Source organism: Erythranthe guttata, chromosome 9 (assembly GCF_056151865.1).
Source record: "Erythranthe guttata isolate IM_541 chromosome 9, IM_541, whole genome shotgun sequence".
NCBI lineage: Eukaryota > Viridiplantae > Streptophyta > Magnoliopsida > Lamiales > Phrymaceae > Erythranthe > Erythranthe guttata.
In genome coordinates this window covers 10,692,202-10,753,149 of record NC_142541.1, presented here as the reverse complement: position 1 = coordinate 10,753,149, position 60,948 = coordinate 10,692,202, and the positions used below count along the sequence as shown (strand labels likewise).

General features: G+C 34.7%; 7 protein-coding genes across 8 annotated transcripts; all 7 read right to left on the bottom strand.

Annotated features, from left to right (window-relative positions):
* Nucleotides 1-18,562: 18,562 nt before the first annotated feature.
* Nucleotides 18,563-23,042, bottom strand: LOC148768064 (uncharacterized). The gene is made up of 3 exons (XM_088822757.1): nt 23,019-23,042; nt 21,186-22,076; nt 18,563-21,100 (listed from the first exon to the last, which is right to left on the bottom strand). The coding sequence occupies exons 1-3, from the start codon at nt 23,040-23,042 to the stop codon at nt 18,563-18,565; spliced, it is 3,453 nt and encodes a 1,150-aa protein (XP_088678883.1).
* Nucleotides 22,993-25,518, bottom strand: LOC105948931 (hypothetical protein). Of its 2 annotated transcripts, XM_012972192.2 has the most exons (5): nt 25,221-25,518; nt 25,025-25,123; nt 24,840-24,932; nt 24,650-24,739; nt 22,993-24,287 (listed from the first exon to the last, which is right to left on the bottom strand). In XM_012972192.2, the coding sequence occupies exons 1-5, from the start codon at nt 25,357-25,359 to the stop codon at nt 23,107-23,109; spliced, it is 1,602 nt and encodes a 533-aa protein (XP_012827646.2). In that variant the 5' UTR covers nt 25,360-25,518; the 3' UTR covers nt 22,993-23,106. The 2 variants fall into 2 exon arrangements, with proteins under 2 accessions (XP_012827646.2, XP_088678984.1); XM_088822858.1 differs by lacking the exons at nt 24,650-24,739; nt 24,840-24,932 and having other exon boundaries at nt 22,993-24,343; nt 25,006-25,123; nt 25,221-25,497.
* A 13,939-nt stretch (nt 25,519-39,457) lies between these two features.
* Nucleotides 39,458-42,257, bottom strand: CYP77A5P (cytochrome P450, family 77, subfamily A, polypeptide 5). The gene is given in 7 exon segments (XM_088822859.1): nt 39,458-39,534; nt 39,646-39,707; nt 39,779-39,831; nt 39,833-40,119; nt 40,702-40,918; nt 41,010-41,120; nt 41,616-42,257. Coding segments are annotated over 7 exon segments (1,302 nt in total). The 5' UTR covers nt 42,111-42,257.
* Nucleotides 42,258-47,811: 5,554 nt separating this feature from the next.
* On the bottom strand, nt 47,812-48,590 carry LOC105948932 (uncharacterized). Its single transcript, XM_012972193.2, has 4 exons — nt 48,264-48,590; nt 48,063-48,170; nt 47,908-47,959; nt 47,812-47,816 (listed from the first exon to the last, which is right to left on the bottom strand). The coding sequence occupies exons 1-4, from the start codon at nt 48,588-48,590 to the stop codon at nt 47,812-47,814; spliced, it is 492 nt and encodes a 163-aa protein (XP_012827647.2).
* Nucleotides 48,591-49,438: 848 nt separating this feature from the next.
* On the bottom strand, nt 49,439-50,394 carry LOC105948934 (zinc finger BED domain-containing protein RICESLEEPER 2-like). Its single transcript, XM_088822756.1, has 3 exons — nt 49,719-50,394; nt 49,539-49,636; nt 49,439-49,465 (listed from the first exon to the last, which is right to left on the bottom strand). The coding sequence occupies exons 1-2, from the start codon at nt 50,361-50,363 to the stop codon at nt 49,574-49,576; spliced, it is 708 nt and encodes a 235-aa protein (XP_088678882.1). The 5' UTR covers nt 50,364-50,394; the 3' UTR covers nt 49,439-49,465; nt 49,539-49,573.
* Nucleotides 50,395-53,223: 2,829 nt separating this feature from the next.
* LOC105948935 (uncharacterized) lies at nt 53,224-54,326 on the bottom strand. The gene is made up of 2 exons (XM_088822755.1): nt 53,603-54,326; nt 53,224-53,492 (listed from the first exon to the last, which is right to left on the bottom strand). Exons 1-2 carry the CDS (start codon nt 54,324-54,326, stop codon nt 53,224-53,226), a joined length of 993 nt encoding a protein of 330 aa, XP_088678881.1.
* Nucleotides 54,327-54,374: 48 nt separating this feature from the next.
* Nucleotides 54,375-56,184, bottom strand: LOC105949272 (uncharacterized). The gene is made up of 3 exons (XM_088822754.1): nt 55,892-56,184; nt 54,877-55,802; nt 54,375-54,772 (listed from the first exon to the last, which is right to left on the bottom strand). Exons 1-3 carry the CDS (start codon nt 56,182-56,184, stop codon nt 54,375-54,377), a joined length of 1,617 nt encoding a protein of 538 aa, XP_088678880.1.
* Between the last annotated feature and the right edge of the window lie 4,764 nt (nt 56,185-60,948).

Here is a 60,948-nt window from a genome sequence, read left to right as displayed (position 1 = left end):
CATCAAGCAAGGGGCTGATGTACGTGGAGGCCCGCATCAACGATACCCCAGCAAAGGTGATGGTGGACACGGGAGCGACCCACAACTTCATCACCGAAGATGAGGCCAAGAGGGTTGGCCTACGGTGGACTAGACGAGACGGTTGGCTCAAGGCCGTTAACGCTAAGGCACAACCGCTCAACGGTGTAGCACGAGACGCGGAGCTACACTTAGGCAATTGGAAGGGCCAAGTGGATTTTTCGGTAGCACCAATGGATGACTTCAAGGTGGTGCTAGGCATGGACTTCTTCCGCAAGGTAACGGCTATCCCTATGCCTTGTTTCAATTCCGTTTGTATCTTAGAAAAGGGAACACCTTGCATGGTGCCGGCCATCAACGGCACCACTAAGGAAGAAAGCACGCAACCAAGGCAACTGTCGAACACACAAGTTGCCAAGGGAGTTCGACGGGGCGAGCCAACATTCTTAGCCGCTTTAAGGGAGTACAAACCGAGAAAGGTGAATGTTGTGGCTGACGCATTACTCGCAGCCATTAGCTCGACAAGGGGGAACTTGGCCGACATGATCCGAGAAGGGCTCGAACATGATCCCATGGCCAAGGAGCTAATCCGACTCGTCAAGGAGGGCAAGACGAGGCAATTTTGGGTAGAGGACGGTCTACTCTACACGAAGGGACAGCGACTCTTCGTTCTGAAGTGGGGCAGCTTGAGGAAGGACCTCATAAGGGAATGCCACGACACCAAGTGGGCGGGGCATCCGGGCCAAAGACGGACAATGGCGTTGCTCGAGACGGCCTACTTTTGGCCTCACATGCGGGACAGTGTCGACGCCTATGTGAAGACTTGTCTTGTGTGCCAACAAGACAAGGTAGAGAATAAACAACCGGCAGGGTTACTTGAGCCACTCCCAATCCCCGAGCGACCATGGGAGTCGATCTCAATGGATTTCATTAGTGCCTTGCCGAAGTCTGAGGGGGCTGGATCTATCATGGTGGTGATAGATCGTTTTTCAAAATATGGGACGTTCATAGCTTGCCCGAGGGATTGCACCGCGGAGGAGGCAGCCCGGTTCTTTTTCAAGAACGTCGTCAAGTATTGGGGACTACCGAGGAACATCATAAGCGACCGAGACCCACGCTTCACGGGGCGATTATGGACGGAGCTTTTCAAGCTTTTGGGGTCCGAGCTTTGCTTCTCGACGAGTTTTCACCCCCAAACCGACGGGCAAACGGAGAGAGTGAACGCCCTACTCGAGTGCTACTTACGGCACTTCGTGGGAGCCAATCAAAAAGATTGGGCGAAGCTTCTCGACGTGGCTCAATTTTCCTACAACTTGCAACGGAGTGAAGCCACGGGGAGGAGTCCATTCGAGCTTGCAACGGGACAACAGCCACTTACGCCACATACTTTGGCTACGGCAACCGACGGACGGAGTCCCGGAGCATTGAAGATGGCTAAGTCGTGGGAGGAACAAGCCGATTTAGCCCGAGCATGCCTTGAGAAGGCTAGGCGACGAATGAAGAAATGGGCGGACGACAAACGGCGACCACGGGAGTTCGACGTTGGGGCCCAAGTGCTGGTGAAACTATTACCCCAGAAATTCAAGGCATTGCGGAGCATGCACATGGGACTTGTGCGAAGGTATGAAGGGCCATTCCCGGTGATCGCCAAGGTCGGTAAAGTTTCATATCGCCTAGAACTTCCAAGTTCTTTGAAAATCCATGCGGTCTTCCATGTGAGTATGTTGAAGCCTTATCACGAAGACAAGGAAGACCCGAGACGAGGAGAGTCGCACCGAGCACCACCCATCATGACTAAGTCATACGATAAGGAGATCGAGGAAGTGCTCGGCCGACAATTGAAGCGACGTAGGGGAGTTCCACCGAGTATTCAATACCTCATCAAATGGAAGGGATTACCCGAGTCTGAGGCAACGTGGGAGACGAAGGAAGACTTGTGGCGATTTCAAGATCGTCTCCACTTGTTCGAGGCAACGAGGACGTCGCCGGATTAGGCGGGGGAGGATGTCACGGCCAGCGAGTTTTGACCCAACCCCTTGCCGATTTCCCTTGAGTTGGGGAGGTTAAAGAGTCCAAGAATTAGCCCAAGTAGGGTTAGGCCCAAGTTGGCCCAATTGTATAGTGGTAGGTAGAGCCATTTTTGGTAGGTAGAGCTAGGTGGTGGTAGGTAGAGACAATCAGGGATTGTTCCACTCCCATCCGTTAGATCATATCGATCTCCACCGTCCTTTGAGGAGGTGGTCTTGTATAAATAGAGGTAGGGTCCTCATTTGTATTCATTCAAGAAATCCAACAATAAAGTACTCTTCTACCAACTCTCTTGTCTTCTTACTTTCTTTCTTCGTTTTCCCATCACTTAAGTATTCGCAACACAATTTGGGAGAGGCTGACTTAGCTATCGCGAGGGGGGAGAAGGAGCTAAGGCCGCACGGTTCTTTGTTGAGGGAACAAGTCCGTGACATCGAGCTCGACAAAATAAACTCGAGCTCGAGCTCGAGCCAGCCAAAAGAGGCGAGCTCGGCTCGAGCTCGGCTCGTTTACACCCCTACTCGAAATTATTGTTGAGTATATATACAATATATATTAGTGTGAGAGTTGAAAATGACTTGTGTGTGAATGGCAACATCAAACATTTTATATCTTAAAATTAAAACATACTAAGCATAACAATCTAATAATTATTGGATCATAAAAATTGAAAAGTAACTAAAATTAAATTATTTTTAACAAATTTAATGAACTAAAATAAATTTAAATACTTAAGATTACTATTATTTATGTATTTATTTCTTAAAATTTATTAAATATATCCCCAACAGTACAAGATAATATTTTTAAATTTTAAAATATTGCATTTTTCAACAGATATTTTTAGTTGTATAATTCAATATAATTTTTTTAGTTATTATTTTAAATAATTTTTTTTAAGGTATACAAATGAGCTTGAGGGGGTAACTGTTACAAATAATGTTTTAGGGGTAAATGTTACAGAGGGTATACATTAAGGTGTGTACTCTTTATTTAACACTTTATTTTAATTTATCATATATTGAACATCAAACCAATTAAGGTCATTGATATTTTGATCTACATCATTTGTTAAGATTTCGTTTGAGGTCGGTTGTTAATAAAACGAATTAAATTTGGAGTTCCTGACATATTCTCGTTCGATAAGCTATGGAATTCGGCTAGCACGAGTTTGAGAGAAATAATAGAAACCCCCATTATGTTATGGGTTGATTACATGGAATATATATAGAGAAATATTGCAAGGTAATAGAGTTTGACTAGGTAAATAAATCCTAACTAATCTAGGTAACTCAATCATACTAGAATCCTAATATTACAAGAGTTCTATAATATAATATTCTCTAACACGCCCCCGCAGTCGAAACGTGACGAACGTGAAGACTGGACAATCACTTGCTAGCACGCTCCCGCAGTCGGAACGAATAAACTTCAAAACGAATAAACTTCAAACGTGAAGACTGGAAACTTCAAACGTGAAGACTGGATAGAAACCGCGAAACACATCGCTAGAGAATTCTCTGTTGAAATATCTGTCCAATTGATAAAAAAAATATAATAATAATAACGGGTGAGAGAAAAATAATAACTTTTTTTTTTTTTTTTTAATCGAGATAGAGAGAAGAGATGAGAGAGGGGTCGCCGGCCATGGAGAAGAAGAGAGGCAGCGGCTAGGTTTTAGGCCATGGAGAAGAAGAAGAAGAAGAAAAAGAAAGAGATAGAGAAGATGCACCACCGGGGAGGAAGAAGATTGGGTGGTGTTCGCCGGCCATGGAGAGGAGAAGAGGCGACGGCCATGGAGAAGAAGAAGAAGAAGAAGATAGATACGCCACCGGGGAGGAAGAAAATTGGGTGGTGTTCATAAAAAAGATAGAAAAAAAATAATTATAAAAAAAAATATTAGAGTACCACCACCGGGGGAGGGAGAAAATTGGGTGGTCACCGCCATAGAGAAGAGAGGCGGCTAGGTTTTCACCGCCATGGAGAAGGCGGCTAGGTTAAAAAACCTAAACCTGGAGCTCTGATACCATATAGGAAGAATAGAATAGGAGAAAGAGAGAAATAATAGAAACCCCCATTATGTTATGGGTTGATTACATGGAATATATATAGAGAAATATTGCAAGGTAATAGAGTTTGACTAGGTAAATAAATCCTTACTAATCTAGGTAACTCAATCATACTAGAATCCTAATATTACAAGAGTTCTATAATATAATATTCTCTAACATTCTTTTGTAAAATTTTGTATTTCTTTGTGTACAATACAGACACATGTACTACAATTTATATTCAACTTTCTTTTTTTTTTTTTTCTTTTTTTGTAAAATACGGTCATAACATGATGCTAATCAAATAATCACAATTTTTATTTTTATTTAGAAATAATCAAAAGTTTTTAAATATGGCAATATGGTTATATTTAAACGTGGAATTAACTAAAAAATGCGTCATAATTTATTGTTTGGAATGATTAATATGTTTTTAATATCATTAGCCGATGGTATATATTTTTGTTTTATTTGCAAAACCCATCACTGAATAGCAGTGTTCTAACAATCGGTCGAGACGGTCGATTAATCGATCTCCGAGGTGGGCGGTCCAAATACCTTTCGATTTCGGTGTAAAGATTTGAAAAAATCGAATTTTGGTCTGTAGGTGGTTTGAGGCGACTTGAGGCGGTCAAACATTGACAGTGTAAGATGATATAACATCAATCCGTGCATCCATAACCTACTGCACCACCCATACTTTGACTTCTTTTTAATTTACACCACGCCGAAAATATATGGGCAATTTGCTATAGCTCCTCTTATAGTAGAATTTATGTATAAAAATCTAACTAATAATTTCCTATTTTCATTAAATATATTATTTTTATTGTGCCAAAAATACCCCTAATGTTATATGGAAATTAAAATTCCACTCTATACTCTCCAGAAGACCCATAATCAATCCTTCATTTAAATCTCCAAAATCCCAAAAGAATAGCAGTTATTCACAGATATCAAAAGCACAACACAACCCATCCACAAAACGAACTTAAGAAATAAAGAACCCTAGCAAGAAATTGTACCGCTAATGCCATAGTAGGGCCTTCGGATCGTTTACAAACTCCTAAATTTCGTTTGTTGTTTGTTGGTAAGTGTTTTGGAACAGTAATATTATGAATATTACTTTCCCGAATAGTAATATTACTAATATTATTGTTCCAAATAGTAATATTATTTCATGAGACAGTATTATTACGGTCGAAGACAACAAAATTGCAGGCCAAGACGATATAATTAATTAATACAGCAAAAATTATTGTCTCGGACAGTTAAATTACTGTCTGCCAATACAATAATATTAATTAAAATAATTTATTTTTAAGAAAGAACAAAATTTAAAAACAAAAAAAGAAGAAGTCAATTAACAGTTAAATTACTGTATCCGACAGTTAAATTACTGATTGAGACAGTACTTTAGCAGCCAAGACAGTAATATTAATTAAAATAATTTTTTTAAGAAAAAAAAAAGAGCCAATTAACGGTTAAATCAGTGTCTCCGACAGTTAAATTACTGTTGGAGACATTAATTTAGCAGCTCAGTCAGTAGTATTCATTAAAATATATTTTTTAAAGAAAAAAAATGTAAAAACAATTAAAAAATAAATAAATAAAAGAAAAATATAAAGTCAACGCCGGGGATCGGCAGTCTCCGGTGGTGGCGGGTCAAAACTGTGGTCAAAATTGATTAATTTGTGAAATTGGCCTAAATTGGGATGTAAATCTTATATATAAGGGACTACTAGTGAAAACCCCCTCAAGCATTTTTTTAATAATGATGGATCTAGTCACTTTTTCTTTATTAGTGATAACCCCAACTTTTATTTATTATCAAATTTACCCTTCTCTACTATTTGTTGCACATACCTTTTTTATTTCTTTTCTATTTTCCATTTTAATTTTCGTTTTGTTTATTTAAAAAAATAGTTTTTTTATAATTTTTCTAAATATTTTTTAATAACTAAAAAATAATATTATTTTCAACATTTTTTTAGTTTTGTTTCTCCAAAATCAACTATAATATTTTCGAAATCGACTAAAAATTTTCTGAAAATCAACCAAAAGATTCGGTTTTTTTTTCCATATGATTTATTTTGAATCCAAAACGAATTTTTTCCCAACTAATTTACCAAATTGACAAATTACTACATATTATTGAAATAACTATAATAAATCAAAATCAACTAAAAATGTCGAAAACAACTAAAAATACCTCAACTAATTTTTTTAATTCATATTTTTTGATTTTTATTTTTCCAGCATGTCATATAATTGGATAAAAAATAAAAAATCAAAATCAACTACCAAAAACTTGAAAATCAACCAAAAAAGTCGAAAACAACTAAAACTATCTAAAACAACTAAAAGAAATAGCAGGATAACGAAAACAGCAATAAAAAATAGCCGAATAACAAAACAACTATTTGCTGTAAAAATAACTAACATCAAAAGCATAAAAAAATCGAAAAAAATCAGAACTATGGCGACGACAGGGCAGAGGCGGGGAAACAAAGTCTCTATATCGGCGGTGGAGTTGAGGGGTGGAGGTAGGGAGGGATTTTTGAGTTTTTGATGTCGTCTTCTACAACTAAATTGAGATCGGAGCGATGGCAGCGGCGACGGGACGAGAACTTCAGATCTGGCGGCTTGGACATCAATGTTGAGGGAGTGGAGAGCGATACGAGCGCGTCCTTGAGGCTGTTCCTAAAGTCATCGGCTCATGCTATGCTTTTTAATGGTGGGTGGTGGAGGCTATGATGGAGTGATTCTTTCCTTCACCATGGATTTATTCAGGAGAGATTTATTCAGGAGAGAGAAAAGAGACGGAATGGGCATGGAGAGAATGACAGAAATCAGAGAAAAGAAGATGGAGGCGGTTCAATGGCGTAATAAAATTAGGGCAGATGTGAAATAATATAGCATTAAGGGCAAATTAGATATTAATTATAGCAATTTTAAAATAAATAATTAAATTTAATAATTAAGGGGGTTTGACTAATATTGAAAAGGGGGTTATATCCACCCTAATATATGTAAATGATGTGGGGGGTTTTCACTAATTATCCCTATATATAAAAGAAAGAAACGCTAGGGCAACCCAAAGAAACCCTAATGTCATATTTGTAATTTTGTTTTCAATTTTTATCAAACTTTTATCTCCTTAATATTATTTTAAATATTATTTTTGAATTTTATCATATTTGTATCCCCTAAATATTATTTTAAATATTATTTTTAGTTTTATCAGATTTTTGTCTCCTAAATATTATTTTTTTTTATCAAATTTTTATCTCCTAAATATTATTATAAATAATATTTTTAAATTTTTATCAAATTTATATCTCCTAAATATAATTTTAAATATAATTTTCAACTTTTAGCAGATTTTTATCTCCTACATATTATTTTCGAATTTTATCAAATTTATATCTCCTAAACAATATTATAAATATTTTTTCGAGTTTTATCATGTTTTTATTAGTTTTTTATCTCCTCAATATTATTTTCAATTTTTATCTGATTTTTGTCTCCTAAATATTATTTTTGATTTTTATCTCCTAAATATTATTTTAAATAATAATTTTGATTTTAATCATATTTTATCTCCTAAATATTATTCTAATTATTATTTTCGTATTTTATCAACTTTAATCTCATTAACATTATTTTAAATATTATTTTCGATTTTTATCAAATTTTTATCTCCTAACTATCATTTTAAATTTTATTTTCGATTTTTATCAGATTTTTATCTCCAAAATATTATTTTTTGATTTTTTATCAAATTTTTATCTCCTAAATATTATTTTAAATATTATTATTGATTTTCATCAAATTTTTATCTCCTAGATATTATTTATAATAATCTGATTTTCATACCTAGCGGATTTTGAGACATCGTTTTACAGAATGTCTGCAACATTTGAATTTTATTTCTTCCCTACCTAAGGCTTCTTTTTTTGGTAACCTGACTTAAGATTTTGTTTCTTATCTTCTTCTTCATCCTATTAACTGTGTGGTAATTAGTTTACATCTTTTTCCATCATGGCTTATAGGTAATTTCATTTTGTTAAATTATGTGTTTCATTAATTTATACCAAAGATTTCAAATTTTATGTATAACAATTATTTCATTTTATATGTTATTGGACATGTTATTGAAAGGGATGATTTGAGAGAATTAACCAAAAATGGGCGGAGCCGCAAGCTATTGGAAGTCGACATTCAAGACTTATTGTTTGTATGCGATATTTAATTTATAGTTTATATTTATTTTTGTTTCTTAATTTTTCAATTGTTAATTCCAGTGGCAAAACAGCCTTAAAATGAGACAGTGGAGAAGGGCTTAGTTCCGATGCAAGATGTATAGATGGTCTTTTACGATGGTATGTTGTCGATAGTTTAGTTTTGATTATGTTAACTAAGTTATTGAATCTAATTACTTTTAAGTTCAACATGAAAGACATAGTTGATGATTTTTTTCCTGGTTCAAATTTTCAATCTACTGGTATTAGCTGATTCAATTAATTTGGAAAATTATTCAACAGCAAAGTTATTTTTTTTTTTGTGTGTGTAGTATACTTAATAATGTTCCACTGATGAATTATTAATGAATGATTATAAAAGAATTTTGATCATACGATACATCAAACTTTGTTTATATTCTTACAACATCAAAACAATGCAATTTGTTGTCCCGTGCATCGCACGGGTACAATTACTAGTTGGAGTTGAATTGAGTTTCAAGAAACTTAGGATAATTTTGGTATATATAAAAGGGTTTCCTTATTTTACAAATAAGTTTGAATTAGTTGTAAATATTTGAAAAACAAAAAAGTTAGATGTATATTTTTTAATTAAGTGCCTTTGTCATGAGCCTCATTGTTATTAACCCTAAAAAAATGGTTAATGGTGTCTAGGTCCCTTGCACAAGGATGATACAATTTCATCGACCCTTTGAAGTCACCAAATTATGATTAAGCCGTAATTAATCAATATTTCACCAATTCTAATCATTGACCAATTTTGACCTTGATTTTGACCCAATTACTTTTACATGGGCGTTGGTCAAAATCGTATTAGGCGTTAAAATTGGTGAATTATGGTTTAATATCATAAATTGGGTGTGTATAAAGGATTGGAGTGATTTTATCATAAATAATTAAATATTATGTTTGTTATTTTTAGTAATACATGTTGAGGGGTGAGTTTATAAGCGAAAGAGAAAAATAAGATATCATTGTTGAATTAAGTCCTTTTGTCAGGGACCTCCAACACAAAAAACCCTAATATAAATCTTCAATTTGAAGCGCAAAAATCTTGCTTCTTAAAAGAGGATAGCTATTAGTTGTCCAATTCCTATCTTGATGTTTCGAACCCATGGGCCATGACCAAATAGGTTTTAGCTGCAACGTGAATATCAATGGGCTACCTTGTCTTGACCAAGACATAAAACCCGATAACTCTGCATGAGATGTTCCATGCATGGTTTTGGCAAAAAAAATTAAAATTTGATAACTATATGCTTTATTACTTTTTTTTTTATGGAGTTGTCAAAGTGCTTAGTAGAAATGTCTTGTGACAAATAAAAATACTTTACAATATATAATGAATAACATGTATAAGTTCAGAAATATGAGGGTCCATTCTGTTTAATTACTTTCAAGAAAATATACGAAAATAAAGAAAAATTGGACATACAAAAGAGAAGGGGTTATTTTAATTAAATTATATTAGCCTATGTGAGATCAATATTAATTAATATTTTTAGAAAAATGTTGTTTGTATACCTACTCAAATTGACTAGCGAATTATAGTGATGATCCAAGAGAGTGCGAGTATGAGGTAGAAGGCATTATTAATTATTAAATATGGAGTTAGTTGAAGAGAAAAAGGGACATCTAAACAAATATTTGTCTCTCAGCTCATGGGAATATTTCTTTTTTTGCAATTTGTTTCTAATATAGACGATAACATCATACCTAAACGGTTCAATTTAATACATACAATTATTTGGGGGATTCAACCTCCCTTTATATCCTCTTTTGAGAGCTTAGTTTTCTTTTTGTAAATTAGGAGAACCCCCTTGAGATAGGGACTGATTACAAAAATTTCTCTCATATTTGTGTGATTACGAAAAATCCGTCAGTTTGACGGTGTATTTTAGCAGAACTTGTGTTTTCTCTATTTCCCCTTAAGTAATATGAACTAAAAAATATAAATATTGAAACCTTACAATGAAACCCCTTATGAATGTTAACAGTAAGTAAACCCCTCAAACAGTAACAATAATGGCTATGATTATGGGTGGGTTACAGGATGAAGATGAATCATCTTTTTTTTCAATGGTTTACTTATATTTAATATATATTTTTAGCAAAATTGATTTTACTGTATAAAAAATTATAAAAATGTACGTATATATAAAAAATGCAAAACAAATATAATAGTACAACAACAAAATCAATAAAAAAATGCAAAACAAATATAATAGTACAACAACAAAATGCAAAACAAATATAATACAACAACAAAAAAATGCAAAACAAATATAAAATGTAGTATAACCGATAATAGTACGATCATAATAGCAGTTAACACAGGATAACGGTGAATACAACAAAATAACCGGAAAACTATAAAAAAAAAAAAAAAAAGTTGTCCGATACAATATTGTAGCCATAAACAAAAAAAAAAAAATTGAAAAAGCCAACAACAATCGATTACCAATTGATGAAATTGGTTTTAAATTAGTCTTTCAATTTTTTGAATTGGATGTGTTGAAAGGGTTGGGATAATTTTGTGAAATATTACTTATGTCAATAAATTTTTCAACTAATTGACTTTTATGTAAAACTAAAGAAAAAAAAAAGGGATGTATTTGTTCCAATCATAAATGGTTGTAAGGGAATTTTAGCTCATTTCCCCTAATATAATCCTTCTACTTTATAACATCTTTCATATAGAATTGTGTAGTAGGAGTTGAAATTAGACTCAATATCATTTATAAGTTTTAATTACGGGCTTGAAAACTATACCCCAAACATTTGTTACATTTTCATTATATCTAATAGATTACGATTCTATCAGGTGGTATAAGAAATACGATAAATGTCGTTTTAGTTTTATTGATACCGTTTCGACTTTAAACGTTACTAGTAATTCACCCGTGCGATGCACGGGATTAATTTTTTTTTTTTAATTTATTTTGGATAAAATAAAACGAACGAAAACTTTGAACAGTTGACATGCATGTAAACAATACAAAAAAAAATGTTTTATTGCATCAAAATATACATTTGTTTGTGATTACCTTCATATTCGCTAAAAATGTTTTGTGCACACAACATTGCTCGTAATTTTAGTTATATCGTCCGATTATGAGTTAACAAATATATTTATCTCAAATCTACTTTAAACTCTGGACATTGCGGCGTACAATTGCCTATGCCACTCTAATATTACACTAACAACTACTACTACAAATACTAAAACCCACATTGATAATACTAATATCAATACTAATATTAATACTAGTACTAAAACCAACACAAATAATACCAATATTAAAATTAATCCTAATATTAATACGATGATAAATACTAATAGTCTAATACTAATATTAATATCAATACTAATATTAATAATAATACGCCAATTCTAATACTAATATTTAATGTTTAAACTAACACGCCAATACTAATACGAACATTAATACTAATACTAATACTAATACTAATACTAATACTAATACTAATACTAATACTAATACTAATACTAATACTAATACTAAGACAAATACTAATACTAATACTAATACTAATACTAATACTAAGACTAATACTAAGACTAAAACTAAGACTAATGCTAATGCTAATGCTAATACGTCAAGACTAATATGAATTCGAATACTAATAATGATAATAATAATGATATTGATATTGATAGTGATATTGATACTCCTATTGATATTAATACTGATACACATACACATATTGATACTGATACCGATACTGATACTGATACTAATACTAATATCAATACTAATACCAATATTAATATTCATACCAATAGTCATACCAATACTCATACAAATATTGATACAAATATTGATATTGATACTGATGTTGTGATTGATAATGATACTAATATTGTTAATGATAATGCACTACCAAAAAACAGGGCTTTTGTGACAGAATATTTGTGACAGTTCAAATCCGTTACAACGAGTGACAAAATTAGTGACAACTCTGCGACTGATTTTTACCACAAGATTTTACAATTGATGGTGACGAACGTGTGACGGATTTTGTGATGGATTGTGTGACGACAACAATTCGGTCACAATTGTTGTGAAATTGATTCTGTCATAATTTCCGTCATATTTATTTTATGGTCGCATTATCTAATTAATATTAGTCACAAATCCGTCACAACATCAAGTACGTCACAAATGCGTCACATGTCATGTTGTCACAAATCAGTCATATTCTAATTTCCGTCATTAATCCGTCACACTCTTCGTTTGGTCACATATCCGTCACATGCTACATTTCGTGTCATATCCGTCATATTCTACATTTCGTCATTGATATGTCACTACTGTTGTTCGGTTGAAATTTCATCAAAAAATGTCACTAATTCATCACATTTTTTTAATGTTTTCAATTTATAACTTATGTCCAAAATTTTTGAAACAAAATATTTTATATTATTTAATACACAATATTTTTTTATAACTACTTACTTCATATTATATTTTTCGAAGTGAAAAGATTAAAAAAAATATACAAATCTATTAATTGATTTCATACTATACTTCTATTTATTTCTGAGGTGGTGTTTGCAAATGATTATTTAAAAGCAGAAGTTAGTGATTGTGATTTAAGTTAGTTTTAAGTGCTTATTTCTAAAAGTTGGGGGTGTTTGCAAATATTTCAGAAAATGAACTAAAATTGAAAAAGTAGGGTTAGGGGTGCTTTTAAAAAAATAGCTTAAGGCATATTATTTTAAGATAAGTAAAGCAAAAGTTGATTTTGCAAACACCTAAAAACAGATTATGAGCAAAAAAAACCGCATAATCACTTTCAATAAGCATTTGCAAACACTATCTGAAACTATATATATATATATATATATATATATATATATATATATATATATATATATATATATATATATATATATATATATATATATATATAATTTGGGTCCATATAATTTATAGGCTCATTTGCTTGTAAAATAAAATAAGTTCTAATAAATAAACATAATTAACCCCCACTAATGATAAACTAATCCCCACTCCCACCGCACCGGCCGTTCTCTACCCCCACCCCGCTTTCTTCTCTTCCCCGTTTCTTTCTTCTACTTCTTCTATCTTTCTTTTTTCTCTCTTCCTCTTCTCTTCTCCAATTCCCCTGTCTTATTTCTCCCTCACACACTTCGACCCAATACGATGGCAGCCCTGGAAGATTAATTTTCTATCTTTTGCCATCAAACGGGCGGTTATTCAATCTATTGGGTCTCGTTTGATGGTGGTGTTCCGGATGCTCAAAGCCCACATTTAGAATACACAAAAACATCCTTAAAACATCAGAATTTAGAATTTAGATGACCACGGTACAGAAGCGACAGTAGCTCCTTTGCGCAATAAAATACAACATACCGCATACCGGTAAATCTTAAGATTCATGTTTTTGTATAACTACCATTAGATGATGATACATTGCCATTAGATGGATTATTTGCATAGGCATTTATGAAGTATCAATACTCAAATTTAATTGCATTCATATTTGAATTCCGAGTATATATTTTTTAAATTTAAGTTGGTTATATATGTTATTTATTTTTATTTTTTTTGCAGGATATTAATTAACTAAATGAGGTATAAGATCGAAGGTATAGAAGGAGAATACATGGAGGGACATGGACGGGGGACACATACTTTGATGGCTTTTCTTAGGATTCTTTTTTATGCCCTCTATGGAATCTCTTTAGATTTGTGTCTTGATTGTAATTTATTTAATTAGTTGTATGTTCTGTTAGGATATATATATATATATATATATATATATATATATATATATATATATATATATATATATATATATATATATATATTGTTGAATTAGAGAATATTCTTTAATAGATACAGACCTTTAAGGGATTTGATAGGTGTGTAAATAGGCAAGTCAATATCTCAGTATCAAGATAATTAGGAATTAGTCACTGCACAGATTTTTATTTCCTAGTTTAGTTTTTGTATGACTCCTATTTAAATAAACATCCTGTAACGTATTCAGTATCGTGAAGTAGAATGTTTTTCTATTCTTTCTGATCGCCTACATGGTATCAGAGCCTTGGCCCAGACCTAACCATGTGGTGGAAGTTGCCGGAATCGGTGGAAATTCCCGAATCCTCGGTGCCGAACAAAAAATGGTGAGCTCCCGGTGCGCAAATGGAGGCGGCTCGACGAGCTCCAGGAGGGAGGCTCGGTGGTGTGAGCCCCAGGCGCAAATTGAGGGGAGGCTCGGTGGTCCTTTGTGGTCCGACCTATGTGGTACTTTGTTCGAGGGGAGGATTGTTGAGGTGCAAACAATGTCCCACATCGGTTTAATATGGGAAAGATCTATGGTTTATAAGGAGGGGATAGTAACTCCATTGGTATGAGGCCTTTTGGGGAAACCCAAGAGCAAAACCAGTTGGGCCCGGCCCAATCCGGACAATATCATACCAATGTGGAGTTTGTGAACTTTCTCATAGACATAGGGCCTTTACCTCAAAGATTTCACAGTTGTTTGTTCCAAGGAATATTCAGGAAGCACTGGGTGATTCGAATTGGAAATCAGCAGTACAAGAAGAGATGAATGCTCTTAAAAAAAGTGGAACTTGGGAGGTGGTTGATTTGCCCCGAGGAAAGAAAGTTGTTGGGTGTAAATGGGTCTTCACTATTAAGTGTAAGGCTGACGGTAGCGTGGAAAGATATAAGGCGAGACTTGTGGCTAAAGGATTTACGCAAACACATGGTATTGATTATCATGAAACATTTGCCCCTGTAGCAAAAATTAATTCCATCCGAGTACTATTATCTCTGGCAGTCAACTCTAATTGGCCATTATACCAATTAGACATTAAAAATGCCTTTTTTGAACGGAGACTTAGACGAGGAAGTGTTTATGAGCTTGCCACCAGGATTTGAAGGAAACCATGCCCAAGCCAGCAAAGTGTGCAAACTAAAAAAGTCGTTATATGGCTTAAAACAATCCCCTAGAGCATGGTTTGAACGATTTGGAAAAGTTGTGAAGGGATATGGATATTGTCAAGGCCAGGCAGATCATACTATGTTCTTCAAACACAATGAGAACGGAAAGATTGCAGTGCTGATCGTGTATGTGGATGACATCATTTTGACAGGTAATGATTTAGAAGAATTGGTCAGATTAAAGAAGAGGCTAGCTGGCGACTTCGAAGTTAAAGACCTAGGAGTTCTCAAATATTTCCTCGGGATGGAATTTGCCAGGTCAAGAGAAGGAATTTTCGTAAATCAACGAAAATATGTACTTGATCTACTTAATGAGACAGGGCTACTTGGGTGTAAAGCTGTGGACACCCCAATTGAAGTCAGTATGAAGTTGGAAGCGGCAAAACCCGAGAACATAGTAAATCGAGAAAGATATCAGAGATTAGTAGGAAGGTTGATTTATCTATCTCACACACGCCCCGATATAGCATTTGCAGTCAGTATGGTAAGTCAATTTATGCATTCTCCTGGACATGAACACTTTGAGGCAGTATATCGAATTCTTAGGTATTTAAAAGGCTCTCCTGGTAGAGGATTATTGTTCAAGAAACGAGATCATTTTCAAATAGAAGCCTATACAGATGCGGACTGGGCAGGAAGTATAATAGATAGACGGTCTACATCAGGCTATTGTACTTTTGTTGGAGGAAACCTTGTTACTTGGCGCAGCAAGAAACAAAATGTTGTAGCAAGGAGTAGTGCCGAAGCTGAGTATAGAGCACTTGCCCATGGAATTTGTGAAGTTATGTGGATAAAGAAACTTCTAGAGGATTTGAAGGTCACAAGTTCTTCTCCCGTGAGAATCTATTGTGACAACAAGGCAGCCATATCAATTGCGCACAATCCAGTTCTACATGATAGAACCAAACATGTTGAAATTGATAGACGTTTTATACAGGAGAAACTCGAATGTGGCATGATTTGCATTCCTTATGTGCCTTCAACTGAACAAATTGCGGATATCCTCACTAAAGGATTACAGAAAAAGCAATTTGAAGTTTTAAGAAGCAAGCTAGCAATGGAGGATATCCACAAGCCAGCTTGAGGGGGAGTGTTGAATTAGAGAATATTCTTTAATAGATACAGACCTTTAAGGGATTTGATAGGTGTGTAAATAGGCAAGTCAATATCTCAGTATCAAGATAATTAGGAATTAGTCACTGCACAGATTTTTATTTCCTAGTTTAGTTTTTGTATGACTCCTATTTAAATAAACATCATGTAACGTATTCAGTATCGTGAAGTAGAATGTTTTTCTATTCTTTCTGATCGCCTACATATATATATATATATATATATATATATAAAGGTTAATGTTCTTGCATTTTTTTTATTTTTATTTATATACGACTAGTTATAAGGTGATGTAATTGTTATATTAAGATCTTTTCCGCACATTTGTTGATGTTCTTGTCGATGATTAAATTTGAAGGTTTATGAGATCTTGAAATATATAACTACATAGGCTTAAAAACCAGTATATAAAAAAACAATATATATATATATATATATATATATATATATATATATATATATATATATATATATATATATATATATATATATATATATTTTAAATAATTCGTGACACAAATGTGACCGAAACAAAATATAATTTTAATTAGTAAACTACTTGTGAGGAATATGTGACATATATTTTGTGACAATTTTGAGACGAGATGTTTTGTGACGGACCTTTGTGACATATATGTTGTGGCGGACATGATGTTTGTGACAAAGTATGTGACGGGTAGACAAAAAACCTTCGATTAGTTTGTGACAAATTAATGACAACATAAACAAGTTTGTGACAACATCCGTCACAAATTTTTTGAATCTTGGACATAGTATTTATGACGGAATTATTTTTGTTAGTGACCGATATTTCTGTTACAAATCACGTGACGAATTAATATATCCGTCACCGTTTTGATTAGTGACGAGGGTTTTTTTCACGGACGTTATCCGTCACGACAACCAAAAGCATGTTTGTGACGGATTTTCCTCAATTTAGTGACATAATTGTCCGTCACAAAAGCCTCATTTTTTTGGTAGTGATGATACTAATACTGATACTGATATTAATAATGATACTAATACTAATACTAATATCATACTAATACTAATACTGATACTAATACTAATATCATACTAATACTAATACTAATACTAATACTAATACTAAAATTAATACTAATACTAATACTAATATTAATATTGATACTAATACTAATACTAATGTTAATATTTAATTGCACAAATTTGATCCCCACCACGTCGTTCAACCGAGTTAATCACGAGTGATGTGCCCTTGCCTATTACATCATTAAAGGTGAGTATGTTAATGTCGGTAATGTCTTTGCCGAACACCTTTGGCACACAATGCACGACTAATCCAAGGCCCTTTACTTTCCCAGTCTTGTCACTGGGCTGCGCAAGCAAGCCAGAGTAGAAAAAAAACTAACGGATATCGAGATCAAATGTCGGAAGCCGATTGACGACAAAGCGGCCCGACAATTCAAACTGGTGTTCTACGAGGAGCAACAAGCCTTGGCCGAAATAGAAGTTGTCCCTCAGCCAGAAGCTAGGAATGCAAGGGAAGGCCCAAGCTCGGGCTATGATTGTCGATTTCAAAGAAAAGTATAAAGCGCCGGGCGGTGCTTACACGAAATTGGTTTACCACCCTAGAACATAAGGCGGGGGAGACGACTGAAGCCCTTAAAAAATGGTTGGGGGAAATTTTGCAAGCCATCGTACTGTCACGGACTTGTTCCCTTAACAAAGAACCGTGCGGCCTTAGCTCCTTCTCGCCCCTCGCGATAGCTAAGTCAGCCTCTCCCGAATTGTGTTGCGAATGCTAAGTGATGGAAACGAAGGAAGAAAGTAAGAAGACAAGAGAGTTGGTAGGAAAATTACTTTATTGCTAGAGTATTGTTGGATTTGTTGGATGATTACAAATGAGGACCCTACCTCTGTTTATACAAGACCACCTCCTCAATGGACGGTGAAGATCGATATGATCTAACGGTTGGGAGTGAAACAATCCCTTAAATGTCTCTACCTACCACCACCTACCTCTACCTACCAAAGAATCCTAATCTACCACTATACAATTGGGCCAACTTGGGCCTAACCCTATTTGGGCTAAATCTTGGACTCTTTAACCTCCCCAACCCAAGGGAAATCGGCAAGGGGTTGGGTCAAAACTAGCGGGCCGTGACATCCTCCCCCGCCTAATCCGGCGACGTCCTCGTTGCCTCGAACAAGTGCGGACGATCTTGAAATTGCCCTCGTTGACGAGTCGAATTAACTCCTTGGCCATTGGATCATGTTCGAGCCCTTCTCGGATCATGTCGGCCAAGTTCCCCCTTGTCGAGCTAATCGCTGCGAGTTCGGCTTTTCTACTCAAAGCATCGGCCACAACGTTTGCCTTCCCCGGTTTGTACTCCAAAACGTAGTCGAACTCCGCTAAGAAGTCTTGCCACCGTGCTTGCTTTGGCGAGAGCTTCTTTTGCGTTTGGAAGTAACTCGTGGCAATGTTGTCAGTCTTGACCACGAACGGTGCGCCTAATAGATAGTGTCGCCACACTCGAAGGCAATGGATGATGGCGGTCATCTCTTTCTCTTGGACCGCGTAGCGTCGTTCCGTCTCGTTGAGCTTTCGGCTCTCGAAGGCGATCGGATGCCCCTCTTGCATCAAGACCCCTCCAATTGCAAAGTCAGAAGCGTCCGTGTGCAACTCGAACGACTTCCCAAAGTCCGGTAGGGCGAGGATCGGCTCTTGGCTCACCGCTGCCTTTAAATCTTCGAACGCCCGTTGGCATGAGTCGGGCCACTCCCACGTCTTGTTCTTCTTGAGTAAGTCGGTTAGTGGCGCCGCTCGTGCCGAGTACCCTTTTATGAACCGCCTATAGTAATTGATGAGACCAAGAAAAGATCGTAACTCGGTTACCTTAGTCGGCGGTTCCCACTTGGTGATAGCCTTGATCTTCGCTCCATCCATTTGGAGTCGCCCGTGCCCGACGATATGCCCCAAGAATTGGACCTCCTCCTTGGCAAACTCGCACTTCTCCTTCTTCACGAACAACTCGTTTTCCCGAAGTACTTGGAAGATGGTGCGAAGGTGGTTGACATGCTCCTCCATGGTATCGCTATAAACGACGATGTCGTCCAAGTAGACCACCACGAACCGATCTAAGTATGGATGGAAAATCTTGTTCATAAGAGTGCAAAATGTTGCCGGGGCATTGGTTAACCCGAACGGCATGACAAGCCACTCGTAAGAGCCGTATCGAGTGATGCACGTTGTCTTTGGCTCGTCCCCTTCGGCAATGCAGACTTGGTAGTAGCCCTTTTGCAAGTCCATCTTCGTGTATATCTTGGCTTTACCAAGCCTATCGAACAAATCGGCTATCAAGGGAATAGGGTACTCATTTTTAATGGTTACCTTGTTTAGCGCCCGGTAGTCCACGCACATCCTCAAAGAACCATCGTGCTTCTTTTGGAATAAGACCGGTGCGCCGTAAGGTGCCTTCGATGGTCGGATCTTCCCCATCTCGACCAACTCGTTATGTTTCTTTCGGAGCTCCTCAAGCTCCGGCGGTGACATGCGGTAGGGAGCCATGGCGGGTGGCTTGGCTCCCGGCTCCAACTCGATGGCATGATCCACCTCCCTCCTTGGTGGAAGCTTGTTGGGCAAATTTGGTGGCATCACGTCTTGGTTGGCGTCCAAGACGGTTTGGATGATCGGTGGCACGTCCTCCTCTTTGTTGATGGGCGGGCTTTCCTCCTTTAAAGTGGCTAAGAATGTCGGCTCGCCCCGTCCAACTCCCTTGGCAACTTGCATGGCTGACAGTTGCCTTGGTTGTGTGCCTTCTTCCTTAGTGGTGTCGTTGATGGCCGGCACCATGCAAGGTGTCCCCTTCTCTAATATACATACGGAATTGAAACAAGGCATCGGAATAGCCATTACCTTGCGGAAGAAATCCATGCCTAGCACCACCTTGAAGTCATCCATCGGTGCTACCGAAAAATCCACTTGGCCCTTCCAAGTGCCTAAGTGTAGCTCCGCGTCTCGTGCTACACTGTTGACCGGTTGTGCCTTAGCGTTAACGGCCTTGAGCCAACCGTATCGTCTGGTCCACCGTAGGCCAACCCTCTTGGCCTCGTCCTCGGTGATAAAGTTTTGGGTCGCTCCCGTGTCCACCATCACCTTTGCTGGGGTACCGTTGATGCGGGCCTCCACGTACATCAGCCCCTTGCTTGATGTTGCCGGCATCGGATTAGCCTTCAAGGCGTTTAGAAGTTGGAGTGATCCCATGTTGCCTAGTCCCTCGTTTGTGCCTTGCTCGGCCTCTTGTTGTAAGAGTGCCGACAATGACCCCATCTTGGGACTCATCGCGGGCGGCCCCTTGCACACGAAGCATCCTCCCTTAGGCACAAACGACCTCTTCTTCTCTTCAAGTTGCTGGTGTGAGGACGGCTTGTCTCCTCCCCTGGAGGTTGACGCTCGCCTTGGGTCTCGGTTGTCTCGATGGTCCCAACCATGGTTGTCCCATCTCTCTCCTCCAGCTTTAGTCGGGTTCCACTTCTCTTTTCGCAACGGCTCTCTTGGTTGATACTCGGTTAAAGACTCGGCGGCGGCAATTGCTTCATCGACGGATTTGATGTCGTCGGTGGAGTTCTTGCTTGGCCCAGCCTTGTAACCCATCGGTGAAGTGGAAAAGAAGGTCCTCCTCGGAGAGGTTGGGAATTTGAAGGGTGAGGGTGGTGAATTCCTTCACGTACTCGCGGATTGAACTCCGTTGCTTGAGTTCCCTCAACTTCCTTCGAGCCTCATAGACGACGTTCTCCGGGTAGAAGTGTCGCTTGAGTTCCCTCTTGAACTCTTCCCAAGTATCGATTCGGCAAATGCCTTTCTCGATATCGGCGTGCTTTCTACGCCACCATGACATTGCCGTATCGGAAAGGTAAAGGGAAGAAGTTCTTACCTTAGTCGTCTCGTCGACTAGACCGATACCCTCGAAATATTGCTCCATCCTCCATAGGAAGTTCTCAACTTCCTTAGCGTCCCTTACGCCGTTGAATCCCGTTGGCTTCGGGCAGTCCACCCTTGGACTCGAAGTAGCGCCAACGCTACCATTAGCGGCGGCCTTTTTGCACAAGGCCAAGTCGTCGCGCATCCCCTCGATGCTCTCTTGGAGAGATTGGATGATGGCCTCCAATCGATCCAACCGTTCCTCCCGCAACGTCTCATTGTCCCTAAACAAGTCGAGTTGCTCGGCGACGTGGTTCTCCAACACATCCGTATCGTGCTCGAGCTTCTCGAATCTTTCGCTAAGCTCCGCTATGGCAACGTTATTCTCGAGCCTCTCGAGTCTTTCGCCATGATCCGTTAGCACGGCCTCATTAACGGTACTCTCCCCACGAGCCTTGCTGTGGTCCCTCTTCTTCTTGTTGTTTACGTGGGCCTCCCTGCCACGTCCCTCGGTTACGTACGAAATATCTTCAACGTTCGCCAATATCGTCGAGAATTCGATCAACACAAAGCCCTTAGCCGGGCTCTGATACCACTTGTCACGGACTTGTTCCCTTAACAAAGAACCGTGCGGCCTTAGCTCCTTCTCGCCCCTCGCGATAGCTAAGTCAGCCTCTCCCGAATTGTGTTGCGAATGCTAAGTGATGGAAACGAAGGAAGAAAGTAAGAAGACAAGAGAGTTGGTAGGAAAAGTACTTTATTGCTAGAGTATTGTTGGATTTGTTGGATGATTACAAATGAGGACCCTACCTCTATTTATACAAGACCACCTCCTCAATGGACGGTGGAGATCGATATGATCTAACGGTTGGGAGTGAAACAATCCCTTAAATATCTCTACCTACCACCACCTACCTCTACCTACCAAAGAATCCCTACCTACCACTATACAATTGGGCCAACTTGGGCCTAACCCTATTTGGGCTAAATCTTGGACTCTTTAACCTCCCCAACCCAAGGGAAATCGGCAAGGGGTTGGGTCAAAACTAGCGGGCCGTGACAGTACGCCACGTTGGATGCGAGACGGCAATTGTGTCTAACCGGGCCCTTTGCGACGCCGATAATAGAGCATGTACCCGAGTTTTCCGATGATGAGGAGAAAGGTGGCGTCACGACTAGTTAGGTGTTTTCTATCCTTAAATTTTGTGCTAATTTACTCGGGCTTTCCGACGATGAGGAGGAAGGTGACACCCACGACTAGTCAGGTGTTTTATATCCTTAAACTTTATGCTAATTTCATTTAGGCCATGAAAATATGTTTGGGGGTGCAAATCACTTTTAGGTGTTTATTTGTGTTCTAGTTTGCATTCTTTAGGATTTTTTATTTTCTTTTTAGTTCTTTTATTTTTTATTATTGATTTTATTTATTGCTGTGATTTATTGTTTTTTCTCAGACGATCGTCCCGGGTTTTGAAGTAAAACTCGGACGGCCGTCTCGTTCTCCGTAGCGAAAATTGAAGGGTTTGAACTTGGACGGCCTACATATATATCTAAGATCCAAGGTGTTTGCTATTATGAAACTTAGAGGTCACAGAAAAAAAAGAGAAAAATACTATAACCAAAATAATAAGCAAATAACTTGCAAGAATAACAAAACTATCATATAAAAACAAGAGGAAAAACAATGAAATCAAATCACCTCAAATAAAATAAACTAAACACACTAATCAATGTTGTAAAAGCTTGAGAGCCTTCACTAAAGTGCCTCTAAACCTCCGAGCATCAATGGTCACATTCTGGTTATCCAAGTAAATTGACCTAAGTTGACCCCACCCGTTCCTATGGAACGACAACGGATCCCTCAAAACCGGATGGTCAATCGGATACTGTCGAAATAAAGAACTCTCTTCGATTTTGATCTTGTATTCCACATACCTTATGTTCATACCAGAAGCAGGGTTTCCGAAATCAAGCTTAGCAAATCCTTCAATCCCTCCCAATGGAACCACTTGAATCAAGATTGCATTATCCGGCAAGAAAACCATGTTCGTTAATCCAGCTCCGTGTACTCCCATCAAAACATCGCAAGAGTTCACAACCTGTGCAAACGCTGTCAAGTTGGCGGAAGTCTCGGGTTCCGCTAAAACAACCTCGTACCCTAGCTTTTTCGCCACTCGGGTAATTTCGGCCTCGTTTGTGAGTATCCGTGTACCTTTTCTCGACACTATCATGAGACGGGGCCTTGTGGTTTGAGGACCCTTTTTCCTTTTGATGGATTTAGTCCGTTCGAGCGAGTACGTTTTTCGGAGAAATTGCCTGAAATTCTGCATGGTGATTGTAGATGAAGAAGAAGAGTTTTTTATGACGAGTTCGCTGTAGAACTTGACGCCAGCTGTCATTTTGTTGTAGCAGTTTACGACTTGCGTTTCTTTGTCTATGTCGACTAATTTGTGGCTGGTTAGCTTGTCGAGCAAGGGTCGGAATTTAGAATGCCACCATGGCTTGTAATCACTTGCGAGAAAATGGACTTGCTTTTTGAAATGAAATGATGTTGAGAATAATGGGACTAATATATCGGCGAAATCGTGGAAGTGGTTTCCCGAGAATCCTCCGATGGAGAAAAGGACAGCTGGATGGTTGTGGGTTCTAGAACATTCCGGAACTCTTTTATCGTCGTTCGATACTAATGTAACTGTCCAATTCTTGACGTATAGAATTCCCTTTCTTGGGTAAGGCTGTATGATCCATGAAGTGGCGATCGACGGCTGTGATTCGATGATGGAACGAGGTTTGACTAGATATACGGTCAATGAGTTGGCGTCCACCCTTATGTCGCCTTCCATCTCACAATAGTCTGCATTTGCCTCCAAAATTCTGCACAACGGCTCTATTTCTTTGGTTTGAATTTCTGAAGAATTATTCAATAAAAGGAAAATAATTAAGACACGACAAATATAGAGTTTACTGCATTTAGTATCCTTGTGCCATCCGAATTGCAAAAAACTCCTTGTTCCATAAATATTTGCAAAAAACTCCATATGATACGATGCATTTATTTAGCATAAAACCCCCTAAATAATAATGCGGATGTGCAGTATTAGGGTGGATTTTGCTAATATTTTTAATATGGGGAGTTTTTTGATAATTAGAGTAAACACAGGGGTGCTAAGTGCAATAAATCCGATAAATATATATACATATTTTTTTTAAGACGAATGTTATGGCTTGGTCTAGATATATAGTTGAAGTTGATTTTCCAGTTAATTATACCTATTTTTGGAGAGACCGTATTTGTTTCGTTGACGACAAGCTTGTCTTGAGTAGCACTGATCGACATTGGCTGATTTGCAACGCTGCCAACTGAAACAAAGAACATATATATGATCAAATGCTTAAACTCAATATATATATGCACAAACAATTTTATTATATTTATGGCTTAGAGGTTGATTTACCATACCTATTGGTTGAGATATCGTATTAATGGTTTCGTTGACGACAAACATTTTTTGAGTAGCACTAATCGAAATTGATCGATTTGTAACGCTGCCAACTGAAGCAAAGAGCATATGATCAAATGTTAAAAACTCAAAGTTGGAAACTTATACGTTAAAAAAATTGACAACATTAGTTTACTAATTAAACCTGTTAGCTTGGAGTTGTCACGATCATTCATTTCATCGTCAATTACAAGCATGCCTTCAACGGCATCGATCGATAGCTTCAAATTGACAGTATCGCCAACTGAAATTAACGACAAATAAAAAAAATATATCAAAATTATCGAATTTCGTATCAAAGATTTCAAAGTGATTAGCAAAAAGCTAGAAAAAGAACTTACTCAGCGATAAGGGACGCATGTTAGGCTTGGAGGTCGAGCAAATGCACAAAGCAATAACGGAGCTCAAAATTAGTGCACAACATCCGAATTTTCTTCGCTCGTATCTACTAAAACTTTTCGAGAATATCGGGTCGTACATCTTTTTACTTTGCTAATGAAATTGCTAATTAACCATTAATCATGTGCCTAAAATTGAACTCTTATTGAAGTCAAGAGGAAGAATAAATGGCTACCATAATTATATTTGATCTTTATTTTTTATTTTTTATTTTTCATCCTAATTTAGTGATAATGACTCGAAATTATTGTTGAGTATATATACAATATATATTAGTGTGAGAGTTGAAAATGACTTGTGTGTGAATGGCAATTGGCAAATAATTGTAATGGTTTCTTAGTGTTTAGGTGGTTGTTTGATTATTTTATAAAGGTATTGAAAGGGGAATTACAACTAAAACAATTAATTATATAATTAGTTAGTGAGATAATATGAAAGATTAATTATTTGTGGGTGCAATAAGTCTTTTGGGAATGAGTACAAAATTGGTAGCTGGTGAGAGAAATATGATATTAAGAAGCGTGAAGCGAAAGTGAGTCAGTAAACTAATGTTGTCAATTTTATTAACATAGAAAGTTTAATTAATTGAGTTAACACACTCAATTGACCTGTATTCGGATCACATTGCCAACGGTCGCTGAATCGAGATTGTCACACACGGTTAATCTACTATGGTTTGCGTCTCTCGTATATTTAGCAAGCTATTAATTATACAAGAGTGTAAATTTACCCAATAGTTGCGGATTCTTTGATTACCAAAAAAAAAATAAAGTCAGATAACAAAGATGGAATATTTTGTTAGCTCTTTCTTGCCCCGGTATCACCATTTATTTTTGGGCTAAATACACTTTGCACCCCTGAAGTATAACATATTTAACACTTACCCTTTAAAATATCATTTGTAACACTTACGCTCTCTCAACATCAAATATTTTATATCTTAAAATTAAAACATAATGAACATAACAATCTAATAATTATTGGATCGTTAAAATTGAAAAGTAACTAAAATTAAATTATTGGAAAAAAAAAGTAATATATATTGTTATATAATGAATGAACATATATTTTAAGAAATTAATGAACTAAAATAAATTTAAATACTTAAGATTACTATTATTTATGTATTGATTTCTTAAAATTTAGCGATGTGAATATATTCGATTAATTGGTCTAATAACAATTAGATGTTATTTATTAAATATGTCCCCAACAGTACAAGCTAATATTTTTAAATTTTAAAATATTGCATTTTCCAACAGATGTTTTTAGTTGTATAGTTTAATTATTCTTTTAGTTATTATTTTAAATAAAAAAAAATTAACGTATTAGAATTTAAAATACAAATTGAATTGAGCTTGAGGGGATAAGTGTTACAAATGATACTTTAGGATAAGTACTACAGAAAATATACATTAGGGGTGTAAATTGTATTTAACCCTTTATTGTATTTTATCATATACTGAAAATTTTATAATATTTAGATGTTATTTTATTTTATATAGGCCTAATAAATAAAAAATGTAAAATGTTAGGAATTGAAGGAGTAGTGGGTGTCGGTGGAGAAGTGAGTGATGAAGCTAATAAGCAGTAGGCAGTGAGTTGCAATCCCACACAGCTGAAAGGGTTCTGCACTACACATATATATATAACAACTTCTCTGACATCACGTGTGGAACCAAAAAAAGAAAAAAATACAAATAGGGGGAGATGGTGAGATTAATTGTTTTCTTATTCAATTAAATTACTAAAGGTTTTCCCTTTTTTTCTTTTTTCTTTTTTTATTATTGGGGCAAAAATTTATTACTTTTTGTGTCTTCTTTTGTAAAATTTTGTATTTTTTTGTGTACAATCACAGACACATGTACTACAATTTATATTCAACTTTTTTTTTTCCTTTTTTTGTAAAAAAGTTCGATCATAACATGATGGCAATCAAACCGGGGTTATTTTACATACCCGATAATCACTAAATAAATTAGGGACAAACCAAAACTCAAATCATCATTTGACATATACCCCTGAAGAAGCGAAAGTACTATACTATCCTTATATACAATTTTCGGCCAAACTGCATTCAACATTTTTGGTCATGCATTTATCATTTTCGCTGATTTATTTATTGTTATTATTATTATTATTATTATTTTTAATAATAAACCTGTTTGTTAACTATATATATATATATATATATATATATATATATATATATATATATATATATATATATATATATATATATATATATACTTTTTTGAATTTTTTTTTGAATTTTCAAATCAGTATGTTTACCGTACTGAAAATAACTACATGTAACTGTAGTAACTATAGTAATTCGTAGTTATGTTCGTTTTTTTACCCCATATTTTTAGTCGATCAATTGTATACACACACGAATTCTGGCTTATACAAAAGAAATTCAAAAACCGAAACAAAAATTTACAAATTTCAATATTTTCTTATAAATCACTTCATAACCAATAAAATACAAATCAAAAATAAATAAATATATGCATATGTAACTACATGTTACTATATGTATAGTAATGTATACAGTCTGTTGAACACTGTAACTTGAAGCAGATGTAACTTCAACCAAATTTTTGACACCTTCAAGGAGAGGATCAATGACTTTCATTCATCTGCAATTTCAAAATCAAAAAAAAAAAATACTTTAGTGCAAATCAACAAAAATTGAAGAAACATCAAAACACTCAAAAATCAACAAACACTAAGAGATCGAGGGATAGAGAGAGGTTATTGCTGGGAAATGCTACAGATTTTAAATCAAACAGACAGTGACTACTCACCCCATCGCCTCCTACCAAAACCCTAGCCGCCGTTAATAACCACCCACGGTTCAGCACACCCACAAATGCAAAAACTTATTGAAATAAATTTCAACGAGAGGAATCCAACGGTGGGTAGCGCGTCAAATTTCGACTGGTGGAACACAAAATACACTTCCGGCAAGACCACCGTCGTCGAATGAAAAAAAAATGCAGAAACATATTCAGCGCTCCCTGAATGAAATCACCACCAAAAGAAAGAGCTCGACGAGAAGAATCCAACGGTAGTTAAACCATCGAATTCCAACACCGGAGAGAGTTATGACTCCGGGAAGCAATTTCGCCGGTTGGAGATATATGGAGGCGGGATTTGAATCTGGGAGAGGAAGAGAGAAACGATTGTGAGCGGCTAGGGTTTAAAACTGATTTTAAAAGGGTATTATAGGGACTTCATGGTGGTCGAGGGGGGTATGTCAAAATATTTTCGAAATGAGGGGAGTTTCCCCTAGAATGTAATCCACTTGGTAGTTAGTTTTAGGGTTGTGCATGGATCGGTTTTAACCACCAACCAACCCGTTTTCGACCCATAATTTGTGACGGATCATCAACCATCAACAAACACATTTAAGTTGGGTCGATAATGTCAACCAACCCATGCATAATTGGGTCGATAATGGTTTCTAATATGCTAAAAAGTTGGTTAGTCAGGTAATATCGGCCAACCAACTTTATTTATTAATTTATTATTTATTAATTTTATTTAAAATATTTAATATTTTTAGTTTCAAATTTCTATTTTATATCACATTTATTAATTTTTCTAATATTGACAAAAATCCTAAAAGCAATAAATCTAACCTAATGATCTAATTTGAACTATTTTAATTTTAAAATGTATAGCATAAATATTTGGACGATTATTATATGTTGAACTATTTATGCTTAATTGCAGTACATATGGTCCGTAATGTTTTGAATTTTTTTTTTTTTTGTTTAATAATATTGAACTAGTCATATTTAATTTATAAAACATATAGTGTTGTAATAACTAATAAAATATAAAAAAAAATAAAAAATATTTAGATGGATGACCCATCAACCAAACCATCAACCGACCAATTAAACTGGTTTTCAACCATCACCCAACATATATAAATTGGGTCGATAACGGTTTCCAATAATTACCAAAGTTGGTTGGCTGGATTGGGTTGGTTTTGTGGCTAGTTTTTAACCAACCCAACCAACGCACAACTCTAGTTAATTCTATATAATTTGAAAATGAGGGATCCGCAAAATAATCTCAATCAAATAATCACAATTTTTATTTTTATTTAGAAATAGTCACAAGTTTCTAAATATGTCAGTATGGTTATATTTAAACGCCCAATTAACTAAAAAATGCGTCATAATTAGGCGTGGAAATCGGACGGAATGGATCAGAAATGCCTTTTTTGGAAATTTTCCAAATTTTTTTGAAAGTTAAAAATAGGTTCCAATTTCCGTTCCAAAAAAATCGGAATTTCAAAATCAATTCCAATTTTGGAATACCTCGGAATCAGCGGAATTTCGGAATTTTCGGAAATTGCATTAATTCTTAATTTTTGGTTCCAAAATCGGAAATAATGGTAATTTTTAGTATTTTTTTTAATATTTTTGTAATTTTCCGGCGAAAGGCAAGAATCCAAAGCAAAGGTCAATAAGATGAAATGTAAACACTTGTAAAAACAACTTAATCAATTTATCAAAGCAACCATAATTTTTGCAAATTTTCAAAAAAAAAAAGAAAAGTAAACAGAGTTCTTGCAAAATATGAATAGAAAAACAATTATATATATATATATATATATATATATATATATATATATATATATATATATATATATATATATATATATATAGAGAGAGAGAGAGAGAGAGAGAGAGAGAGAGAGAGAGATATGTGTGTGTGTGTGTTATTTCGGAAATACAATCGGATCGGAAATCGGAATTTTCAATAATTTTATATGTAATTTCACTTCCGTTCCAAAAAAAATCTGAAAAATCGGAAATCGGAATATCGAAAATCAGAATGAAAAAAAAGTGTTCCAAATTCGGATATTTTCGGATCGGAATTGGCGGAATTCGGAAATTCCGTTCCAATTTCCACCCCTAGTCATAATTGATTTTTTGGAATGATTAATATGTTTTTAATATCATTACTCATTAGCCGATGGTATATATTTTTGTTTTAGTGAAAATTACGGTCACCCCTTAGATATGGCCAAATTACAAAAATACCCTTCTTGTTTGGGTAATTACAGCCGCCCCTCAACTATGTATTATTTTACGAAAATACTCCTCCAGGGGTAAACTTAGTGATGTTAAATTGGTAAAACCAAACCGAAATTTTGGTACGCCAACATTTCATACCGTTTCCCGAACTGAATATACAATTTGGTTCGGTAAATAATCGAATTACATGAATTTTATGTAAAAATACTTAAAAAGATGGGTGGTTGTAACTAACCAAACAAGAAGGACATTTTTGTAATTTAACCATACCTCAGGAGAGTGGTCGTAATTTGGCCTTTGTTTTATTTACAAAATCCGTCACTAAATAGCAGTGTTCTAACAATCGACCTAGACGGCCGATTAATTGATCTTCAAAGTGGACGGTCAAAATACCTTACAATTTAAGTGTAAATGTTTAAAAAATCAAATTTTAATCTGTAGCTGGTTTGAAGCGGTCAAACCTTAGCGACGGTGTAAGATGATATAACATCAACCCCTGCATCCATAACTTATCGCACCACCCATGCTTAATAATTGCATTCCTTAATAATGTTTATTTACACACACCGGATGCTCAATTGAAATATAATATTGATATGGTCCGAGAGTTTCCATCTTTATGGTTAAAAAAAAAATGGTTAATGGCGTCTAAGTCCCTTTGCACAAGGACTCTAATTCTTATGATAAAGTTTTCATCGACCCTTTAAAGTCACCAAATTATGATTAAACCGTCATTTAATCTATATTTCAACAATTCTAATCCTTGACCAATTTTGACCTTGATTTTGACCCAATTAATTTTACAGGGGCGGTGGTCAAAATCGTATTAGGGGTTAAAACTGGTGAATTGGGGTCTTATATCATAAATTGGGTGTGTATAGAGGATTGGGGTGATTTTATCATAAATATTATGTTTGTTATTGTAAGTAATACATGTTAGAGGGGTGAGTTTATATGGGAAAGAGAAAAATTAAGATATCATTGTTGAATTAAGTCGTTTTGTCAGGGACCTCCAACAAAATAAACCCTAATATTAAATATAAATCTTCAATTTGAAGCGCAAACATTTTGCTTTATAAAGAGGATAGTTATTAGTTGTCAAATTCCTATCTTGGTGTCTCAAATCCATGAGCCATGACTTAATAGGTCTTAGGTGCGAACGTGAATACCAAAGGGCTATCTTGTCTTGTTCAAGACATAAAACCCGATAACTCTGCATGAGATGTTCCATGGTTTTGGCAAAAAAAAAAATTGATGAATATATGCTTCATTAATTTTTTTTTATGGAGTTGTCAAAGTGCTTAATAGAAATGTCTTGTGACAAATAAAAATACTTTACAATATATAATGAATAACATGTATAAGTTCAGAAATATGAGGGTCCATCCTGTTTAATTACTTTCAAGAAAATATATGAAAATAAAGAAAAATTGGACATGCAGAAGAGAAGGGATTATTTTAATTAAATTATATTAGCCTATGTGAGATCAATATTAATTAATAATTTTTAGAAAAATGTTGTTAGTATACCTACTCAAATTGACTAGCGAATTATAGTGATGATCCAAGAGAGTGCGAGTATGAGGTAGAAGGCATTATTAATTATTATTAAATATGGAGTTAGTTGAAGAGAAAAAGGGACATCTAAACAAATATTTGTCTCTCAGCTCATGGAAATATTTCTTTTTTGCAATTTGTTTCTAATATAGACGATAACATCATACCTAAACGCTTCAATTTAATACATACAATTATTTGGGGGATTCAACCTCCGTTTATATCCTCTTTTGAGTGCTTAGTTTTCTTTTTGTAAAATTAGGAGAACACCCTTGAGATAGGGCCTGATTACGAAAACTTCTCTTATATTTGTGTGATTACGAAAAATTCGTCAGTTTGACGGTGTATTTTAACAGAACTTGTGTTTTCTCATTTCCTATTAAGTAATCTGAACTATATATATATATATATATATATATATATATATATATATATATATATATATATATATTTAATGTTAATGGTAATTAAACCCCTCAAACAGTAACAATAACGACTATGATTATGGGTGGGTTATAGGAAGAAGATGAATCATCTTTCTTTTTTTCAATGGCTTACTTATATTTAATATATATTTTTAGCAAAATTGATTTTATTGTATAAAAAATTATAAAAATGTAGGTATATATAAAAAATGCAAAACAAATATAAACTTTTAATCTTACAATATATGTTGTTTTTTTAGTTTTAATAACTATAATACAAAGAATACATAATATCCATTAGTAAATAATATATTTACATTGATCCCAGGGGTTATTTAATCCGTAAATAATAGTATTGGAGGAATATTGTATGTAAACTAAAACATTCCGTCTAGATTAACGGCGTAAGGGGGACTGCGTAAGACCTCAATATAATTCATGAGGTTTTTTGTACGCTTTTTTTTCTTCAATCTTATTTAATGATTAGATGCAGTGTATTTAATGATTAGATGCAGTGGTGAGTCTAAGATTTTTTTTATAGGATAGATTCAAATTTTCGAAGTACGTACGATAAAACAAGAAAATAAACAAAAGAAGGAAACTTATAGGACTTCGTTGACCTCTATGCATGTTCCAGCAGAACGACGTTTTCGATCACTGAATTACTGAGAATTGCCCTGAAGCCGCTGGCCGGTGCACCTTTCTAACTATTGTCTGCCCATCACTTACTAGCTAGCGGTTGCATTAATTTGAATTTTGGATGGGTAGAATACTAAATATTGGATGGGCTAAAAAAAATATAAGTATAATATAATATTGAAAAAGAAATTAAATGATAGCGGCCTTGAGTCCACCATTGCCAAAAGGTGAACTATGCCCTGATTTTCCAAAAATGCAAGTACACATATCATAAACAAGTAGTTAAGTAGACTCGTGAGATTTGAGATGTGGAACTTACATGAAGCGTGAATTCAACGTCTCAAGTTATCTATCAAAGAAAAGCATGTAAATATGATTGAGTTCACATATGTTGAAATTGGTAATCGGGAAAACTTATAGGAGTGCATGTTTATGTAATCATATTAAATCTTGTCAAATATTAATAGAGTTTATAAGATTGATTGAGTGGGATAGGATTTTATTGTCCATGATAGTGTAATAATGTATCTTGGCCTCGTTTGCTTGTAAAAAATTGATTAACCTAGATTGGATTAAATTAATTATTTAATTAGTAGAATGTTTGGTTTATTATATTAAAGTATCGATGTAATTTATCTATAATACCCCTGAGTTAGCAATAATCCAATCTTGTGTTTGGTTCAAATGAATATACAAGAATTATTAAAATTGGTAAAACAACTTATGAATTATCGAATATTTCTTGTTTTTAAAAGAACTCGGGTTACTTTTTTTCTTCCTTTTCTTCTTCCCACAAAATAGCATATCAACATGGTTGTTATACCAAAAAAAAAAAAATCACCTGAAATATTGCAACAATTCAATCATTCAAGTAGAAAAATATTATCTAAAATACCGTTCCATATAGCAGCCAAAATCAACCAAAATTATTATCCACACACAAACAAAAGTTATAATAAAAAAACAGGTCTAAGCCTTAATCTTATGAGAGAAAGGAAAAAGAAATTACTAGATTTGACCATCAAGCAACATCATAACATATTTGAGCTTGGCATCATCAGGCATGCTAAAGAATAGATCCATACTATATGTGGAGTTCACAAGTTTATTTGCCGCCAGTATTTGCTGGTCCATTGAGAGGCCAGGAATGGCTGCAAGGGCGTCAAAAACATTCTTCCTTGCCATGGAAGCATCGTGCTCCACTCCGTGTCGCTTGCCAAGGTCTCCAAGAGCCTCTTTCGAGTCAGAAATAAATGTGCTCATCATATTGACATTGAGTTGTACTACAGAAGTAAATTCATAAACCTTGCGTTTCTTATAGCCACTTATTTTGCTCTTTTTATCACTAGCACCACACATTGGAGGGCTAACTGGTAATGCATAGCCATAGTATTCTTCCTCTTCAACTAGTATGCTAACATCTTCCGGCATTGGTAATTTGCCACGATTCCTGCTTCTACCGACATCGGTTCTATCATTCAATAAATCTTGGATCACCTCCGCAAATCCCTATGCATTTACACCAGTTGCTCTCGATTTTCCAAATATCTCTTGCCACGAAGGATAATACGGATATGAGTTGTATCGCATCTTCTTAATCTCTGATGCAGCTGTACGATAATTAATATCCACAAGGAATTATTGACAAGGTTGATGAAAAATATAGGAAAAGAAATACATTGAGTAAATAAAAACTATTAAGTTAATATTGAATAGAAGAGAGCTTCACATGTACATATTTGTCCCAATATTGGCAAATATCCACCTTTGAAAGCATTGTCTGCTTTCATGCCTCTAGCTATCACCTCTTTCAACTCAGCAATCAACCCGTCTTCTTCCTCACGAGTCCAGTGTCTACGTGTTTGTGCATTGCGCCCCTTTGATAGTCCATTTCCTGGGTTACTCATTGATGCCTCCATTTCTCCGTTAAAATAAAAACTAGAAAAAAATATAAATTTAGAAATAATGTGCAGTATAAAAGATTAATATACATAAGTGTCACACGTAGGAAACACTCAATATTAAGAAAATGCAAAGTAATCAAGAATGTGATAACACTGTCTTACATTACTCAATCATATCCTAAAAACACATATAATAAATAGAATGTTCAGTAAGAGAACTGACATCATAAACCATAAATGAAGAACATAATCCACAAGCACACTGGAATGTGTCTCAAATGTTCAAGTTCTCATCATTTCAAATAATTCTAAGTTTATGCTCGGCGGCGATGCCTATATTGAGTGAAAATATCAATTGCTAGGTTGTCACGCCAATTGTTCCAAGCTAAGTAACAGAAGGATCAAGACTTGAAATGAAACCATCATCTTCGTTTCCATGGAAGATATCACCGACTTCCAACTCCTAAGGGTCTATCTCCATGTTAGTTCTAATAAAATTATGCAAGAGTGCACAAGCCATGATAATGCGATTTTGGACTTTTATGGGGTAGAAAGTATTGCTTCGTAAGGCAGCCCATCGCGTTCTCAGTAGTCCAAAAGCTTTCTCTATTGCGTTCCTCGCTATACTATGTTTCGTATTAAAGTATTCTTGAGGAGTTTGAGGTGCCGCTCTACCCTCACACCATTCTTTCAAATGATATCTTATACCCCTATTAAGAATCCACTAGTGTTCATGTAGCCACCATCACATAAATAATAATTACCTGATAAAAACAAAGTCAAGAAAAATAAAGTTAGATTTGAAATTTTACTAGGTAGTTATTTGAATAATTTATTAGGATGGATTTCAATAATGGGTGTCAAATTTATAATACCTGATGGTACTTTAAAACCATTCGGACGCATAACGGCATCACGAAGAACACGACTGTCCGCAGCAGAACCCTCCCATCCGGATAATATATAAATAAAATTGCAGTTTCTATCGCATACACCAAGAACATTAACTGCAATTCTCCTTTCCTTGACCTATACTTGGGCTTCTCAGTGAGTTCGACTCTCACTTTTATAAAGGTTACATCCACAGCTCCAAGACAACCCTATTATAAATATACAAATGGGATTTTAGTTTGGCACTGCCCCTTGCATTAAATGGGATACAAGGATATAAAATATAAAGAAAAATTAAAGTTATTTACCTTGAAATGTTTCCAATTTTCATTTTTCTCGGCATCACCAATCGGTTCAGGGGTAACAAGTAGAATCGGATGCAATTTAAGTAGTGCCGCAAGCACTCTGTTGAAGTATTTGCTTACAATTTGGCCGGATCTCTTAAAATCATATAAAACTATTCGATTCTTTTTATGGTGCGCTAGTACTTGAAGAAATAAGGCAACTTGTTCATGCACAGATACAAATCTAGAATGCTCGAGGCCACCAACATGTTGCAAGAGGTAACTCAACTTCACGAAGGCATTTATATCCATTCTTGTTTGGTTAATGCAATGTATATAACTAGTGAAAACAAATAGCCGCAATTTTTTTACTTGATCCGATATTTTTCGATAATACTATACTTCCTTCGTTTCTTACGTGTATTACTTGGAGTCTGACCATCTTTAAGTAATATTATGGATAATACTAGAAAAAACAAGAAGATAGTAGTGCGAAAGAGATGTTGGTGTAATACGATCATGATTTGCACTTTCATACGCATGTCCATTGTTTTAGCTAAAGCTGTACAGAATTAGCAGGAAGCTGTTTGTGACTGCAATATTACCAATAACAACAATATAAAATTGGACAAGTAATATTAGCAGCTTGTTGTTTTCTTTCTTATTTGTTCCACACATAAATTTGATACAAAGACAAGTAATAACAAATTTAAAGTATTCAGAGAGGTATTAGCAGAAAACAAAACCAATAATTGATAGGAATGTTATACGTGTTTTGCCTCTTCAAGCTTTTCTTCCCGCCTGTTCTTCTTTCTCCCGCATGTTCTCCGAGTAATTGTTCAGAATTTTTTTAGGGATAAGTCGAGAGGAGATCTGTAATTTATAGAATATTTTGAGGGTGATTTTGTCTTTTCCCTTCCTAGTCAGTATCTACTAAATTAATCAGCGGGGGAAGCTGCGATTAAATTTTTGAGATAATAGGATCTAGTAGGGGGCTTTCATTTTAATAACGGGCTGGAAGAATTTTGAATCTTACCAAGCAAACGTCCTATTAACTCCTATTATTTAGTCAATCTAACCTAATAATAAAAATAAACGAGGCACTTATGTTTATAATTTGTAATTATATTACGGGCAATTTACTATAAGCCCATCAACCCTATCATTCTTGTGAATAGGTCTCAAACACAATTTCTTTTACCTACAAAAATCTCTTTTACTTAAAAGCCCATGAGTAAAAAATTCTTAATCTTTTTAATACAGATAATTCAAAATTTAAAACCAAAATTTAACCCGCAAATTCATCTATTGGCTTTTTTCTAATCGTTTATCGATCAATTTTATTTTTCTTGGCTCCATTTTTCAGCTCTGCGGTCAACGCAACACAATATAATAGTGGTCAATGTAGTACTGTCATCAGAGCAACAAAAAAAAAATTAACGGGCCGTTGAGTTACCATAATTTACATTCTCCATCAATCCTTGTCGGGCCAAGGATGAGGGCCCTTGGGGCGAGGGATTCGCCTTTACGTGCAACAAAAAAAAATTAATCGATAATAGTACCATCAAAATAGCGGTTAACATAATTAACAACAAAATAACTAGGGAAAAAAAGATTTGACCGGTTGACAAAACAAAATAACCGGAAAAAAGAATTTAAAAAAAATAAAATTGTCCGATGAATACAATGTAGTAGCCATAAACAAAAAAAGACTTAAATTAGGCTTTCAAACTTTTGAATTGGATGGGTTGAAAGGGTCGTGATAATTTTGTGAAATAGTACTTATGCCAATAGATTTTTCAACTAATTGACTTTTATGCAAAACTAAATGAAAAAAAAAAGGATATATTTATTCCAATTATAAATGGTTGTAAGGGAACTTTAGCTCATGTCCCCTAATATAAATACAATCCTTGTACTTTATAAATCCTTGTTCTTTCATATAGAATTGTGTAGTAGGATTTGAAATTGGACTCAATACCATTTATAAGTTTTAATTACGGGCTTGAAAACTATACCCCAAACATTTGTTACATATTCATTATATCTGATAGATTATGATTCTATCAGGTGGTATCCTTATTCCCAAGAGAGACCATTCAGTTTTATTACTACCGTTTCGACTTTAAACATTACTTTTGTTGGAAATTTATTTTTAAAATAAAATTAGTTTATGAATGTAAATTATAAAAAAAAAAAAAGTTTTTAGGCACCTATTTGATCAAATAGGTGTGACAATATGAAAATGTGCGACCACACCTATCCATTTGTTTACATTCCTCAGGGTTGTGTTCATTAATCACAACCATTGGAAACCTATAAATAAAAACTCCATCCACATATTTGATTTTACAACATGAGAAAATCAATTCAATTCCATAATTTTTTTTCTATGGGATTCTTCTTTCTTTAGCCGGGAAACATTATTCGTAAAATATTTTCTTCCGTGTTCGATTCGAGAGTTTGAGACACAAAGTAAAGTTCGTTGTACTCGGGATTTTGAGTGCTCATATTCCGAGTTTATCCGTTGTATCTTGGGAAACGATTGGAAAACGATTGTTAAATAACCGTAAGCACCGTAGTGGGCCAATAACGTCTTAAGGAAAAAGTATTAATTGCATTTATCCAATTTTACCACTCATTTCACTCATAATTAGTTAGTTGAAAAACAACAAATGACAAGGGTATTTTCGTATTACTATATTGTTTCGCTATAATCTATGCATATCTGTTGAGTTTCTTAATATAGGCGCAACCACAAAAAACGACATGCAATATGTGACGGAGGGAGTATCACCTAACATCTAATGAAGAACAATGATCCATCATTAAATATCGATGGCTGCAATTTATCTGAACAAATATAACTCATTATTACGATCCCAGCAAATAAAAACTACAACATAGCATGAAATAATCCATCCAAAAACTAACCTATTTGAATTTATTACATCTTCAAATACAATAAAATTAAAACATCCATTAATTGCCAGGTGTCCTCCAACCAAATTCATCATCCATCAAATTGAAATCTCAAGAGAAGAGAGTGAGTTATATTCTGATCTGCAGAAACCAACATAAACACTATTAAAAACTATCTCCTCAAACATACAACATGCCGAAGGTTTCTTATTGAAGACTTCATGTATTTTTCCTACCGAATACGTTTTTCAAAGCATTAAGATCCGCCTTGAAGATTTAATTTGAAAATATAAAATATCATTCCATTTTTACTTATCCACTAGAAATATATCATGCAACCAGAGTCGGACACTGCTCCGTGACTTAAAAAAAAAAACGAAGAACTCAAATCCTATATTATTCATTTTCTCGGTACTTTTCATGGGATTACGAATGAGCTTCCTGTGAATTAAAATGTTGGATAAAAATAATTAGAGTTTGTGCATAATATATACTACTTACCACGCAATATTATCCCAATGTAGAAAACCGCCGTGACCTCTAGCATTTGTAAACTTGTAGACTGGACCAGAAACTAAGGCACAGAGAATATTCCGACTTATTAAGCAGCCAAAAGACACAACGGAAAAAACCAGCGATATATATATATATATATATATATATATATATATATATCAAGAAGTACCTTCATAACCCTCGAGAACTGGATCCTCTGCCAGTAAAATAGGAGTGTCCAGATCGATGAATCTGCAAACAAAAATTATCGGTCAGATATTATAATAAATCTCATAAATAAAAATTAAAAAATTGATGCTTACTTGAAACAGCCAAGTCCAGCGGCTAAGTGACCAGCAAAACCCATAGCAATTAGCAAGTCTTGTTTCGACCATACCTCCAATCATTAAATCCAAACCTGATGACCTGGCTAAATCGATAATTTCAAGAGAACCAAGTACTCCCATTTTGGCAAGCTTGATATTTATTACTTGTGCTAGATTTTCGTTTACTATTTTCTTCGCGTCTTCTAAACTACGACAGCTTTCATCTGCAGCAACTGATACTCCGTATTTGTTTTTTGCGACATCGCTGACGTGACCGAGACCTTTCCAATCGTCTCTGTGTACTGGTTGCTCGAAGAGAATAGGTGTCACATCCATTTCTGCACACATAAAAAATAATAATAAAATAAATATAAATATAAAAAATTAAAAATAATAATAAAATAAATATAAATATAAAAAATAAAAAATAATGAAAAACCGTATAATTTCTCCAGAATAAGTTTACTGAAACACTAAATGTTGTTTCAATTTTATTAATACCGGTTTGACTTCAACTGTGATTTTGACCATTTTCGAGTCTGATTTTGACAAAATTCAAAACTCAGAACCTTTAGTCCTTTGAGTTAGCTTTCTAATGAAACTTGAATCAGTTATATTGTGATGTCGGGTGACAAAGTTACGCATGAATGAGTTACATTTTGAATTTTAGATAACTCAAACCATCAGAGATGTAGGCACTGTTCGTTAATTCATTCATTCATGCATATATTTCTCACCCGACGTCCAATCTTGCTGATTCAAATCGGATTAGAAAGCCAACTCAAAGGACTACAAATTTCGTGTTTTGAGTTTTGATTTTTGCCATATTCAAATTCGAAAACAGTCAAAAACACATCTGACGTTGAACCCGCAAATATAAATTTGAAACGACATTTATCACCTCCTAATAAGTTTATTACCGTGTAATTTTTGCAAGACTTGAATGGCTTCGTTAGAGCTATAACCTTCATTAGCATCTAATATAAACGAGCAATGAGGGTGAACATTCCTTATAGCTTGAAGAACTTGTATGTCGACATTCAGATTCTTCCCTACTTTGAGCTTTAAAGTCTCGAACCCTTGAGCGCGATATTTCGAAGCCAGCTCAGCAGCTTCATTTGGGGAAACGATTGGAATCTGGACATATAATTGTCAATAATTAGTCAATCAATCAATCAATCAGTGCTGTTAGTTTCAAGAAATGATGAATAGGGAAAGTAAACCGAACTGTAATATCTGTCGTAATTTCGTTCGAAACTCCACCGGCAAGTCTCCAAAGAGGTATTCCAATGCTATTTGCAACTGCGTCGATCAACGCCATCTCGATTCCTGCTCTCACCTTCAGAAACCGATGTAAATCGATAAGATTATCTGTTAAAGATTATAAACAGGGAAGATAATCTCTATTGGGCCTTTACTCATGTCTAATACATGTAAAAACACTAATATCGTCCTATAACGATTTAAAAAACTCAACGAAATATTTGATTAAGTTCCACACCCAAGAGCACTACAAAAAAAAAAAAAAAAAATTGAGTGACAACACCTATTTTTCACATGATTAGGCAAAAAAATATTGTTGTCACTTAATATATGCATTTAGTGACAACTTTTGCATTTGTCAGGTGTCGCTAATGCAATTTTTTTCTTGTAGTGAGATCGTCAGTTCTAGTTCGACATTCAACTTGGGAAGCTAACTTATATCATCGTTATATGTGTATATGTATATATACATGTATGCATCAGTGCATGTATACATATGTGTATCACCTAATACAAAAATTAAAAAAATATATATAAAAACACAAAATGAAGAATGGATTGAATAACTTACAGAAGCAAAGGAATGGCCGGGAAGCAAGTCATTGATCTGATTCAAGAGGAGGCCCAATGTCTTGCCGGAACTGTGTTTGAGAAAGAGGCATGCATCTGCAGCTTTAGCCAAAGCGGTGGTCTGATCCTCTGCGGTCACGTGCGGGAGAACAGGTGACTCGCCCCAGCCCACGCACCCGTTACTCAATTCGATTCGGATCGCCACGTTCTCCACTCCTTCAATCCTCGACGATGCAATTGTGAACGGCGATTTCAGAGGCACGTTCAGCGGCCTCCCTTCCGCTCTCTGCACGTCGACGGCGAACGTTTCCATTAAATTTTTGAACCCTAGGCACGTGGGCGGCGACGCCGCGGCCATGGAGGCGGATACGGCGGTGGGGAGCTTACATTGTGGTGGGACTGGGAGGTAATTTGTGGTGAATATAGATATACTTGAGGAGAAACAGAGAGGCGGCAGCGGCGGCGATTGCGAGGAGAATAGGGCGGAGGGACCCATTGAAATTTGGGGAGGTGTGATTGGAGGAAGGGGGAAGTGTGATGTGGGGAGGAGAAGGAGAAGGTGGTGCTCTGCCCCAATTTGCCATTGTTAATTCTATTCTTGGTGCCTGTTGTCTGTTGTTGATGAGTGACAAAACTAATACTATTTTTCTTGTTCAAAAAAAAAAACTATTTTTTTCAAGGAGAGAGAAAATAATATTTTGTTTTTTTTTTATTTATTTTGGCATTTAGAATGCGGGGAAATGTGGATTTATTGTGAATATAGATTATAGAATGGTGTTGTTGCAGCATGTGTTTGTCCTTTTCCCCGGCTTGGAGAGAGAGACTTTATTTTGTTTTATATGTTTTTTTTTTTTTAAATTAATAAGAGGACCCCACTACTTCAAATGCACCCTGGAAAATGCCGTTTGATACAGTGCCTAATTGCGGATAAGCCCATAGACCCCATGTATAAATAAATAAAAGTAGGATTTTTTGTGCACAAGTCCCTACCAACTATTTTTATTATTTTAGTTTTATGGGTTATATCTATTTTACAAAAGAAGCTCATCATTTGATATTTATTATAAATTGCCCCCAATCTTTTATACTCAATTCTTAATTGTAATCTCAATTTAATAAATTTTGACCACAAAAATTCAATTTTGACTTTTTTTTTTCAAAAACCTTTTTTCTTTCAAAAAGTATTTTTTTGCCGTCGGTTTCCGGCGTTGACTTTTTTTTTTCTTTTTCTGGTCTGTTTTTTCCGCCTCCGGATTCCGGCGTTGACTTTTTCTAGTGATTTTTTTTTCGCCCGCCGCTAAACGTTGACCGTAATTGTGTTGTCATTACCGGTAATTATACTGTCACTGACAGTAAATTGGCGTAATTATATTGTCACTGACAATACATTAACGTAACTGTACTGTCGTTGACAATACATTTATGTAATTGTACTGCCATTGACAGTACAATTAGAGTCAGTGACAACATTATTCTTTTTTTCTTTTTTTGTTATTTTTTTTTTGTTTGATTTGTTGACAAATCAAAGTAATTATATTACTGTGGTTGACAGTAAAATAACTGTAAACACAATAATATTATTGTCAACCACATCATTATTATTATTATTTTGGATTTTTTTTTGTTTTGTTTGAGTTATTCACGGAGTAACGTTAATAATATTACTGTCTATTTTGTAATATTACTGTAAACACACTAATATTATTGTGGTTGACGGTAATATTAATGTCGCTATAATAATATTACTGTCACTCGCAGTAATAATATTAATTCTTTTGGCTTTTTATTATGTTTATCTTTGTTGAACGACTAACATATTAATATTACTTTATTAAACAATAATAATGAGTTTTATTGTCTTAGTATTACTGTGCTAGAGATTGATATAGCAATATTATTGTGTTAAAATGTATGATAGTTAATTTTACTATGTTTAACGGTAATATAGTTAATATTATTGTCAATTACATAAATATTGTTGTTTAAACAGGGGCAAAAAGATGTAAAAGAAAAAAAAAATCGAAAAAGTCAAACGAGAGACATGTAAATAAAATTAGGCAACACTAACTATATGTGATTATCTCAGATTTTGTAAGGCGATGATTTCAAATAACACCGCTCGTTTTTTATTCATTAATTACGTCAAGTTCTGGGGTTGATTCTTTTATTTGTATAAAAATAGCAACAAAAATTATTTAAACAAAATTCTCAAATATTTTCTCTCTTTTTACACGGAATTATTTCAATAATGTTAGTGTTAAAAGCGTACAAGCAACTTGCAAAAGTCAAAAGGCAGTTGTATTTGAGCATATATTGATGCTTTTAAAAAATGGGATTATTAGCTTAAAACTATTTTTTGTAGTTTAAATTGCAGGTAAATATTTTAAACTAATGTGCTTTAAGTTATTTGGGCAATTTAGATGGAGAACTTTGACAAAAAATATACATCGTATACTAGGAGAGTCTGAGGACTGTGCTGTGAAGTGTATCTATTCATGTAATGTCGCCAATTCAACCAAATGTCTAACCACATGTTCAACCATCATTAACTGCTTGGTCAACCGCCGATTTGCAGTTCACGGGAATGTGAATCGTAACCGACTTGTATACCATGGGCCGATTCGCAATCTAGGGGAATGTGAATCATAACTGATCCGTATACCACGGGCCGATCCGCGACTCGCAGTCAATGAATAACCGTCCTCTGGCAAATGGTTAATTGGTTGGTTGGCGATTCGCGTGCCATGTCTAGTACGAAGCCAAGACTCTGGCTCCATCTTTCATTGAAGTTTCAAATAATTCAAAAAAAATATATATCATATTTTATAAAAAATAAATCTAATTGTCTTTAATTTTTCCTTTCTACACCCTCAATTCTCTACTCTCTTCTTTTTAACTTCTACTTGTCCTTCAATTTACACTTTATTTTTTTGCCAATGTTGGTGTATATGTATTACTTAGGGCTACAATTTTGAACTATGCTCATGGCATTCAGAAATTCGAGACTAGACCTTCCTAAAAGTGTAGTATCCTATTTTGCACAAAACAAATATGTCAATATTTATTTAGTAGAACTTAATTGGAGTTGATTGTGTTCAAATTCGATTCATGAGTTTTTCGAAGTATAACCATATGGCTCAAATTTGCGCAGGCTAACAATTAAATAGGGCAAATTAAATAAAAATTGGGTGGCACTACCAGGTTCGGGTATACTATATTACACCGAATGAAATTTATAAGGCAAATATTTATTATTCATAAGCACACAAACACACACACCCTCATTATTGTGTGTATATTAATAGTAAAATCTACTCAATGTATCCTTCATCCGGTGTAACATAAATTGACAGTCCTGCCAAAAGTTTCATAGTGCCAAGACAAAAAGTCAACTTTATTTTGTCCGGAAGTATTTAATATCTGAAATATATAATCAATGATTAGCCTTTTGTTGAGAGATTAATTAAGCATAATTTATTATAATCACAACATAAAAAGGAACATGTCTCTTGCATTCTATCTTAGGCCAAGACTTCAAATGACCCTTCAACCTCCCCAAAGAGACTCTTTGATTGGATGCCTAAACTACAATTTTTTAATTTTATTTTTCAAGTTTTTTAATTTTTTTTTTATTTTTTTGCAATTTCTTCTTTGCATCAATGAATATCTAAAATGTGCAGAAAAAATAGTTTATCCATTTAATGGAGAAATTTAGTCGACTTGGCCAACAATTAAATGGTTAGTTTTTTTAATACCCCGTCTCATTAAAGGTGCAAAAATGCTCAAAAAAAAAATACAGAAATCAATTATTCTTTAGCAATTTCAATGTCAAAAAAAAAAATTTGTATGAACTGAAAGGGATAATAATTTATTCGATACCTTTGGGTTGGAGACTTGGAGCACATAATTTTTTTAAAGCATCAAAGGAATATATCAAGAATAAATTAAGTGTTTGATATTCCATTTTGATATCTTCGCATTGGAGTTGCTCTTAAGCAAATAAATTAATCAATTAACTAAAAAAACTTAGTCGAATAACAAATAAAAATGGTCAACTACACCGTTGAATTATACCAATCGAGTTTGATTAATCGACTAAACGTCGTCCTTGAAGTGGTTGAATTTAGTTCAAATGAAAATATGTATTTTGGGCAACAAAGACAATAGTTCTCTAATTCTGCATAATATTAAATACAATAGTTCAAGAATTTATAAATTCGCACTTAAATATGTACCTAGGGATGGGCATGTATTATTTTGTCGATCAACCGATCCCTTAGTTTCTATTTTTATGGCCGGTAATCTAAAATCAACAAATCGATAGAGTCGGGTTGGGAATCTTAACCGACCTATGTATATAAATAGATATGTTGGTGGTTTTCAGTATTCTCAAAAGTTAATTGGCCATTTTTTTTAATAACTAAAATTTATGACAAATATTCAAGTCTACTAAATATAATTTTCAATAATATAATTTTATTAAAAAATAAAACTTTAAAAAGTTAAAATCTTATATATAAAAGAAGTTAAACTCAAAACTAAAAATACAAAGTTATAGATTTCTTTGTGCTCTTATTATTTTCTAACTCATATTTCCTATTCTTCTTTGTATATTTAATTGTATGAATTTAGTAGAAAACTCTCAATTTTAATATTAAAGGTTTTTGCATGATAAATTTTATCCAATATTTTGAAAAGCCTTTTAAACAGGTTTTTATAAAATAATTAGGTGGCCAATAATACTAATTAACGACCCATTTTACTCATTTTGCAATGAACAAAGTCGGTGTCAACTATCATCCGACCCACAAAGTGCAGATCTATAATAAATTTTAATATTTTGCAAAGTCGGTTGGTCTAGTCAGATCAATAATTGACCGATAATTACCCAATCATTCATTCATCTTGGATCATTCCACTCGCATACATCAACTCATCTTGCATTTTCTATCGCCTCCTAGTTTTGGAATAGCTCGACAGCCCTACTTCCTTTTACCTGTCAACTGGAACAATATTTGGCTCTCCCTCAAACATAGCTAGTTTAAGTAAATGATACATCAACACTTTTTTCAAAAAAAAAAAAAAAGATACATCAACACTAACGACAATGGATTAGCATTTGGTATTCAGCAAATAGAATTTGCAAACCTGTTCATACAAAAAAATAAATTCAAGAAAAGAAAAAAAACAAGAAGAAGATAATCGGGTATCGTAGCTAAAAGATAAAGTGAAAATAAAAATCAACAAGAGCGTACTGATCATTTTTTTCCCCTTTTCAATTTAGATAGAAAGCTCAGTTTTTTTTTCCCAAGAAGAACGACACATGATTAGGGTAGGGGATTGTGTTGAACTCGGAACCTATCTATAGATCAAAAATCAATGAGTACATAAAAAGTTTTAGGCATAATGCAAAATTTGAAAAATAACTAAAAATATCAACTGCCTAAAAATAAAATCTATCAAAAACAGAATACTACGGACACTAAACAGATAGTCCAACCTAAAGATAAGACAGAAGAATGAGAATGATAGGTAGAAAGCTCAGTTTGACTTAATAAGCTAAGAAATAATTTAATAAACTATTTAAAAAAAAAAATTACACAAATTCAGATGGCATTCATCAGCACAACTACAGTTTGTTCAAGCACGACTCACCTAAATTTCAAACTGGGTTTCAAACAAATATTTGAAACTCAATAAGAAAAATATACTAAAATCTCATTAGACAGATCTCCATAATAGTTATTGTAGATTTATCTACACCTCGTTCGATAAATAAGATTAATTATCGATAATTGTTCGATAGACAAATCTTATCAAGTGTTTGGAGTTTAAATTTCAAACACATGATTAAAAATAACCCGAATTTTGATCAAACATGTGAAAGGTCAAATAAATTGAACTAGTATCTCACCCGTGCGATGCACGGGGATCACCTTCAAGAACAAAATTGATATTCAACAATTTAGGGTCAGAAAAAACTAATATTCCCACTTAAATATAAAACTAATATAAGTTAAGATATTGGATGAATAAAAAAATCGGTCCCAAAGCAAGTTGAAATTTTATAAAACGAATGAATAACATATTCCGTTCGACATGTCTTCCAGAGAAAATTCTAGAACTAACTAAAACTAAGGGAATCAAACCCACTGCACTATCTCAAAGATCCACATAAATCAAACAGTACATAGCAGTTAACCTGCAAAGTTTTCGTATTTTTCAAGAATCCAGTGCATTACTGAAACAACAATCAGTGCGTAATTAAACAATATTTCAATTATAGTACTTACCAAAAGCGACTATACCGGATATGCTAGAGAAAAAAATCACTTGCAAATACACCTAAACATAGAGAGCACATACACACATTAATAAGACAAAATATGATAATAAGTTGAATAATGGATGGCATGCATGATATATACCTTCATATACGTTGAAATACTTCTTTGTACACCACGTTGTTAGTAGAACTCGATGATTCACCGGATTCAGACTTGATTAGGATCTTTATGCCAGATCTACTCTTCACTCTCGAGAGTGCAACGTACAACTGACCATGGTTGAATACAGGTTTGGGTAGTTACAAACCGACGTGTGAAAGTGTTTGACCCTGACTTTTGTTGGTGGTCATTGCAAAGCAAACCATCAACGGAAACTGTCGCCTCTGGAACTTAATGGGCAAAGTAGAGTTCGATGGGACCAACGTCATCCGAGGAATGAAAACAACATCACCGATATTTTTGCCGGATAGAACCTTGCAGCTAAGAACATGAACTCCCATCCTAACAACTTGAAGTCTGGTTCCATTGCAAAGGCCTCTCGCCTGGTCGATGTTTCGTATAAGCATAACAGGAACATTTTCCTTCAGTTTCAGCCTATGTGAAGGGAGTCCGGAGCAAGACACGGTGTTGAGGAATTTGGTCGAATATATTTCAGCATTTTCTTCCGAACTCAACTCATCCTTGCACATACTATATGCGCTGAAGTACAACTTCTCTTCGCCGGGAGGAGAGAACACAAGTAGTCGTTGATAGACTCCACGCAGTCATTAGTCGGTGCAAGCACTGCCCTCCCTTGGAAATAATCTGGATTTGATATGTTACTCAACAAATCTGGATACACAACTGCAATAGCTCCAATAATGGATCTTCACAATCGGGAATTAGCATGTCCTTAGAAATCTCAACGGAAGCTTCACCGTCGTTCTGCTCTCCTGCCTAGGGGTGTGAACGAGCCGAGCTCGCCAGTTTTGGAAGGCTCGAGCTCGAGCTCGACCATTTGTATCTGAGCTCGAGCTCGACGAGCTGCTTAATTTTTGGCTCGAGCTCGAGCTCGCATGAGCTTCGGTGAGCTCGAGCTCGAGCTAAGTTGGTTTTTTTTTTCTTTTAATTATATATATTTATATATATAATTAAAAAAAAAGTATTATAACAAACTTACAAAACGGAAAAGAAAATACAGATACATATTAATTGATTTAACACTTCACTTTTAAGAAACATTAAAAATAGTTGCATAAGTTATAACAACCAACAATATAAACATGTTCAAAATGTATTTCAAAAATAATGTCCAGCTTGCATAAGTTGTGGATCATAACTATCCTATTCAACATATTTATGCAAAATCTATATTCCAAAAATAATTTCTAGAACCCCTATAGCCTATTCAAAACAAAATGTCCAAAGTCAAGAATATATCAAAAACCCTATTAAAAGAAAAAACTGTCCAGAAGTATTCAAAACAAAAGGTGCATGATTCATATTAAAAAATATGTCCAAAATCCACATTCCAAACTACGCAAGTTCTTTCCTAGAATCTTCTATACTTTGACATAATCTTCATCTGCATGTAAGATGAACAATATATTATTTGATGCCTTTAATCTAAAACCGAAAAATATTAATTATAAGCTTACTAATTACTCATGTAGTCATGTACAACAGATTCATGTCAATTATCCTTGGAGGCTTCATCGTCAAATGGAAGAATGATTTGAATTGCTTTTTTATCAACCTGCAACACAAACAAAAAGTAGTAAATAAAGACAATAATAAAATAATAATTACAAACAAATTTTATCGATAATACAGTTTACCTTCGTCTTTCTTTTTACTCCAAAACGTTGTCTCAACCAATCTCCTCCACACATCAATACTTGAACAGTATCTGCATTCAAAGAGGCTCGAAACTTATCAATAACTCTACTACCAACACTAAAAGAAGCTTCGGAAGCAACACTGGTGATAGGAATTGCTAAAATATCCTTTGTCATTATTGAGAGTATCCTGTATTTCAATTCATGGATTCTCCACCACTCAAAGACATTGAATTCTCTTCCATTTTCTTTGTCTGACATATAGCAATTTTCTTGAAGATACATGTCAAGCTCAGACTTTTGAGGTTGAATTGATTCAACGGACCTCAAGAAAGTGGCATACTCAGACCAACCACATAAAGACTCGGAATTTTTGCTCTGTTCACTTTGAAGACCATCGTCCCGTGGTACTTGTCCACTTGAGTGTTCAATATTATACATTGAAACATATTCAGAGTAAAGCTCGTTTAATGTTTGTCGAACACGAGCAGTTTCTTCCTTAACTTGTTGTGGCGAATAAAGTTTGGGAAAACAAAATTGAAGTGCTCTCATTTTACATCTTGGATCCAAAACAGCTGCGACACTCATCAATAAATTTGACTCCCCCCAATACTTGTCGAATTTAATCTTCATCTTCGCGGTCATGTCTTTGATGAATGCATCACTATCCAAGCTTTTTTTTATCCAACACCACTTTCACTCTACTGACTTCATTAAGAAACAAGTTTGACGTCGGATAATCACTCCCAGAGAAAATGTGTGTGGCAGTCCAGAACACCTCAAGTACTGAGCAAACTTTTTCAGCCTTCTTCCAATCTTCTTCACTTGGGCAGCCTTCAAAATGAAGATCTCGATCAGCAAATCTTGGAAATACATCTTTGAATTTGATTGCAGCAGCCAACATCTCATACGTAGAATTACATCTCGTTCGACAATCATCAATTAACTTTTTATCCGACAAGTTTAATTGTTTCACAATCTCCGTGAAAATCTTGAGTCGTGCATCTGATCGACGTACATACTCCACGCTATCACGAATAATATCAATAATATCTTTAATCTCAGAAAGACCGTCTTGAGCTATGAGATTAAGGATGTGCGCACAACACTTAACATGGAATAAACTTCCATCACAAAGCAATGGCTTTTTACGCGTGATAAAATCTTTAAGGTTGTTGATTGCTACGCCATTTGCAGATGCGTTGTCGACCGACACAGTGTGAACCTTGCTTTCAATACTCCATTCTTCTAAGCACCGCCAAATAGCATTTGCAATATCGATACCCCGTCGAGGAGGTGGAAGATGAATAAAGTTGAGAATGCGCTTTTGTAAATGGCAAGTTTGGTCGATCCAATGGCCAGTAATCACCATGTATTCGATCATCTGGTTCTTTTGACTTCCAGCAGTCTGTAGTAAGACTAAGTTTGTTTACATTATTCAAAACAATTTTGAGCTTTTTCTTCTCCAGGTCATAAACATTCACACAAACATTTTTTGCCGTTCCTCTTGAAAATCCCTTCCACTCGGGCATTCCACATTTTTGCATCAAATTAAACCCTTCTTCTTCTACAATTGAGAAAAAATGCTCGTGCATCATTATCCAATGAGCTATCACCTCTTTCATTTTGTCCATGTCAAATTTTCCATCATGTAGCGTTGGATATGAAGTTGAATCTATATTATCCGGCAAAACACCAATTTGTGTCTGCAACGAATTGTCCCTGTTTCGTAGGGCCTTTTCTTTTAGAAAGGTGGCACATTTTTTCAAATGTCTGTGCAACTGAGTTGTCGAAGTAGTTTTACTTTTTGAAAACACACTTTTACAATGTTTGCAGGAGATCTTTATGACACCATTAGCATACTTAATCTCTTTAAAATCGTTCCAAATAGTTATGTTATTGGCCGTTTGCCCAGGCCTATTGCTCGACGCTTATTTTCTACTCCACCATCTTCAACCATATTGTTAGTAGTAGTCTGCCCAAGATCTTCAATATTTGAGGGTACAAAGATACGATCTTTAGCATGCGTAAATTCTTCTTCTTCTGCATGTGACGAACATTGCATGAACGGTTCATTGTTTTCGTCATGTGTGTGAAAACTCATTACTGCAAAAACCATAAAATAACAAATAGGTAAGAAAATTATTATAAAATTGAAAATTAAATCGAAACAAACAATAATTAAATTATATGTTATTTTCTCACTAAAATGACTCCAAAAAAATTGAAATCAAGCCACAAAATAAAAATATTGCTCGATCAAAACAAAAAAGAAATGCACAAAAAATAAAAAATACTGCTGCAAAAATTAAAAGACTTATTGCTCCATAAATTCGCACCTTAAAACGATTGATGAAAGAATAAAGCTTCAAAACAATGAAATTCTTTTCTAACCTTTGAAGAAGATGAACAGATTTCTTTCTTGTTTCTCTCACTGACGGCTGCCCTAGTTTCACTTTTTTTACCGTCTAAGAATAATGAAGGACTGAGGAGTAAAGGGTAAACTAAAGACTAAGACCTGCCTGCCGACTTCTAATTACTTTTACTTTATTGATTTAGTTTATTAATTTAAGTATTAAATTATAAGTAATCTATATTTTTTCTATTTAAATGCTAGTAGTACGTATTATAGACTACTTAATATTTAGATATTTTCAGTTAATGATAAAATAATTCCACCCATTTTTTCCAGTAATAATAAAAATATTATTATTAATAATAATAATAATAACAATAATATATATATATATATATATATATATATATATATATATATATATATATATAAGAAAAAAAAATTAATAAGAAGCTCGCGAGCCGGCTTGCGAGCTGTCGAACAACTAAAACTGGGCTCGAGCTCGAAAAACCCGAGCTCGAGTTCGAGTCTTTGTCGAGCCGGCTCGGCTCGTTTACCACCCCTACTCCCGCCTCCCCATTACCGATACTCAATATCCAATCAGCAAACTCCTTTATTTCGTCAACTTCAGATGGATTAGAGCTTGATTGAAGCCTCATATTCGTATGCAACTTAAGAACCGTACAGTCTTTCCAAAGCTGAGATGAGTTGATCGTAGCGTGAACAATGTCTTGCCTTGATGCCTTCAGCACAACAGGTAAAATCTGTCTGAAGTCTCCGCCAAGAACGACCACCTTGCCGCCGAATGGTTTGGGAACATGAGTGATAGATCGCATCGTCTTGTCTAGCGCTTCGAAACAGTATCTATGCATCATCGGGGCCTCGTCCCATATAATAAGTCTCGACTTTATAAGCAATTCTGTCTGCGGACTTTGTTGTGTAATGCTGCAGGTGGAACCATCGTGCACAATGATGGGCAGTCCAAATCTGGAGTGAGCGGTTCGGTCACCGGGAAGCAGCAAAGATGTTATGCCACTCGAAGCAACATTAAGAACTACTTCTCCTTTGGAAAGAATTGCAGCGGACAACGTTCTCCATATGAATGTCTTTCCGGTTTCTCCGTGACCGTAGAGGAAGTACATCCCGCCGCTATTTTTTCGATACAGCATCCATGATGGTATCGTAAACCTTTCTCTGCTCGTCTGTGATAGAAGATAGATATCGTTTCAGTTCTTCAGCCATCGCAACGACGTCGTAGTCCAACTCATCGAGCACTAATCGATTCTCCGTGTCATTCCACGAATGTAGTGGCATAGACATAGAGTCGAAATTCCGCAAGCTCTTGCCGTTGCTTTGTAGGATTTTCTCGATTTCAATCAACGCATAGTTCTTTAAACTATCATCTGATAGAGTCAAACCTGCAAAAGGTATAGTTAGTAGGACAAATGCGTTAACAAAATTGAAAAATGCAACTTAAAAATTGTAAAACAACTTAAAAATTGTAAAACAACATAAAAATAATCGATACTTGGATTATTATGGCACCTTTGGTGCTTGTATGTAATGTCATCGAACAAATTCGACCAACAACTCTCCCAAACATATTCCGGTCTGCTCAAACTCTTAGAAATTAGCATAACAGCAAACAACAGTCTGAGAAAGTGGCCATTTGCCCAACCGTACGCCTCTTTGATTGCACCAATGTACTCCTTGTCATCCTCAAGCAGCCCCAAAATATAGCATGCATCCTTAAATGCCGCGAAAACATTGCCACTAACCGTTCGTATGTCTTCGTAACTGGTGCACCCTCTCTGGATGTTGAGCAGCAATCTCAGATAAAAGTCTTCTTCATTTCCCGGGGGTACAGTGGTGACTCTTCCAATAGAAAACCCTTGCTTTCTCGGCACCCATACACGAGAATCCTCCTTGTACACATAATGCTGGGGAAACTCTCCATACCGTAATTCCCTAGCTGGTGGGTACTTCTTGTTCGCCTCGAACCACGCCAAAAACATGGTTTGCTTTGCTGTTGGTCTTTCCAGGACACTCTTTAAAGATTGGTTCTCATTAAATATCAATGGCTGATGGTCGGGGAGATAGAAGCTCAATCTAATGACAGGGGATCCCTGTAGTGTATATCGAATGCAAAAATCCTGCACATCGCCTCGCACAACAGAAGCGGCGTCCGTAGACGAAGGTTGAAAAAATGTTGTTGTGACACGATCGTGTCTTTTGTTGACGTACTTGAACATATATTTTATTGACTTGCCCTGGTTGCACAACTCGATATTGAAGTGGGTTCAGTATTTACTCAATAATATACGGTTGTAAGGAACCACAAAACCATTGTCAAGAATTGTGTTTTTCTTCATAAGCGTTCTTCCATCGTCCCTTCTCCTATATACAGGGTAACCATCATCATCGGCCTCAGTTCGCTGTGCAAACTTCTTTGGAGACCTTTTCATGCAAACACCATTTTTCATGCAAGGTGAATTCAAATTTGCATGACCGCACGGGCCGTGTATCATGTATTTCTCAACCAAGTCGTACATCTTTCGGTCAGTTTTTTTGTCAGGAATTTCTGCACAAATCATCCGGTCGATGTCGGCGGAGCACTTCGGTTTGGCAACGTTATCCAACCACAACAATATATGTGTGTGAGGCAGACCACGTTTCAGAAATTCGATCGTACATACGTCTGCAAAAAAAAATGACGATGTCAAATGATATGCAAGCAATAAACCATTATTGATGTAATGAATATACCGCATATTGAATTTTTAACATTAATGCATTACTTACGCGCTCTAATTCGTCCGAAAATATGTCCCTTCTTGAAATCCGTCAGCAAACTATCCAACTTCATTTTAAATACGCGACATAGAATATCAGGACGATCCTCTGGTCTGAGACTTGTGTCATTCAGGACCCTTTGTATTTCAGGCCATTGTGGATTGCATGTAATAGTTATGAACAACGATGGAAAGCCAATCCAATTACAAATTTGCAGTGCATCGATAAAATTGTTGAACATGTACCGCGGTCCAGGAATGAATGAGCCGGGAAGAACTATGCGCTTACCAGCTGATATGCCCTCAGTGTCCCCTCTCAAAATGCGTTCTTCAATGCCTTTGTATATGTCCACACGTAGCTGGTCCTGGTTGTATCTAATGAAATTCAACTTTTGTGACTCAATCATAGAATAAGCGTCCACCCCAAACTGTTGGAACAATTTTTTTGAATTCAAAAGTACTGAACTGTCGCTGATTCTTTTTTGGATTCGGTAAGCAAAGTATTCTCGCATGGTTATTTTTTTCCGTTTTCCCTTGTTACCTCGAAAAGAGTCTCTCAAACCAATATCATCTCTATAGCCGTCTTCCCCGTAAGGAAATATGAGCGGATATTGGAACGGCAGGTACAGTGGGTATAGCTCACTAATGCGTTGCAACTTCTTGGACTGAGTCTCCACCACAATGTCCCTAACCCCTTCTTGCGTATCAAAATCTCCAACTATCAACGCTGCAATTTCACTCGCGTTAGGGGGATTATAAGTCCTGCCATCGGTGCTACGACTTTTGACCAGCTTTAGCTTAACACCTTGCAGGCCTTCACTGGAAAGTCGATCCCTGGCAGCTCTGTACGACTGAGCAAGTACGTTGTTCTCATCGATCATATCCTTCAAGTATGCAACAATTTGAGGATCAAGATTGTTCGAGTTATTTCCAGACCTGCAATTTCAAATGATTAAACAATTTCACTCGGCTCAAAATGCATCATATGTATTGCGAACGTAAGCACAAAATGAAATGGATTTTACCTAACAGCGTCAATTATATTCTGAACTTCATTCTCTGTATCGAAGATGTAAAGTTGTGCAAATTTTGGTCTTGCGCCTTCATCCGGCAACATACTTCCCAACAGATGGTAATTCTGACATTGAAGCAGAAATGTGTATGGTCCAGCACCAGTATTAATAGATGTTTGTACCTTTCCGCCAAGTGATGTAAACGCAAACATCATGTTGTAAGAACGGATATTGTCTTGGAAATGTTTGCTCTGTCTATCCGTACCGAAAAGCAAATTGGATAGAGCAGGTGGGGGATTTTTCATATCAGGCAGTTGTACTTTATCTTTTTGTCAACATAGAGAAAACTCTGGTCTCGATGTGTTCATATGCTTATCAAGACGTTCAGCGTACCACATCCTTGCACCACACGATTGACATTTGTACGACTGGTCTCCCAGATCGTCGTAATCTGTTATAGCGCAACATCGAGTATAAGTAATTCATAAAGTTCGAATACAATATAATAATATAGTTTTAAAGAATATAAAATGTTAATACCATCATAATCAAATGAATCGTTGCTATTGTCGTCGTTGGAAACATATTCAGAATCTGTAAATAAAAATCATTTTTTTTATCATTCAATGAAATCTCGTTTTTTGCATTTGAATGAGCTATTTCGCCAACCGTGTGTGAATGTAAAAAATAATAGTTACCTCCACTGTCCGATGTAACATCTCTTACTGTTTGAGAATCCTCGTCCACCAATATAGCTGGTGTACTGTCCATACTTAATCCACGTGCATCCGACTGTATCGTTTTTTGACTCCTTGCAACTCTCTTTCTAATCTTTAACATTAGAAATGATAATTTAATAAATATATGGAGAACATATAATTAGAAAATTTATAATATTCACTATATAAATTAATATGAATGTGCATAAAAAAATACAAACGTACCTTTTTGTGGATTTGTAAAATGAATCTAGATAGTTAACCGGAATCTCATAAATGCCAGATTCAGGATTGTAAGAGTGTCGGAATGTGTCTGTTTCAAGATTTAAAAAAAAGAAAAACCATTTAATAACTATGGTCTGTAATTGTATGTGTTATTGCAGTTAGAAATATTAATTAACAACTTTACCTTCGTAGTGTAACGTGCTCCCACTGACAGCCATATGGATATTTTGTGTAGCTAAATTTATACTATTCAATTTGTCGGCTGATGAAAAACTTGCATCATTCTGACTATACATAGGAAATTGGATTTTTCTCCGTCTACTCGATGGGGTTCAAACAACACCTAGTCCACTAAAGGCCTCATCAGTCAATTTTGTGTTTCCAACATTTAATCCTTGCACGTCATTATTTTGTCGGTGTTCTACAGACTTTTGATGACCTGAATTACCTGTTTTGTTATTATGATGAAACGATATATTAAAATATTAAATTTAATTTTATAAATAATTATTTTATATATGTTTGACTTTTTTGATATTGTTGTATAATGTTTTTCATATAAAAGAACAAAAAATAATGATGTATGGAATCATGGTTATAGTCTTATTATGCTAATAAAAGTTTAATATTTAAGTTAATAAGAACGAATTATATAGCGTGTGTGCATGCCACGATTAAAAGGTTATTGAATTCAATCTTACCATTACTTATGTCCCATGTAGCACAACTTGATGGAGTTTGAACTCCCCCATGAAATGCGTTTTCCTGCGGTTTTCCGTGTTTTGCGATAGTTCCCTTTCCTTTTCCAATTACTTGTTTTTCCCCTTTTGGATGACGAATATAATAAATAGTAGGGAATTCAAATAAACATATAAGAACATAATCGTCACCACGTGAAATATATTAAAAGCAAACTGGTTTAAAATATTAAGTGTAACCAATTGACTCACCAATTGATACATCACTTAGAATCCAACTCGATGGTGTCCAAACAACACGTCGTGTATTAAAAGCATCGTGTAACAGTTTTCTTTTTTCAGTAGGAATGTGTTGTCCCTTTTCCTGATTATCTATAAAAATAAATATGTGACATGTTTAGTTCAATATAATTAAAAAATATGTAAACAATCTATATAATTTAAACGTGTCCATGTTGTTTATCAGAAGGTCGATTTCGATTTCGAAGATGATGTGAAATAAAATTATTATTCTATTCCTACGTTTTAACAATTGATTTATGGTTTAAAACATCATGTAAATATACATAGCATGATTTATTTATCATACGAGTTCAATAACTAACCGTTTGTTATGTCTGTAAGAACGCGACCCGATGGCATACGAACACCACTCATTCCATAAAATGAAGCTTCTTGAGATTTTATGGACTCGTCCATGATTTTTTTTCCCTTTATGTTAGCAATCTGGTCTAAAGTGGTATAATAATATATAAAACATTACTTGACAATGCACAATAACAATAAGTCAATATACCAAACTATATTGGTAAGTATTCGTATAGTATACACACCATTGGTCACTTCGTGTGTATTCCGTTCTCCTGGGTGCTGATTCTCCTTCATGGGGTATTGATGAGCAGTCAACACATACGAATTATTGAGAATTGTACACCGGTAAAAGTTGAAATTATATGAATAGTTATACAATAAAATCATTGGATATATAATAAATAGTACAATTCTTACTTTGTGACGTATTTTGTGATAACATATTATTATCAAAAGCAACTGGTCTCCTTATTATTGATGATCTCTTAGCATTAGAGCTACCTGAATGCATTTAATAAGTATTATTACATAATTATTTGTAAAAGATTTGATTGTATAAAACTATTCATTATAGTCGATCAGTAACATATATATTAAAACGTACAATATATATTGTAAAATATGAAGAGATAAGTTACTTATTGTCAAAAGTTACCAGAAATATAAATCTTTCTCTTCGTTTTTGGAACATTCTTGTCAATGGGTTGCGATAAACATTCTAAATACATACAAAAAAGAAGAAAAAAATATATTGAAATACAGTATCATGTAACACGGTAAGAAATTGACAAAAAATAAAATGGTTTGAAAAGCTATTTGGACCTTTTCAATTACATATAGGAACATCAAACAGGTGAGATGTGTTCGGTGATGTCGGAGTTTTGTTGGTTGAATCCATAAGAGAATGTGTTGACACAGAGGTACTGTTGAGAATTACAAATTAAAGCACAATTTGCATTGTATAAAGTGAATATAGAATACTGTATATATATAAATTAATATAGAAAAGTAATTAAGTGGAGCAAAATGGAAATAACTTAGTTGTACTGTAAATTCATGAGCAGTCAATAATATAATTCTCACATACGGAGCTAATCCGACGGAAACAACATGGCAAAGAGTAAGGAAAAGATCAAGAACTCGTATATGTCATTATATACAATAACAAAAAATGCAAGAAAGAAGGTTCAACAAAGTATTTAATACAAACCTTCTCGGTGCAGATGAATTTCAACAAATGTTGATGCAAATAATGAATGAGATCTCATGGATGGGTATTTGAGATTATATAGATACGTGGATAGTCAAGATTTTGTGGGTTTGTTACAATTAATTACACATGATGTTTATAGTAAATCAAATCATTCACTTCCAAATTGATCGGATTTCATTGATTAATTGAATAAAACCTGTAATTTCCTGAAATAACTTGATTGTAATCAAACAATTACCTTAATTATTTGTTATATGATATGATTTCGTTACCATATATAGATTAATAAAACCCGATGTTCATTATTATTGTCATTAATGTATAGTTAGTATGTTGGTAATTATTGTCAATATAATAATGAACTAATATCCAAAACAAATAATAAAAAAAAAACATTGGAAAATAAAAAATACACGGACTACTTAAAATATAGTCAAGCTTAATCAATTTTGTGATATGGTGATTGCTATATCATAGATTATATCAAATATTTATTTGTAAGTAGATATAAATCCCACAAAATTTCAAACGATGTTTAATGATTAGATAATAAATCCAATATGTATTTATAAAAAAACGTATATCAAAATATTAGGAGCAAGGAAGAAAGTTATTAATGAAACAATAATATCAACATGTCTTTAAAAGATTTGATTGTGATAGTAATGAATTAATCTTTGAAACCGATGTTTTTAGTGTTACCGTAAATTAAGCAAAAATCATGCAATTTAGAAAATTTCAAAAATGTGAATGGAAAATTGAAACCGATTTTATATATCAATTAAAAACGTGTGGAATAGGGAAATTACAATAATTGTGAACACAAAATATTAGTCTATTTTCATTAATGGATTAAATGTGGAAATCCTATTATAAAAGGCAATTAAACTCAATTGAAATCTCTCCTAAAATCTCTCCTAAAAAACGTGTGATATGTATTTATATTCAAATTGTCAAATTTGTGGAATATAATTATATAAGGTAAGTAAACTGAATTGAAAATAAAAAAATAAATGTGGGGTCAAAATTGTAGATGTGAAAACATCGATTGTGTACCTTGTCTTTATATATTATATAGATTATCATATATGCCCCATAATTTAAAAGAAAAGTTTAATAATTATTCTGAAAACTTGGGGTATTTTGAATATTTTATGAATAATCTAATATAAACCTTATCCCAACCAATATATTAGGGCCTTGTTTGCATGCCATTATTATGTTAGATTGACTGCGTAACAAGAGTTAGAAAAATATTTATTTGGCAAGATTCAAAATTGTTCAAACATGCTTTTAAATTAAAAGTTCACAATTAAATATTATTATTTCATAAAATTAATAACGCCCCTCACACCGCAATAACTTCAATTTGTTAAATAAAAGACTTTATAGACAATTCACATATAATACTAGAATCTAACAAATTTTATACAATATGTAATCTAATGATCCAAACATTTGATTAACTAAATATTTATTTAATCCGTAGGGATTTAATCGAATATATTCAAATATAATCTAATATAATCAGATGCAAGTAAGCAAATGAGGCCTGTAAATATTACATAATATAATGAGGTCCCGTTTGATTGCCAAGATAAGCCATGATTAATTAAATAGTTG

What these genes read in the sequence shown, in the direction of transcription:
- LOC148768064 (XM_088822757.1), bottom strand. Translation starts at nt 23,042, where the DNA reads ATGATAGTTTTGTTATTCTTGCAA. An exon ending in TAGTTTTGTTATTCTTGCAA is followed by an intron (nt 22,077 to 23,018) that starts GTTATTTGCTTA and finishes TCCATCACTTAG; the next exon opens with CATTCGCAACACAATTCGGG. An exon ending in GGAGTTCAATCCGCGAGTAC is followed by an intron (nt 21,101 to 21,185) that starts GTGAAGGAATTC and finishes ATGGGTTACAAG; the next exon opens with GCTGGGCCAAGCAAGAACTC.
- LOC105948931 (XM_012972192.2), bottom strand. Translation starts at nt 25,359, where the DNA reads ATGTACGACCCGATATTCTCGAAAAGTTTTAGTAGATACGAGCGAAGA. An exon ending in TGACAACTCCAAGCTAACAG is followed by an intron (nt 24,933 to 25,024) that starts GTTTAATTAGTA and finishes TCTTTGCTTCAG; the next exon opens with TTGGCAGCGTTACAAATCGA. An exon ending in TACGATATCTCAACCAATAG is followed by an intron (nt 24,740 to 24,839) that starts GTATGGTAAATC and finishes TCTTTGTTTCAG; the next exon opens with TTGGCAGCGTTGCAAATCAG.
- LOC105948932 (XM_012972193.2), bottom strand. Translation starts at nt 48,590, where the DNA reads ATGTGCAAGGATGAGTTGAGTTCGGAAGAAAATGCTGAAATATATTCG. An exon ending in GGCGACAGTTTCCGTTGATG is followed by an intron (nt 48,171 to 48,263) that starts GTTTGCTTTGCA and finishes AACCATGGTCAG; the next exon opens with TTGTACGTTGCACTCTCGAG. An exon ending in ACAACGTGGTGTACAAAGAA is followed by an intron (nt 47,960 to 48,062) that starts GTATTTCAACGT and finishes CTCTATGTTTAG; the next exon opens with GTGTATTTGCAAGTGATTTT.
- LOC105948934 (XM_088822756.1), bottom strand. Translation starts at nt 50,363, where the DNA reads ATGACCGCGAAGATGAAGATTAAATTCGACAAGTATTGGGGGGAGTCA. An exon ending in GAGTAAAAAGAAAGACGAAG is followed by an intron (nt 49,637 to 49,718) that starts GTAAACTGTATT and finishes TTTGTGTTGCAG; the next exon opens with GTTGATAAAAAAGCAATTCA.
- LOC105948935 (XM_088822755.1), bottom strand. Translation starts at nt 54,326, where the DNA reads ATGTTCAAGTACGTCAACAAAAGACACGATCGTGTCACAACAACATTT. An exon ending in AAGGTGCCATAATAATCCAA is followed by an intron (nt 53,493 to 53,602) that starts GTATCGATTATT and finishes TACCTTTTGCAG; the next exon opens with GTTTGACTCTATCAGATGAT.
- LOC105949272 (XM_088822754.1), bottom strand. Translation starts at nt 56,184, where the DNA reads ATGAAAAATCCCCCACCTGCTCTATCCAATTTGCTTTTCGGTACGGAT. An exon ending in AATATAATTGACGCTGTTAG is followed by an intron (nt 55,803 to 55,891) that starts GTAAAATCCATT and finishes TTGAAATTGCAG; the next exon opens with GTCTGGAAATAACTCGAACA. An exon ending in TTTCGGACGAATTAGAGCGC is followed by an intron (nt 54,773 to 54,876) that starts GTAAGTAATGCA and finishes TTTTTTTTGCAG; the next exon opens with ACGTATGTACGATCGAATTT.